Source organism: Nicotiana tabacum, chromosome 14, assembly GCF_000715075.1.
Source record: "Nicotiana tabacum cultivar K326 chromosome 14, ASM71507v2, whole genome shotgun sequence".
NCBI lineage: Eukaryota > Viridiplantae > Streptophyta > Magnoliopsida > Solanales > Solanaceae > Nicotiana > Nicotiana tabacum.
The window spans coordinates 78,908,777-78,980,865 of NC_134093.1; the positions used below are offsets into that span (position 1 = coordinate 78,908,777).

The following is a 72,089-nucleotide window of genomic DNA, read 5'->3' on the forward strand; positions in this document are numbered from 1 at the left end:
TGCTTTAGGTCAACAGTATCCGAGCCCTCACGAGTTCGACCTCAAATACTGGGGGCCATCACCCTCGGATTAAGATCTGTAGCAAGGGAAAAGGGAACTTTTATGTGCTAAAAGCTAAGGCTTGGTGGTTAGGATTCTTTGTAAGGGCCAAACGGTCGTATGAATAGTGCCCACATAGTCCACTCTAGCCATGGCACAAGTTTCCATATGCCTTCTATCATGTACCTTGCATACTAAGTAATGAAAGAAATCTTTACTTCCCTTACACTTTGTTACTACGCATTTTTTTTTATCTCGGATTCTAAAGCCCACGGGCTTCCCCCACTCGGGGAATGACGCCGATGAAAATTCGGATGACTCGGGCTACCGAATCCCCGAGGTACCAAAACCATTAGGCGGTGCCCAAATAAAAAAGGCTAAGGCCACCCTAAAAATGGTCGCAGACGTCCGAAGTCCGTAACCAGAAAGTAAGGCCCTTACAAAAATTCAAAACCTACTAAATGGTTACTCTCGGCAAAAACATCGTCTAAAAACACTCAAGCATCTTAAAAACCTTCGGTCTCACCGAGGGTTCGAAGCCACAAGTAAACCAAAGTGGCATCGAAGTCTGATTTTATGCTAAGGCATCAAAAACAATAAGCAAATAGAAATTGCAAGAAGATGCTAAAAAGTAAAGACACGGTATTGCCAGAAAGGGAAAAATTTTATATACTCCAAAATATATTTACAAAGGCTCGATAGAACGGCCTCAAAATAAACAAAACAAACACAAGGAAAAATTGAAAAAATACTAAGGCATCTACGCCTAGTTTTCACTGGGGCCCGACTCGTCGCCAGAACCGCCGGAGACCTCGGAACCCTCGGAGCCTTTGGGACCCTCGGGCTCGTAGAGCTCCTTTACCTCGGCCTCGAGTCTCTTAGCTTCTTCAATCTCAGCCGAGAGGTCAAAGCCTCGGGCATGGATCTCTTCGAGGGTCTCTTTCCGGGATAGCCACTTTATGTACTCAGTCTTCGTCTTTAAGCGGGTCTCGGCTGCCTCCACATTGGCCTTATACTGGACCACCATTTCCTCAGCATCAGCAGAGGTCGCATCCAATTTGGACCTCAGTGCATCATATTCTTGCCCAAGGGCATCCCATTCCATGATGGCTGAGTTCAGTGGTGCCCAGAGATTATCATTCAGCTGAGACCACTTATCGACTTTGTCCTTCGCCACCCGGAGTTGGTTCTCGACCGATGCCAGTTTCGCCTTCGCAGCTTCCTTCTCCGAAGCCAGTAGGTCCATCCTACCCTTCCACACTTCAGTCGTGGCCTTGACCTCGTCCATCTCGGCCCGCAGCTGGTCGATTCGATATTTCTTATGTTGGACCTTCGAAGTTGTGTTGTTAGTCACCACGACTAGCTGCTCATTTTTACCCTCAAAGACCTTTACCTTCTTAACCAGGTCAGCATGTTCCCGCTTCAGGGTCGAGGCCTCCTTCTAAAATTTTTCCAACTTAGCCTGGAGAATCGGGAGGTCTTTAAGGGCCTCGTCCTGCTACTCACTAAGAGCTCTATACATGTCCTTCTTCTAGACATGCTCTTAGAGCTCAAACTTGAGCTAGCTAATCTCCAAGCGGTACCGGAGGAAGCTTTTATAGTGAAGCACTGAAGCTTGAAAAATAATGAAGTTAGCAGAAGACATCAAAAACCTAAGCGAGATTCACAAAGGGATACAAAGGGGTTGAATCCTTACCCGGTTCAGCGCCTGCTGCGCCTCGTTGAATAAGCTCGACGTGCCCACCTCGTTCATCTTTGCCTGGTCCTCCTCGGTCACCAGGCATCGGAGGTAGCTGGCTATGCCCACTAGAGCGTATAGGACCCAGGCATCCTTCGACATTGAAAGAACGACCGTTCTCTTATGCTCCGGGTCCACGCTCGGAGCAGGAAATTGCTTCACTAATTTGGGCTCGAACTCGGCCCGCCAGCTCCCGAGGGCACATCCTTTTTCGGGACCACAAGGTGACCAAGCCTGGAAAAATCCTCCAGTGTGGCCATATCCATGCCATCGAAAAATGTGTTGAGGGCATCGTCTGGGCCTTACGCTCCCTCACTTCACTTCTCTTTGCCTGCTTTGGCCACTTCGGGCATAGACTCGGTATAAGAGGGCATCTTTACGAGGTCAATAATACAGGTTGCTTCCTTCAGAGCAGGGGCGGCTTCCTGGGAGGCCACAACCTCTGTCTCAATCTCTGGTTCCCGGGTTAGAGGGGGATCGACCTCATGATCCTTTTTCTCTGTCCTCGCCTGCCTCCCCTCATTAAGTGTCGACCCATGAGCGACGAAAAGGTCATCATCTTTGGGCTCGTCCCTGAACCAGTAGAGAGAATTGGGATCTCATACCCTGGACTTGGTGCTCTTCTTGGGCCTCCGGACCTGGATGGCCACCATTTTCTTCTTCTTTGCCTCGGCGTCCGGGGAACCCAGGGACTTTCTCTTCTTCTTCTCCTCCTTCGAGGCAACCCCGGGCTGCCCCGAAATGGAGGACTCGGCAAGCGAGGATAGATCCTCATCCTCATCCAACGATCTAAGTTCGGTGGTCTTAGGCAAACCTGTAAGAAAAGAGAAAAGGTTAGCAATACGTAAGTTAAGAGCATGGTGATAATTATTCGAGGAAGAACCTCACCATGAGAACGAGCCTCCCATTTGGCCTTCGAAAGCTTGCGCCATGTGCTCTCGGAGTACGGTATCTGCTTGCAGATCCCCTCGATCCACTCCTTGAATTAGGGGATTGCATCAGGAACTTGGGCAACAGCTGCACGACCACAAGCACAGGCAATGAGAGAAAGAATAAGAAAAGAAAGGAATACTCAAAAAAGACAATACTTACGAGTTACGGGATACATTCCACTCCTCGGGGAATGGCAGGAACTCGGGAGGGATCAGGTCTTCGGTTTTCACCCAAACAAACCTCCCCTGCCAACCTCGATCTCGATCCTCGTCGATGCTCGAGAAAGGAGCCTTGCTTGCTCGGCGAACGAGCTTGATCAGTCCCCCTCGGAAGATTCGGGAACTGTATAGGTAAAGTAGATGGTTGAGGGTGAACCGAGGGGCTTCGGTGTTGTTCACGAAATGGTGTAAGAGGATCACGATCCGCCAGAAGGACGGGTGGATGTGCCCAAGGCACACCTCCTACCTTTTGCATAAAGCAAGGACTATGGGGTCCATAGCGGCAAGCGTAAAGGGGTAAGTGTAAACACTCAGATACCCCTTCACGTGAGTAGTGATATCGTCATTGGGCCCGGGAACAACTACGTCCTTACCCTCCCATTTACAGTCCGCTCGAACTATGGGTAGGGTCTCTTCAGTGACGGAGCATATGTATCTCCATGCTCCCTCGCCTCGGTCTTGTTGGCTAGAGGCCTTCTCAACCTTGAAATCGTCCCCGATAGAGCAGACCCCGGGTATGAAGCTCTTCATGGGAGACTCCTGAGCCACTTCGGGAACGGCCACCTCGGCATCTGCGGCCGGGTGGGAAGATGAAGGAGCAGCCTACTGAGCCACTAACTTGGAGGTTGTTGCCATTGCAATTTGTGAAATATGAAGGTCTGAAGAAGAGTATGAAGTTTTGAAGAAAATATGAAGATTTGAAGATGGTATAAAGGTATGAAGGTCTGGGTTGAAGGTCCGAATACAATGTACGAGGATGAAGATGAAGATATGAAGGCTCAAAGAACAAGGTATGAAGTTTTGGAGAAGTTGAAAACCGTTTGAAAGTTCGGGGATAAAATCTAGAATCGGAATGTGAAAGAAGTGAAAAAGGTTGAAGTTTTTATAGGGGAAAGACAATCAATGCGCGACGTTTTGCATTCGAAAGCAACCAGTCGGTGACTGGCACGTGTCTGAAGTCAGAACAATGCGACTGATGGGACGTTTTGGTTTACCCGCCATCTCAGTTGTAACGTACGAAGAAAGGACCGGGGTTCATCTATCATTTCGGCAAACGTACTCTCCGGAAAACAAGGGGACTATATGTATACGGGTAAAATCGGGAACAATGCATACTCCGATTTTTCGGTGAAGAAGACGGAAGAAGGGCACGGACGCACGAGGTCGAAATCGAGGCTGGAAGCCTTTCGTATCAAGATCCATGAAAGGTGAACGATGTGTTTATCATCGAGCGTGATAAAGCAACGCTCCCTGGACCCAGAATAGGCTCTAAGACCTCGGGAAATGTAGCAAACGGTTACGCATGACGGATAGAGTGTCGTGATATCCGTACCTAACCGGATATCACAGCGCAGATATCGCTTGATGACAATTACGGATCAGTAATTAACGAGAAAGGAAGATTTTTACCTTTTTTAGACTTGTGCTAGGGATGAAACTCTCCTACTATATAAAGGGGCAGTTTTTCTTTTGTAACTCACATTGCAAGTTTGCAACACACGAATCAAAGCAATACAAATTTATTCTCTGCTTTCCAGCTACTACAAAAGTTCTTATTTAATTGTTCTGTTCTTTGTTCATAACTGGGCTCGAGCCAAGGGTCCAATCGAGGGCAAAATTATTGTTCAACCTAGGTTCGGGCTAGGCCATAACATCATAACTGGTTTGATAGTTCATCTTGTCTTTAATTCATTTATCTAATATTCTTAATTATTTATGTTGAATCAATCCATGTATCCTTAAAACCGCGTACAAATTTAATTGTTATCTGATTTAAGGTATACAACCACATTTATCGAATGAATATTCTAAAAATACATGTTTCTCTAGTAATTTCACTTCTTCTTATTTTTTTGCTTTCTATTCTGAATGAAAAACTTTTTAGGTGGTACAATGCCCGATATGAACGTGTTTAGCAGCCAATTTCTTCTAGGTCATGCAGATGTAATTAATGGTGGAAAATGACACTACAATGTGTAACACGACTAAAAGAACACTTGTAATATGTCATAAACCCATTCTTTCCATATTTATGAATGCACAATATACTCTTCAAGGTAATTATGTCAAAAGCATATGGGGCTTACCGCATCAATTAGTAAAAAGTAAAAACAGTAGATAAAAAATAAAAAATACATGCTGTTAACTGAAACATTCTCTCTCGTTCTACAACCAACTGTACATTCTCATGCAAACAAACCCACACCACTAATGGAAACATGATAAAGATGCTAATGATATCAAACAACAGCTGTTCTGAATTAGCAGTTTAAACTTTTGAAGATAGCACAAGAAACAAAGTTGCCACCACATGCACCATTACTGTTTGTTGATTGAGCAAATTGTTGAACTCATCTCCTCCAACCAGGTTGAAACGCTTTTTCTGCAAACGCAAAAAAAGGTAATCATTGAGGAGTTGATGACACTACTCAACTATGATACCTCAATCTCAAACTTGTTGGAGTCAGTTATATATGTCCTCTATATCCATACAGTTCTATTCAGAAGGTGACGTTATTCAAGTCAATGAAAATTAAAGAGCTCGTAAACATCTGACCTAATGACTACAAGAACCAATTGAAAAGAAAACAAGAAAGAGGACATCAAAAACACAGCAATAAAAGAAATACACATTAATCCATTATACACATGCAAGTGGTTTGATAGTTCTAATTGGCGCCTGAGAGAGAGAGAGAGAGATAGACTTTCATGAACCAGCATAGAGGTGATCACAAAGAAACAATGACGCAGCATCATCCAGTCTTAAAGAATGGATTTTAATCATCAATGATTGAAATAAGTTAATTAAGAAGAAGAAATTTTCCAGATATAGCTTACTTGACCTGACTAAATTCAAGCTTGTAAATTAAATATTGATTTACTTTTTTGATAAGCAACTTTATTTCTGATTTATTTAAACTAAAAAACATTTCAATTAACATATAAGCAATAATGAAGGAACTAATTTGAGGCAGCTTTGCGTCATCAAAAGGAAATTTCAAAACTTTCCATACAACTCAACAAGAAAGTATATTTTCCTATAAAAGGCAAACTTGGAAAGAGAAGTCTGTATTCTTAGTTTCTTACCATCTTTAGAAACTGACATTGATCTGTTGTTCTTGTTTCCACTTTTTCCATTTGCTTGAACAGGCCTTTGCACCCGAGGTGACAATGAGCTGATTTTGCCATTGGTAGAGGATGGTAGAGAATGACGCCGGACAACACCATTTTCAGCTCCATCTTCACTTACCTTAGGAGACCCTTGTGCTTTAAGCTTCGCCTTTGCAGATTGAGTTGATGCCATATAGCTGGGTACACTTGGTGTATTCTGAGAGATATTCTCAGAGTTCTCTTCCTTTGATGGAAGAGATCGCCTCCTCCTAGTTCTCTCTTTACTAGTTTGATCTTCTTTGGAGCTAAGCTCCTCATTAACAATTGGACTGTTCTTGCTCTTACCAACATTTTCCTCTTCTAATTGCTGTTGCTCAACTGTAGGATGATGATCATGCAACACATCATTTGGTTCCTCCCCAGCTACTTGCATAGGAGCTTCAGTCAAAGCTAACTTGTCAATTTCAGAAATTGAATCACTCAGAGCTTCAGTCAAAGCTAAATTGTCAATTTCAGAAATTGAATCACTTGTTTTCTCAGGAGAATTAACCACCAGTACTTCACCAACATTAGAAGCTGAGGATATTGAGGTTTTTGCCTGAGCTTGAGCTGGAATAGGAATCTGTCGTGCCTTATCAGTTTCTGCGTCTGACTTTTCTGGAGGTGTTGCCACAGCTGCAGTAACTCTTCTTAGATTCCGTTTGACCCTCTCAAGTTCATTTTGAGGTTGATCTTGCACTGATTCTATCTTATGAGTCATGGCTTTCCTCATGTTACGCCTGGTTTTTTCAGGTTCAGAAGAACTTACAGTACTAGCATCACCAGTTGCTGCTGAAAGAACCTTCCTGACACTCCGTTTTGATCTTACTACTTCTGTCCCAACAGTCTGTACGCTGGCTTGTTTTTTCTGTGACTTTGTGTCAACAACTTTCTTTGGTTGTGGAAGTGGCTCCCAAAAGCGAGATAGCGACCAGCGTTCAAGCCACTGCCAAACTGAATTAGGTTCACACTCATCATACTGAAGGCTCAAGGGCATGGCGATTGGCACTGCAGCATGAAGCTAAAACAAGAAACAATAGAACTGTCAAATTATATTCATGTCTACAGAAAGAATATTTTACTATTTACTTGTCATCAGTTACTACGTTCATTTGTTATCCTTCACATCCATTTCAGAAGAAATATCATTAGAGCTTAGTGATGTACATCATATGGTATTAGCTTTTGTCATTTGAAGCAACTCCCCTCCTTCCTCCCTCTGCGTGAACACTTCTTCCTTTACCGTAATCCTACTATTCTTTTCAGAATATATTGGTACCTGACAACTCTTAATATACCATGAACAAGAACCTGAACAACCTCTCAACTAGTAAATAACTCTTTTCCAAGGATTAAGGCATCAAAGACCGATTTGATACTACACATATTTAACTTCCTCGGCAAATATAGTATCACAACTTTCTGGTTTCAGCTGACTTGGAAGGCATCAAGGCACTATCAAATTGACCTGAGAAGACTATGACTATCATCACAATAAAGACAAATCCAAAATATTCCAGATCACTAAAGGGCCAAAAGAGGCATCAGTTATACTCATTCAGACAAGGCGAGTTGTAGTAAAAGATGGACATGATGCAGAGGAAGTTAGGATTATTTGGGAACTTGGGCATATGTGCAGAATATCAAATCTCTTTATCCAATAAAACAAAACAAACCTTTTTATAAAATCAACTTTTTTATTTTTATTTTTTTAGATAAGGTAATGGATTTCACATAAGGCATCAAGAAGATGCAAAGGTTACAATGCAGGAAAAGATAAAAAGACAGTGTTACTCTATTACAACTTATTATAAAATCAACTTATTATATATTAAAGAAACAGAAAGTTGAAGATATATCAGATACCAGGTTATTCTAACCTTCTAAGATGGATTCTTTCTGTTTTGTTTCATCTGAGGGAGAAAAGGTCAACAATACCTTGCAAACAAATGCACTAGCTGTTAGCTTTTCTGGCCTAACAGACATGCTTACAACAGTTAAGTCCACCTGCTTAGCATCCTGGTCAAACAGAGAACACACATAATGCAGGGTCAATAGCACAAACATATTATATATCATGTGTAAAACACATGAAAACTATCCAGAAACTTATCAAGGTAAAAGAACAGGAACAGAGGCACATTAGCAGATCTGATACATGTTCATGGTGATCGCTGGCAACAAAGTCAAACTTTGCATTTTGTGCTCCGCTAACTTTATCAAAAGTGACAAAACACCATTTGGGATGGGACCTCATACTTTCAAAGTGAAAACATTGGATGAAGAGGGTATGCTCAATATAAGAAAAGCATGATCTATGTACAAATTTAACTGGTCCCATTTAGAGACTCATTTTATTGATTTGAATTCTTAAGAGGCAGAATACTTGGGGGAAATTGGTAAAGTAGATTAAGATGACGAAAAGGGAAATTAGATGGAGCAAATTGGGATGGAAACTAAGTAAATGCTCAAAAAAGTTCATACATAGTTAAAGAACTTTTAAAGAAAGTAGAAAAGATTACAGAACATAAAAAAATATTTGACCGTGATTGCTTCAATAAGAAATAACTCTGCTTATGTAAGATTCATATTTTTAATAATGCATTCGAAGATGGCAATTGAAGATTCTTCATCAAAAAGAAATAGATGGCAATTGAAGATAATCCCACATCCAATTCTATGTGACACTATTCATTTTGGAACAACTTAGTGATTGACACACTATTAGAAACACAGGCACTGTCAAAAATTCTTTTAAGTTTTAGAAAATATGAAATCATAAATTTATAACTTAAACTATCAAATTCATTTATCCAAGCTTAGACCAGCACTATGATTCTGGGGTCCAACTAATGTTAAATAGAACTTTCTTCTAGCCTACAGGTATAATATGTCAAACTAGCTCCTTAATCTTTGCTCATAAAGATCGAGTCAATCTCATTCTTATAACAATGCTTTCACGAAACAAGACGAGAATAGCGGCGGGAGATGAGCAAGAAAAAGGAGGACATTTTCACAAAAGCATTTAATAAGACATTTATTCCAAGACTTACCTTAAGTTCTCCGTAATTGTACCTCCTAAGGACCTGATGGGCGGGATCTGAAAGTCTAGCCCTTTGACCACGAGCTAATGCCTGAACACTAACAATTGACCGCATGCAGCGTAGAGTAGCAACTGCCTGCCTCCTTACCAAGTGCCCACGAATAAGAGCTTGGAGCCGTATAATGCCTTTAAGTGCTCGAAATGCCTGACGAGCCTGACAAATGTTACAAGTACATAAGTTATGGTCCCCTTCAACAAAAAGAACAATTCAAGGTGGGTTATTTGCTTGTAATTAGAAGAAACTAAAAGCATTGGAGTTTTTTCAGTTTTTAGTAAACCACTTATTCTACTTATAGCAATACTGAACCCTGCAGACAGGCAGGCAAGCAAGATATATAGATTTAGCTTCTAGACTTTATATCGGATTCTATTTGAAATTTGATATACATAAAGAGAAACACCTCTCTTATCCAGAAGTAAAGTAAAGTAAAGTAAAAGAAATAAGAAACACAAATACACCCAATTAGTGCATCTGAAACTTGGATCATCATGAGGATGCATTTACTCAAGTCCCCAATCACTGTTTGGTGAATAAAACTCCTAGTCACACAGAAAATAGCAATGCAGAAGATCATAGAACATCAAAAAAACTCCTGATAAACAGAATAAAAGGCTTTATATTTTGTTTACACTTTTAGAAATTTATGCATATATGGATGTACATTCAGAATGTATTCGCAAGTGTAAACTAAGTCAAATATTAACCAACGGATATTGGCATTTTTAGTGAAGACACCACTGTTCATCAAATAGTGATATGATGTGCTATGAACATTACCAAGTAACCCCTAAAGGCTGCTTGTGCTTTTGTTGCAGCTTGCTCTAGCCTTTTTAACTCGGCATCATCAGCTGAAAGCGCTCCATTTGTAACTTGCGACTCTATATCTTGTATCACAGAGGATAAAGCAGCACTATCACATGTGATGCCAATGCTTGTCCCCTTCTCCACTGCAGTCTCAGAACCCCTATCAACATTCTGGATTGGTGGATTAGGGGCAAGATCCCCCACAAATGCCTTTGTCACAAACCTTTTCTCACCGCTGATGTCCTACATATGGAACACAGATTGAGATGGTAAATATTTCGAAAAATATTCTTAAGCAAAATTATAGATACGAAGAAAAGGAAACTTTGGACTAAAGAGTATTTCAAATAAATGTGTACAGGCTTAAATTGCTAGAGTTAAAGCAGTGGAATAATTTAAAACTGAGGCTTGGTACGTAGGTTATTTACTACTCCCCCGTCCCAATTTATATAGCGGTGTTTGACTAGGCACGGAGTTTAAGAAAGAAATGAAGACTTTTGAAAGTTGTGGTAAAAAAACAAGCCATCACCCACAATCAATCCACAAGGCTTCACGCAACTAGAGCAACCTTTGAAGGCACTCGGCCTTGTTCACCCTTTCAACTATGTATCCTGCTTTTTCCTCGAGGGGAGCCGAGATTTTGAATATGTGTGCCTTCATCGCCTTTGGAGAGCCCCTTCTTTCCAATCTATAAATATAGTACTGGCTCGCTATTCATATTATTTCTGCTTGATTGGTACCAAGAACTCCATTTTCACTGATTTCTGGGTCTGGGCGCTTAGCAGCTCCTAGAAATTGGTGTGGCTATAAATCATCTTGTTAAGGGTAAATCAGAAAACTTAAAGTAAATTTGCTTCTACATAAGGAAGTATGATATTCTTTTTGTGACAGAATAACCAGGAAAGTATGACACATAAATTGGAACGGAAGAGTATTAATTTTTTAAGATAAGTAGCTTAATATATTAGAGATTACATTTGCATCCCACTTCTTTACTCTCACAACCAAATCATATGAATTTCATTGCACTCTAGTAATGTTTTATTTTGCACCTGATTTTAATAATCTTGTTCTTCAAATTTCATCAAGCCATTGTCCCTAAATGATATAAAAAGAAATCATGAAAATATCAACGATTTCATAAGTAAAAGGGGGAAAGGGAAGGGGGGGGGTGTTTACAGCCAGTAGCTAAGATGATTACTTAATAATCCATGAAAGTCTCTAATTTCCCAAAGGTCAAATCTAACACAAGTAGCAAATTGTTTCATAAAAGAGATAAAAAAAAACGTATAACTTTAAAAGCACAGCCAGAAAGTAATTTTCATGCATCCAGGATTCATTTTTATAAGGGAAAACAACAAGAGCAGGGAAGAGAGAGAATATATTGTCTTCGACAACCAGCCCGGTAGCAATATCTGAGACTAGAAAACACTGACTATTGCAGCCAGAGACAGCCAAGAACACTAATGTACAATAAAAGCCTCTCACACCTTTGACAAACTAGACTTGGATGACTTTTTCCCAAAAAGCACAGCCTTGATCCATTTTCCCGGAGACTTCCCCATTACTAAAAGCCTGACGCTGGGAACAATGGGACTTCAACTCAATCCTGCATTAATCAAAAAGATTTAAAAAAAGAAGAAGAAGAATGCTTTTAGAGCTTAGTTAAATATATGGTAGTGCGCACATATTGAATTTTGAGTTTAAGTTATACACGTAGTATTAACGGCAATATTCATTTCCGAAGACACCATATAAAGATGACTATCCATAGGAAGCAAACACTTTTTTAAGAGATTCAGCAGCTCAGGGATTAACAAGCTTGCAGCTGTAAAAAGGTGATCTTTTTTTCACACAGTCATGAAGCTGCAAAAATCAATTTCTTTATGACTTCCGTGTTGCAATGCAAGTGAACCTCTACAAAGAATGTCTTACAGTTTCGCTGCTAGTCCACTCATTGATCTTGCACGTATTAATCGAGATCATCAACTTACTTGGACTCTAGAGGAGAAATTTATCAGCTACTCTAATGACCTACATGTATTTTCTCATTGCAATAGCTCGTGATATTTTAGCACCGCCAGTCCAAACAAGCCAAACTTATCACTAGAAAAAAGGTGGAAATGAGCAGAGGAGTGAAAGCACAAAATGAAATTATAAGGATTCTAAGTTAATCCCATCCAAATAAGAGGGAAAAGTGCAAGAAAAAGATAGCACCCTTGGCCTAGTGTTCTCAAGTTCAAATCACAATGGAGACGAAAAACATTACCAGGTGGAATTGTGCGTACAAGCTGGCCCGGAAACCACAGTCGTCAAAAAAGGTACAGAAAATGTAATAAGGGCACCAATTCAATTTCCTCAACCAACAGATTGAACGGAAAATAGCAGAAAAAGATTTTTTTTAAAATATTAGGAATTCACTAAGACAAGCGAAGAAACGCACTGAAATTAAGCAAGATCTACAATAAAACCAAAAGAAAAAAGGGAATTCAAGAATAATTATAGACAATGTAGAAGTTTTTGAGAAGAATGTGGTGCGGATCTGAGAAGTAGCTGAAAATTTGAGGTCCTTATGTTAAAAGTCGAAGCATAGCTCAGCTGCAAAGAGAAATAGAAAGAGAGCACACTGATATTGGTAGAGTTAGTTACAAGCAGAAGGAAGAGTTTAAAAAAGATTGATTGAGATGAAAGTTGACAAAAAAAAAATGCAATACACTGAAATGAGTTATTTTCGTGCACTGAAGCAAAATGGACCCCTCCCACCCCTTCGCTTCTTCTCTGCTACTTCTCTGTCTCTTCTCACTACTCACTACTCACTTCACACCAGTAGGGGTACTGTGTATTTTTTATTTATTTGTTTTGTTTTCCCAGTATATAATACAGCTTGTGACTGTGTGGTTATACAGTCGCTTTTTGTAAAGTTGGTGAGTTCTATAATAAGTACGTATCATCCCCCAAAAAACAAAGTAGGAGTACGCATTATCTTGGCGTCAAATTTGAAAATCCCAGAGAATTACGATGTCGTTTTACGTCTGGGATACGGCAAAACTAGTACGAAGTGTACTTAATATAAAGTGTTATTCAGATATTTGTAATATCTGAGTCAAACTTGTCATTCAGATATTGTGATGTTAAATCAAGAATTAGATTTACTAACTACGTAACATAATTGGACAAGTTTTAACTTTAAAAAAAAAAAAAAAAAAAATATTTAGGAATTTTACTACTTTGTTCCATTTTATGCGTCTTGTCTCTCTACAAACAAGTTGACCCCTACACGATACTAGAGTCACGTATAGGCTCCCCGCAACAAAACGAGTCCGGAACCAAAATGTGGTTTTTTTGGATTCAAAAAACTAAATTATGTGGAAAAAAAATATAATGACCAAAATATATATATAACGTCATTTTAAAGGGCGTTATACCTTAACGGTTGTTTGCCTGTTAAGGTATAGCGCCCTTTTAAAAGGCGTTATATATATAACGTTTTTCCTTACCGCGCTATACATATTATGTAGGTCTACCAATAATTCTTCTAGGCTTAACTGATATAACAATAATTTAACTGGTATAGCGCTCTTATTTAAAGCGCTATACCTGAAAAATTTCCGGATTAGTTTTTGCCTTATTTAAAGAGGTTAAGGATTTTCTAAAAATCCATTCACAAATATTGTCGTCTGAAATATTTCTTCGTTAAGTTGTTTTGCATTTTGTCATAATGTCTGAAGAGCGAAGAATAAGAGTTTCATTATAAGGGTTTCATTATATTGGGGAGGTGAGGTTGTAGTGGCGAATAACTCATTAACCTATAGTTTATCTCCACAGTGTCATGTTAAGTTGCCACGTACAAAAGAGTGGGGGAGGTAGCTTATCGACTTGCGTTGCCTCCAGGGTTATCCTCAGTTCATCCGGTATTCCATGTGTCTATGCTCCGAAAATATCATGGTGACACGTCCCACGTGTTAGATTTCAGCTCTGTCCAGTTGGACAAGGATTTGACTTACGAGGAGGAGCCGGTGGCCATTCTAGACCGGCAGGTTCGTCAGTTGAGGTCAAAGAGTTACCCTTCAGTTCGAGTGCAGTGGAGAGGTCAGCCTATTGAGGCAGCTACTTGGGAGTCCAAGTCCGATATGCGGAGTAGATATCCCCACTTTTTCACCAGCCCAGGTATTTTTTTATGTCCGTTCGAGGACGAACGGTTGTTTTAGAGGTGGAGAATGTGATGACCCAAAAGGTCATCTTACGTTTTAGAACTCGAATCTGCACTCTTAAGCATTAAAAATCTTATTTTACCCTCCTCGATTTGCGTGCGCAGTCCGGGCAGGTTTCCGGAAAGTTTTTATGTTGAAAACTAATGAAAATAAGAATTTTTGCCTTAAAAGTTGATTTTAGTTGACTTAGGTCAATATTTTTGGCAAACGGGCCTGTATCCGTGCTTTGACGGTCTCGGTAAGTCCGTATCGAATTATGGGACCTGAGCGTATGCCCGGAATCGAATTCGGAGGTCCCTAGCTTGAGTTATGAATTTTTGATGAAAATTAAAAGTTTGGAAATTATTTGTTTTTAAGAATTGATTGATATTTGGCATTGTTAGTATCGGGTACGTATTTTGGTCCCGAAACCCGGTACAGGTTCATTACGATATTTAAGATATGTCTGTGAAATTTGGTGAGAAACGGAGTTGATTTGACGTGATTCGGACGTCTAGTTGAGAAGTTATGGATTTTAAAGTGTTCTTGAGAATTTCATTTGAATTGGTGCTAAATTTAGAGTTCTAGGTGTTATTTTGGCGATTTGATCGCGTGAGCAAACTCGTATGATATTTTTAGACTTGTGTGCATGTTTGGTTTGGAGCCCCGAGGGCTCGGGTGAGGCTGAGAATCCTTCTTCGTGAACACGAAGGCCTCACGAACGCGAAGTGATGGGGGATTTACCCTTCGCGAACGCGACCTGCTCATCGCGAACGCGAAGCACTTGGGGACCTGGGGGAGGGTTGGTCGTTCTTTCATCGCGAACGCGAGTAACGTCTCGCGAACGCGAAGGCCAGGGGAGCGTAACCATCGGAACGCGAAGGCTTGGCAGCTAGTACCCTTCGCGAACGCGACAGTGGCCTCGCGAACGCGATGCACACTGTCACCCAATGCATAAAACAGAATCAAACACGGGTTTAAGCCATTTTTTCAACATTTTTCAAGAACCAAACGGGTAAAGGCGATTTTCAAGAGTCATTTTCTTCCCCAAAGTGTCGGTAAGTGATTCTAAATCATTTTCTTTCAATTACCCATTACATTCCTTGAATTATCAACCAAAAATCTAGAGTTTTTATGGTAGAATTAGGGGTTAGGGTAGAAAATAGGAATTTCGGGAATTTGGGGATTTAGACCTCAATTTGAGGTCGGATTCCAAAACTAATTACATATTCGGGCTCGGGGGTGAATGGGTAAAAGAATTTTGGTCCGAATCTCGGGTTTTGACCAAGCGGGCCCGGGGTCAATTTTTCTACTTTTTGGAGAAAAATTTGGGAAATTTAATTTATGCAATATAATTGATTCATTTAGCAATATTTGATATTAATGAGTCATTTTTGAATAGATACGAGTGGTTTAGAGGTGAATTCCAAAGGAAACGCTGTGATTAAGTTTGAGAGTTCGAGAGTGTTTAGAACTAGTTCCTCCAAAGCATACGAGGACCTGTGTTACGGCCAAACACACTCACGCAAGTATACGTGGTCGTCAAGTAATAAAGTAGTGAATAAAGTATCGTTCCCACGAAGACTTATGATTAACTTTGACTAATTCAAACTCGAATAGCTTATTGATTCAAGATATTTCTAACAAAATATATAATTTTCTAACTTACTACCTACGGACGATCAAATAATGAATCGCTAAGAATTCAACACAACACTTAAATAGTTTTGTTCAACAATCAATAGGATATAATATTCCAGGGTCACGGGTCATCTAACATTCATGTTGCATTCGTATTTTAAAATAGCTAATTGATTTATCTGAATTGTTGATTCACAGGGTTAATTTCACTCGTAAGAATCTGTCGAGTTCTTACTCGCATGCTCAAGTTAACTTAATACCTATATGTCTATGGAATTAAGTTTAACAAGAACTCATTTACAATTTCTGTATTTTAACCGAGTAAGGCAATTAGGTATATGTCTATCCTAATCGCGAATCCTTTCCCCGATGCCCGGGTTTTGAAAACTTACTCTATTTACTTCTATATGCAATCTAGGGTTCCCACTTTCGAGTTCAACTCTAGATTCGTAGATAGTATTTCACTGTTAATTACTCAGCAAAATAATTAGAAACAGAATTAAATAAACAACCCAATATGATAAACCCAACGTCGTCAAATTAAACTTCAAACATCAACATTCATGTATACCCATGACCCTAGAATAATAGGGTTCTTAGCCACTCATATTCAGGCAATCATCCCAAATTTCATAAGATTGCATAAAAATCAATAAAAGAAAGAAAGGATAAAACTCCAGACGAATTCCGTGGTCTTTGAACTTGGTTATAGCCTTTTTCTTCTCTTCCCCCGTCTCCCCTCTACAAGAGGCGTTTTAAAGCTTATATATTGCGTCCAAAAGTTGTAATCTAGAGTTCTCCTAACTCTAGTCCAAATCGGCTTCAGGGGTTGATGCTAAGGCGGATGCGACGCATCCACCTCGTCCTCCATTTCTTAACTTTGCATGTGAGGGTAGACGCGACGCATCCAGCCTTCTCTTCTACTTCCCAGTTTCGCACGCGATGGCGAACGCTATGGCCCAACTTCACTGCTAAGGTTGCACGCAGGATGATGTTTTCCTATGTTGGATGTGACGCATCCAACCCTTCTTCCTCTGGCTAAACCACCTTTTCTTCATATTTTGCACTCCGAACACCTTAAATCGTCACACATAACTTAATTAGTCATCAAACCAATAATTACACCATGTTGGGAGTTTTAAAGATTAAATAACATCAAGAAGTGGTTAAAACATGGGTAAAGTAACATCAACACATATCGAAATATGCCAAACATCAATTGCCTATCTTATTTGGCTTTTGTGAGGTATGTTAGTGCAGAGACTCCTGTCATTTATTCTGTTCCGGTGATACGTGATTTTCCAGATGTATTTTCTGCAGACCTACTGGGCAAATTATAGTCTTAAATCTGGTTATCCATGCTTATTGTTGTTGTTGAAATGTTGGGAGACTTGTATCCGGTTCCACCAAGGTCGATAATATTGTGAATATTGATTCGAGGTGGAGATGTTAAATTGTGGAAGTAATCATTGATGAAATATTGATTTCTTGTGAAACTTCTCTTTATCCGTTGTTATTGATTCTGTGAATTGTGAGGAAGAGTGTAAAGCACGAAGGGTGATGTCGTGCATAATTTAATTATATTGTGAGGAAGAGTGTAAAGCACGAAGGGTGATGCCGTGCATAATTTAATTATATTGTGAGGAAGAGTGTAAAGCACGAAGGGTGATGTTGTGCATGAATTATTTATATTGTGAGGAAGAGATTAAAAGCACGAAGAGTGATGCCGTGCAGTCTTGTTTGTTACTTGGTGAGGTTGAGAGTAAAAGCACGAAGGGTGATGCCGTGTAGTTTTCCTTTGCTATTTTAATTGCTCACTTCGTTTAAGAATTTTCTGTTTAATTCTATCTCTTCATTATTCTCACTATTTATGTTGTATTACCCACTGTATGTCCCCTTCCTATTATTTCTGCATTATTTCTTTATTTACTGTTGTTGCCACTAGCATGATTATATTGTTCAGGTTATATGTGGGTGTCTTGTCCTAGCCTCGTCACTACTTTGCCGAGGTTAGGCTCGACACTTACCAGTACATGGGGTTGGTTGTACTGATATTGCACTCTGCACTTTCTGTGCAGATTTTTATACCGGCTCAAGTTGATCGAGATTTGCTACTGGTCCGCTGTCTGGAGACTCAAGGTAGATCTGTCGGCATCCACAGACCTTGAAGTCCTCGTCTATCATTTCTATTCTACTGTTTCTTTTATTCCGACAGTTGTGTTTCTTTCAGACTATTACTTGTAGTAAATTCTAGAATTCTCGTGAATTGTGACTCCAGATCCGGGTGGTAGTAATTAATACAGTTTTTATAATATTCCGCACTTATTATATTTTATTTTAGTTAATTATTGTTACTTAATGAATGAAAATAAAGAATTGGTTTAATGATTCTCTAACGTTGGCTTGCCTGGCAAGTGAAATGTTAGGCGTCATCACGGTCCCGTCGTTGGGAAATTTTGGGTCATGACAGTTGGTATCAGAGTGCTAGGTTGCCTAGGTCTCACGATTCACGAGCAAGCTTAGTAGAGTCTGGAGGATCGGTACGGAGACGTCTGTGCTTATCTTCCAGAGGCTATGGAGTTTAGGAACAAGTATCACTTCTTTTCTTCTCTGTCGTGCGATTTTGCTTTCTCAATACTGATTGAACTCTTCTACTTTTATTCTCTCACAGATGGCGAGAACACGTACCGCTTCCTCAGCTGAGCAGCAGCTAGAGCCTCCAGTGACAGCTCCTACGCGGGGCAGAGGTCGAGGCCGAGGCCGTGCCAGAGGCCGAGGTAGGGGCAGGGCTCAGCCTAGGGCCCGAGCAGCAGCCCCAGCAGTGGAGCCTCAGATAGAGCTTGACGACGAGGTTCCAGCCCAGACTGTTCCTGCTGGACCAGCTCAGGTTTCAGAGGGGTTCATTGCTACCCCAGTACTTCAGGACGCTTTGGTCCGTTTGGTGGGCCTTATGGAGAGTGTAGCCCAGACTGGCGCATTTCCCATGGCACCAGCAGTATCTCAGGCTGGAGGAGGAGCCCAGACTCCTACCACTCCCGCTCCGGAGTAGATAGCTCCCTAGTATCAGGCTCCAGCAGCTCAGCCAATCGGATTAGTTTAGCCGGTTATTGCTGCACAGGTCAGAGATGGGCCAGCTATGTCTTATGAGGCCTTATAGAGATTAGACAGGTTTATCAAGCTCTTTCCTGTTCACTTCAGCGGTGCTCCTTCAGAGGATCCCCAGGAGTATCTTGACAGCTGTCACGAGGTTTTACGGAACATGGGTATAGTGGAGACCAATGGGGTCGATTTCGCTGCATTTCAGATAACCGGTTCCGCCAAGAAATGGTGGAGAGATTACTTGTTGACCAGACCAGCTGGGTCGCCTGCTCTTACTTGGGACAAGTTCTCTCAGCTCTTCATAGAAAAGTTTCTGCCTATCACATTGAGAGAGGAGCGTCGCCGTCAGTTTGAGCGTCTCCAGCAGAGCAGTATGACTGTTACTCAGTATGAGACTCGTTTTGTGGATTTGGCCCGTCATGCCATTCTTCTGCTTCCTACCGAGAGAGAGAGGGTGAGGAGGTTTATTGATGGACTTGCTCAGCCTATCAGATTGTAGATGGCTAAGGAGACGGGGAGTGAGATTTCTTTTCAGGCGGCTGCTAATGTCGCCAGACGAGTCGAACTAGTTTTTACTTAGGGAGGTCAGGGGTCTGACAAGAGACCTCGTCATTCCGGTGAGTTCAGCGGTGCCTCACCTAGAGGCAGGAGTACTTTTGGTAGAGGCCATCCTCCCAGGCCGTTTCATTCAGCGCTTCAGGCATCTCACGATACCTCAGGTGGTCGTGGCCCTCAGATGCATTATTCCGACCAGCTAGCCTACAGTGCACCACCAGCTCCTATTAGTGCACCTCCACTCCAGAGTCATCAGGGTGGTTATTCAGGTCGACAGGGTCAGGTTCAGGGTCAGCAGTCACAGCAGCCGAAGTTATGTTATACTTGTAGTGATTCGAGGCACATTGCTAGATTTTACCCTCGGGCAACGGGCAACTCACAGTATCAGAGTTCTCGTGCCATGGTTCCGGCACCAGTTGCTGCACCACCTGCTCAGCCGGCCAGAGGCAGGGGTCAGACAGCCAGAGGCAGAGGCCAGACAGTTAGAGGTGGAGGTCAGGCCATTAGAGGTGGAGACCAGCCAGCTAGAAGTCATCCCAGGGACGTAGTTCAGGGTGGTGGGGCCCAGCCCCGGTGTTATGTTTTCCCAGCCAGGCCTGAGGCTGAATCATCTGACATTGTTATCACAGGTACTATTTCAGTTTGCAGTAAAGATGCTTCAGTTCTATTTGATCCGGGATCTACTTACTCCTATGTGTCTTCCTATTTTGCTTATTACTTGGTTGTGCCCCGGAATCTTTGAGTGCTCCTGTGTATGTGTCCACACCAGTGGGAGATGTTATTGTTGTAGATCGTGTTTATCGTACATGCGTAGTCAACATGGTTGATTTTGATGTCATACTGGGCATGGATTGGCTGTCACCTTATCATGCTATATTAGATTGTCACGCCAAGGCAGTGACCTTAGCCTTGCAGGGGTTACCTTGATTAGAGTGGAGAGGAAATCTTGGTCATTCTGCCAGCAGGGTTATCTCTTATGTGAAGGCTCGGCATATGGTCGAGAAGGGGTGTCTAGCTTATTTGGCTTATGTCCGCGATTGTAGCGCAAAGGTTCCTTCCATAGATTCGGTGCTGGTTGTTCGTGAGTTTCTAGAGGTGTTTCCTGCAGACCTACCGGGGATGCCACTCGACAGGGATATTGATTTCTGCATTAATTTGGATCCGGGCACTCAGCCCATTTCCATTCCGCCATATCGCATAGCCCCGCCAGAGTTGAAAGAATTGAAAGAGCAGTTGCAAGATTTGCTTGATAAGGGCTTTATTAGACCTAGTGTCTCGCCCTGGGGTGCACCTGTGTTGTTTGTGAAGAAGAAAGATAGATCGATGAGGATGTGTATAGATTATCGACAGTTGAACAAAGTCACCATCAAGAATAAATATCCATTGCCGAGGATTGATGATTTATTTGATCAGCTTCAGGGTGCCAAGATGTTTTCACAGATTGATTTGAGATCTGGCTACCATTAGTTGAGGATTAGGGCATCCGATGTTCCTAAGACAGCTTTTCGGACTCGGTATGGGCATTATGAGTTTCTAGTAATGTCATTTGGGTTGACAAATGCCCCATCAACATTCATGGATTTGATGAACCGAGTGTTCAAACCCTACCTGAATTCCTTTGTGATTGTGTTTATTGATGATATCTTGATCTACTCCCACAGTCAAGAGGAGCATGAGCAGCACCTTCGGATCATTCTTCAGACTCTGAAAGACAGCCAGTTATATGATAAGTTCTCAAAATGCAAGTTTTGGTTGAGTTCAGTTGCTTTCTTAGGTCACGTTGTATCAGCAGAGGGTATTCGGGTGGATCCTAAGAAGATTGAGGCAGTTCAGGACTGGCCTAGACCCACATCAGCTACAGAGATCCGTAGTTTCCTGGGTTTGGCAGGCTATTACCGTCGATTTGTAGAGGGGTTTTCATCTATAGCAGCCCCGTTGACCATATTGACCCAGAAGGGTGCCCCGTTCAGGTTGTCAGATGAGTGTGAAGCGAGCTTTCAGAAGCTCAAGACAGCTTTGACTACGGCACCGGTATTGGTGTTACCCACAGGTTCAGGATCTTATATAGTATATTGTGATGCATCTCGTATTGGTTTGGGTGCGGTATTGATGCAGGGTGGCAAGGTTATTGCATATGTGTCACGGCAGCTGAAGGTTCACGAGAAGAATTACACTGTTCATGATCTAGAGTTAGCAGCCATTGTTCACGCGCTGAAGATTTGGAGGCACTATCTTTACGGCGTGCCATGTGAGGTATTCACTGATTATCGGAGCTTGCAGTATTTGTTCAGGCAAAAGGAACTCAATTTGAGGCAGAGGAGGTGGCTGGAGCTATTGAAAGACTATGATATCACTATATTGTATCATCTCGGGAAGGCCAATGTGGTGGTCGATGCTTTTAAGTAGAAAGTCAGTCAGTATGGGTAGCCTTGCATATATTCCAATTGGTTAGAGACCGCTTGCATTGGATGTTCAGGCCTTGGCCAACCAGTTCGTGAGGTTAGATGTTTTTGAGCCCAACCGTGTTCTAGCTTGTACAATTGCTCGGTCTTCTTTATTTGAGCGCATCAGAGATCGACAAGATGACGATCCTCATTTACTTGTCCTTAGAGACACAGTGCGGCACGATGATGCCAAACATATTACTGTTGGAGATGATGGAGTTTTGAGGATGCAGGGTCGTATTTGTGTGCCTAATGTGGATGGACTTCGTGAGTTAATCCTTGAGGAGTCCCACAGTTCCCGGTATTCTATTCATCCGGGCGCCGCCAAGATGTATCAAGACTTGAGGCAGCATTATTAGTGGAGGCGAATGAAGAAGGACATAGTTGCCTATGTAGCTTGGTGCCTAAATTGCCAGCAGGTAAAGTGTGAGCATCAGAGACCTGGTAGTTTACTCCAGAGGTTAGATATTCCTGAGTAGAAGTGGGAGCGTATCACTATGGACTTTGTTGTTGGACTCCCACGGACTCAAAGGAAGTTCGATTCAGTTTGGGTCATTGTGGACAGGCTGACTAAGTCAGCGCATTTCATTCATGTGGCAGTTACCTATTCTTGGGAGAGGTTGGCAGAGATTTATATTCGGGAGATCGTCCATCTTCACGGTATGCCCGTGTCTATCATTTCTGATCGAGGTACGCAGTTTACCTCGCACTTTTGGAGGGCAGTTCAGTGTGAGTTGGGTACGCGGGTTGAGTTGAGCATAGCATTTCATCCTTAGACAGACGGGCAGTCCGAGCGTACTATTCAGATCTTGGAGGATATGCTATGCGCCTGTGTTATTGACTTTGGAGGTTCTTGGGATCAGCTTTTGCCGTTAGCGGAGTTTGCCTACAATAACAGCTACCAATCGAGCATTCAGATGGCTCCCTATGAGGCATTATATGGTAGGCGGTGTAGGTCGCCAGTTGGGTGGTTCGAGCCGGGGGAGGCTCGGTTATTGGGTACAGATTTAGTTTAGGAGGCCTTGGACAAGGTCAAGATTATACGGGATCGACTTCGTACAGCTCAGTCCAGGCAAAAGAGTTATGCTGACTGTAAAGTTCGTGATATTGCATTCATGGTTGGAGAAAGAATATTGCTTCGGGTATCGCCCATGAAAGGTGTTATGAGATTTTGGAAGAAGGGCAAGTTGAGCCCTAGGTATATCGGGCCATTTGAGATCCTCGAGAGAGTGGGAGAGGTAGCTTATCGACTTGCGTTGCCTCCAGGGTTATCCTTAGTTCATCCGGTATTCCATGTGTCTAGGCTCCGAAAATATCATGGTGACCCGTCCTATGTGTTAGATTTCAGCTCTGTTTAGTTGGACAAGGATTTGACTTACGAGAAGGAGCCGGTGGCCATTCTAGACCGGCAGGTTCGTCAGTTGAGGTCAAAGAGTTACCCTTCAGTTTGAGTGCAGTGGAGAGGTCAGCCTAGTGAGGCAGCTACTTGGGAGTCTGATATGCGGAGATATCCCCACCTTTTTACCAGCCCACGTATTTTTCTATGTCCGTTCGAGAACGAATGGTTGTTTCAGAGGTGGAGAATGTGATGACCCAAAAGGTCATCTTACATTTTAGAACTCGAATCTGTGCTCTTAAGCATTAAAAATCTCATTTTACCCTCCTCGATTTGCGTGCACAGTCCGGGCAGGTTTCCGGAAAGCTTTTATGTTGAAAACTAATAAAAATAAGAACTTTTTCCTTAAAAGTTGATTTTAATTGACTTTGGTCAACATTTTTGGTAAACGGGCCTGTATCCGTGCTTTGACAGTCCCGGTAAGTCCGTATCGAATTATGGGACCTGGGCGTATACCCGGAATCGAATTCGGAGGTCCCTAACTTGAGTTATGAATTTTTGATGAAAATTAAAAGTTTGGAAATTATTTATTTTTAAGAATTGATTGATATTTGGCATTGTTAGTATCGGGTCCGTATTTTGGTCCCGAAGCCCGGTACAGGTTCATTACGATATTTAATACATGTCTGTGAAATTTGGTGAGAAACGGACACAATAGTTGAAGCAGAACTTGATCGAATATCCAGCTGTAACTTGGGTCGACGTGCATAATCGGTACCGGTCAACGATTAGGGTCGAGGATGACCAGTTGGGGACTCCTTCCGGGTCCGTTTATCCAAATATGACCATCGACAAAGTTAAAAGGGATATTGATCGGGAACCACGGTCAAACAGAGATCTATATCATCCATACGGTGGAGATCAGAGAAATAGTCGGCCTGGATGCAACCCCGATCGAATTGATAGAAGAAATGATCGAGGACTGAGCTCTCGAGGGCTCATGAGTAAATGAGGTTTTGACATAAATGTCAAACCCAAAGAAGCACCACGACTATCGAAATACAACTTCAACATTGATACATCAACTATTGTATCGGCCATTGGGGGCATCAAAGACACTAGGTGGCCCCGACCTTTACAGACTGATCCGGCCCAGAGAAATCCTAATCAAATGTGCAAATATCATGGCACCCATGGTCATAGAATAGAAGATTGCAGACAACTAAGGGAGGAGGTAGCCCGTTTGTTCAACGAAGGCAATCTTCGAGAATTCTTAAGCGATCGGGCTAAAACCCATTTCAAGAATAGAGATTCAAACAGACAGAATGAGCAAGAAGAGCCGCAACACGTGATCCACATAATTGTTGGAGGGGTCGATATTCCTCAGGGGCCCATATTCAAATGCACCAAGGTGTCGATCACAAAGGAAAAGCGGACTCGAGATTACGTACCGGAGGGGACCCTATCTTTCAGTGATGAAGATGCAGAGGGGATCTTACAACCCCACAATGACGCATTGGTAATATCTGTCCTTATGAATAAAATTCAAGTTAAACGTGTTTTGAATGATCCAGGTAGCTCGGCCAACATTATTCGGTCGAGGGTCATAGAACAGCTCGGCCTACAAGATCAAATCGTGTCCGCAACCCGAGTACTTAACGGCTTCAACATGGCAAGCGAAACCACCAAGGGTGAAAGTACTTTGCTAATGAACGTGGCCGGGACCATCCAAGAAATAAAGTTTCATGTGATCGATGGTGACATGAGGTACAACGCCCTGCTCGAAAGGCCTTGGATCCATAACATGAGGGTAGTGCCCTCGACCCTTCACAAAGTTCTGAAGTTCCCGACGTCGGAGGGAGTCAAAACAGTGTACGGGGAGCAACCCTCCGCCAAGGAAATGTTTTCAGTCGATGAAGTAATACCAGTATCGACACTCTCATCAACGAAAGGATCGAAGGGAAAATAGGAGGACAAATAGCAACCATAGATACTGGCCTCAACCCAATTGCAGGAGCAAGGGATCGACAAAGATGATGACTACTGGATCCCTCGATCCTTCGTAGTTCCCGATGACTCTGATGCCACCAAGTCAACAGTCGAAGAGCAGGAACAAATCACACTAGCCAAGCATCAACCCGAACGAAAGGTATACCTGGGCACAGGGCTAACCCTCAAGCTCAGGAAAAAACTTATTCATTTCCTTAAAGCTAACACGGATTGCTTTGTGTGGTCCCATCTCGATATGACAGGGATTCCACCAGAAATTACCAGTCACAAACTAAGTGTGGACCCTAAATTTCACCCGGTAAAGCAAAAAAGAATGCCCCAGTCCGAGGTCAAACGTGCCTTCATCAAGGACGAGGTAACCAAAATTCTCAAAATAGGATCCATTCGGGAAGTAAAGTACCCTGAATGGTTAGCAAACGTAGTGGTAGTCCCTAAGAAGGGAAACAAACTTAGAATATGTATATATTATAAAGACTTGAATAAAGCATGCCCCAAGGATTCTTTTCCTTTGCCAAATATTGATCGTATGATCGATGCCACGACCGGCCACAAGATTCTCAGTTTTCTCGATGCCTACTCCGGGTACAACCAGATAGAGATGAACTCGAAGGATCAGGAAAAGAACTCATTTATCACTAAGTACGGTACCTACTGTTATAATATAATTCCATTCGGTCTAAACAATGCTGGTGCAACTTATCAACGCCTAGTAAACCAAATGTTTGAAGAACAAATAGGAAAATCAATGAAAGTTTATATTGATGACATGTTAATTAATTCCCTGCGAGCAGAGGACCATTTAAAGCATTTGCAGGAAACTTTCGATATATTAAGGAAGTACAATATGAAACTCAACCCTGAAAAGTGTGCATTCGAAGTTGGCTCAGGCAAGTTTCTTGGTTTCATGGTGTCCAACCGGGGAATCGAGATCAACCCCGATAAAATTAAAGCTATGGATGATATCACAATAGTGGATAATATGAAGGCCGTGCAAAGGCTGACGGGGCGGATAGCTGCCCTAGGATGATTCATTTCGAGATCCTCAGTTAGGAGCCACTGATTCTTCTCGCTGCTTAAGAAGAAGAGCAATTTTGCATGGACTCCGGAATTCCAGTAGGCCTTAGAGGAACTAAAGCGGTATTTATCGAGCTCACCGCTGCTTCACACCCCGAAAGTGGACGAACAACTTCACCTATACTTGGCAGTCTCAAAGATAGCGGTAAGTGGAGTCCTGGTCCGAGAAGAACAAGGTACACAATTACCTGTCTATTATATTAGTCGAACCTTGGGTGAGGCCAAAACAAGATATCCACACTTAGAAAAATTAGCTCTTGCTTTAATAAGCGCCTCTAGGAATCTAAAACTGTATTTCAAATATCATCCAATATATGTTATAACAACTTATCCTCTTCGAAATGTTTTGCATAAACCCGAGCTTTCAGGTCGATTGGCCAAATGGGCCATAGAAATCAGCGGGTACGATATCGAGTATCGACCCCCAACTACCATCAAGTCTCAAATCTTGGCAGACTCCATGGCTGACTTTACGCCGGCCCTCGTACCCGAGGTTGAAAAAGAACTACTAATAAAATCGGGTACATCTTCGGGAGTGTGGACCTTTTTTACGAATGGTGCTTCAAACACGAAAGGTTACGGACTAGGCATCGTGCTAAAATCACCCATAGGTAATGTAGTAAGACAGTCTATCAGAACTACAAAATTAACTAACAATGAGGCCGAGTGTGAGGCCATGATTGCAGGTCTCAAACTAGCTAAAAGCTTGGGAGCAGAGGTCATAGAAGCTAAGTGTGATTCCCTCCTCGTGGTAAACCAAGTTGATGGGACTTTTGAAGTCTGAGACGACCGAATGCAGAGGTACCTGGATAAACTATAGGTGACTCTACATCGATTAAAGGAATGGACCTTGCAACATGTACCTCAAGAGCAGAACAGCGAGGTCGACGCTTTTGCAAACTTAGGTTCGTCGATCGAGGACGACAAACTCAACTCGGAGACTGTCGTACAAATCATGAGATCGGTAATCGAAGAAGGGCATGCCAAGATAAACTCTACGAGTTTAACCTGGGATTGGAGAAACAAGTACATAGAGTACTTAAAGAACGGGAAACTTCCATCGGATCCAAAAGAATCGAGAACTCTGAGCACAAAGGCAACACGGTTCACTTTGTCCGAAGACGGAATGCTGTTTAGAAGAATGTTCGATGGACTGTTGGCAATATGTTTAGGACTATGAGATACCGACTACATCCTACGAGAAATTCACGAGGGCACTTGTGGAAATCATTCTGGTGCCGAATCGCTGGTCCACAAAGTAATTAGGGCAGAGTCATTTTCATCCCCAAAGTGTTGGTAAGTGATTCTAAACCATTTTCTTTCAATTACCCATTATATTCCTTGAATTATCAACCAAATATCTAGAGTTTTTATGGTAGAATTAGGGGTTAGGGTAGAAAATAGGGATTTCGAGAATTTGGGGATTTAGACCTCAATTTGAGGTCGGATTCCAAAACTAATTACATATTTGGGCTCGGGGGTGAATGGGTCAAAAGGATTTTAGTACGAACCTGGGGTTTTGACCAAGCGGGCCCAAGGTCGATTTTTCTACTTTTTGGAGGAAAATTTGGAAAACTTAGTTTTTGTAATATAATTAATTCCTTTAGCAATATTTGATATTAATGAGTCATTTTTTATTAGATACGAGTGGTTTAGAGGTGAATTCCAAAGGAAAAGCTGTGATTAAGAATTAAGTGGCCTTCGGAGCGAGGTAAGTGTTGTGTCTAACTTTGGCTTGAGGGAATAGGTATTGTATGAGTATTTGCTACGTGTTTTGTTGTTGAATACGACATATAATTGAGGTGACGAGCATCTATACGTTGTGGTCGAGTCGTAGTATGCAATTGAAATTCCATTTCTTGCAAATTGTAGCCTTAAATCTGGTTATCCATGCTTATTGTTGTTGTTGAAATGTTGGGAGACTTGTATCCGGTTCCACCAAGGTCGATAATATTGCGAATATTGATTCGAGGTGGAGATGTTAAATTGTGGAAGTAATCATTGATGAAATATTGATTTCTTGTGAAACTTCTCTTTATCCGTTGTTATTGATTCTGTGAATTGTGAGGAAGAGCGTAAAGCATGAAGGGTGATGCCGTGTATAATTTAATTATATTGTGAGGAAGAGTGTAAAGCACGAAGGGTGATGTCGTGCATAATTTAATGATATTGTAAGGAAGAGTGTAAAGCACGAAGGGTGATGTCGTGCATAATTTAATTATATTGTGAGGAAGAGTGTAAAGCACGAAGGATGATGTCGTGCATAAATTATTTATATTGTGAGGAAGAGAGTAAAAGCACGAAGGGTGATGTCGTGCAGTCTTATTTGTTACTTGGTGAGGTTGAGAGTAAAAGCACGAAGGGTGATGCCGTGCAGTTTTCCTTTGCTATTTTAATTGCTCAATTCGTTTAAGGATTTTCTGTTTAATTCTGTCTCTTCATTATTCTCACTCTTTATGTTGTATTCCCCACTGTATGTTCCCTTCCTATTATTTCTGCATTATTTTTTTATTTACTGTTGTTGCCACTAGCATGATTATATTGTTCAGGTTATATGTGGGTGTTTTGTCCTAGCCTCGTCACTACTTCGCCGAGGTTAGGCTCGATACTTACCAGTACATGGGGTCGGTTGTACTGATTTTGCACTCTGCACTTTCTGTGCAGATTTTTATACCGGCTCAGGTTGATCGATCGAGATTTGCTACTGGTCCGCTGTCCGGAGACTCAAGGTAGATCTGTCGACGTCCACAGACCTTGAAGTCCCCGTCTATCATTTATGTTCTACTATTTCTTTTATTCCGACAGTTGTGTTTCTTTCAGACTATTACTTGTAGTAAATTCTAGAATGCTCGTGAATTGTGACTCCAGATCCGGGTGATAGTAATTAATATAATTTTTATGATACTTTGCACTTATTATATTTTATTTTAGTTAATTATTGTTACTTAATGAATGAAAATAAGGAATTAGTTTAATGATTCTCTAACGTTGGCTTGGCTGGCACGTGAAATGTTAGGCGCCATCACGGTCCCATCGGTGGGAAATTTCGGGTCGTGACACAATGAAATCCAAAAGACGTGGACACTATTTTTGAACCACTTAGCACGTTATCAAATAACGTTCAGGTATTTGTCTAATATCTGATCGGCATGGTGGTATTTTAAGTTCTGTACAAAATTTGCATGCATGGCAAGAACCGTATGCCTACCACCGTTACTGTGTGAGGCACCTGAAGGCCAATTTCCAGAAGGCATATCCCAACAAGGATTTGCATGATTTAATATGGATGGCTGCAATAGATCACCAAGAGTGTAAAGTTAGGAGGAGTATGGAATCTATCAGGCAGGAAGACGATGGAGCCTATTGTTAGTTGATGCAACATGAACTTGACAAGTGGACTTTGCATGCGGATGGTGGCAGAAGATGAGGAATTCTGACTACAAATGTGTCAGAGTCTTTCAACGGGTTATTGAAGTCTGCACGTGGATTGCCTGTCACTGCCATGGTGCGGATGTCATTCAAGCAGATGGCGGAGAGGTTTGTTGGAAGGGCTAGAGGTGCATCGTCATTGATGGAAAGGGGTGTTGAATTTATGCCAATACCAATGAAAATATTTGAGAAATACAGGCGGCGAGCAAATTGGCATTAATATTTACAGTATTGCAACGAGCGAAATATATTTGAAGTTCGCACCTCTATCCATCAAAACCGGGGGAATAATACACACACCGTAAATGAATCCAGAAGGTTATGCTCTTGTGGTAAATGGTCCATCTACCACATGTCGTGCTCACATGCCATCAAGTGCTTTCAACATACAGGTTTAGGGGCAACTAACTACGTTGATAAAGAATATAGTGTTGCTGCATACTTAAATACCTATAGTGGGCAGTTGCAGCCAGAGGGTGTTGAGCATTATTGGCCGCCGGAACCATTTAAAATAGTGTGTAACAAGGACTATGTACGTCAACGACAAGTGAAAAAAAGAACACATATACAAAACTAAATGGATGTTGGTGATACCATTTATGCGCGCAAATGTGGCATATGCTCGCAAACAGGATACGACTGTCGTAAATGTCCTTCAGCTGGTTTGGGTGGCAGTGGTAATCCAGCTCCTAGTGGAAGTTCATCTAATATGCTCAACTATCAAGGATATACGTAGTGTTTTGTTTCCGTATTGTGGTTGTAATAAGTGTATGTACTTGTTTATCTTGCAGAATGTATGAAATAAAGTTATGTTTCCATTGCTCTTAAATCTTATTGATATTTAACATTAATACTTCAGTACAACAATCTAACATAAACCCATTTTAAAAAAATAATTGTCTTGTCGGCCTGAAAAGTTGCTCGCCTGTAAAAGCTATCTTCTGGAAAGGTTGTATTGTACCCGAAAGAATCTTTAACACGCGAAGCATTGCGCGGTGAAATACTACGTTATGTGTGTTGTCTTGTCGACCTGAAAAGTTGCTCGCCTGCAAAAGCTAACTTCTAGAAAAGCTGTATTGTACCCAAAAGAATCTTTAACGCGCGAAGCATAGCGCGGTGAAATACTACGTTATGTGTGTTGTCTTGTCGACCTAAAAAGTTGCTCGCCTGCAAAAGCTATCTTCTGAAAAAGTTGTTTTGTACCCGAAAGAATTTTGAACACGCGAAGCATAGCGCGGTGAAATACTATGTTATGTGTGTTGTCTTGCCTATAAATAACTAGCGCATTTTAGTTATTATATGCGCTTAACCAAAACAAATAGCAAAACTTGCCATAAATATTTTATTTTTCTTGCATTAACTAATGTCTGGACGCAATGACCAACCAAGGTGCTACTGTGGCAAACGTGCGATTTTGAAGGCATGTTAGTCAGATGGTAATGTTGGGCGCAAATACTGGATATGTCAACAATTGTTTGGACACAATGACAGAAATCAATGTATGTTTGAGGAATGGTATGATGAACCCATTAACCAGGAATACTACAAATCATGTTTGCAGTATGTTTGGAATATGAACAGTGAATACCAACGCTAGATCTCTGAAATGCAACGAGAAATTGTGGCAGTGCAGGAGAAACTAAAAGAGGCGGAAGAAGAAAACAATAGGCTGGAAGAGAAATTTAAGTGGTTGGAGCAGAGAATAATAGGCGGTAGTGACTAAACAAAAACATATATGTGTTGAGTGTAGTATTTTATCTTTATGTTTTCCGTGTCATGTATATTCATTAGTTGTACTGAATTTAAATTATGTTAAGTTGCTATGTTTATGTTTGTATTGTAGTATTAAAATAACGAAGAACCGGAGAAATAAAAACATAATGCTCATATAATATAAACAATAAAAATTATTGCTATTATTTATTGAATGTCATATATACATAAAAAAAAATCAATGTGTCCCACATCCTGTATGCTTGAAAGCAGTCATTGGCCTGAGGCGCATCCCATCCCGCCCGGCTACACTATCAGGATCATCCTCATCATGTCGCCTCTTTATCGGAGGATGCGCTGCAACATGATCGTCAGTAAGGCTGGTAGGCTCAGTAGAAGGGGTTGTCGGTCCAGCAGTAACCTACAGAATAATAAGATATTTTAGTATATGAAATATGTATTAGTAATATACGTGTTAAGTCACATAAATTTAAATTGTCTTACCATGGTCTCGTCGGGCTCCTGAATATAATCATCCATCGCAGCCATGTCAGTATCGCACAAGGTGGCCTCCGTGACGGGCGTGGATGAAGCCTTAAAGAAATATTTAGATATTTATGACTAATCAATGAGATAAAAATAAATATAAATAATAGTAATACAAACAAACCTGCGCCTATGAAAGATCCTCAACATCCCTCGATGATGAGCCATAACTCAGTCGGCGCCCACTATCCACATCTCGTGTCGGACGATCATCAACAACGGTCGATGGGTCAGGAAAATACCGATCCCACTCCTGTCGCATAATGGTCGTGCCCGCGATCAATAATGGAGCTGACGAGGTCACCTGCGAAGTCCCTGGAGTAAGCTGAAGGCTGAATGACGGCAGATCTCTAGGAGCATGGTCTGGCTCATGGTGGTCACCCGACTGATCAACTCCAACATCTTCAACAGGTGCCTCAACGGCCCCTTTGCTGGGGACCACATCCTCTCCAACCCCCACGATCTCGTAGGACACCCCTACCTCGTGGGACATCCCTGCCTCTCTGGGCATGCCTGCCACGTCGACCACGTTCTGGCTCCACTGGTGGCCCACGATGGTACTGCTCTAGCGCCACATACTCAGCCTCGTATCCTAAGCGCTCAGCATCTCGGGCTCGCCTCAATGTGCAGGAAGCCATATCGGTAACCTGCCGACCATACTCGTGCAAAGCGACTGCTCCCTCACCGGTATGTTGCTGCATTTGCAGTCCCAACCGGTGGAACAGATGTAGGCCAATAGCCTGCACAACATGTAAAATATAAATTACGGAACGTTAGGTTAACGTTATAAGTAAGTATACCAAATAACATACCAGTGCCTCGTGCCTCCCGGCGTATGGAACATACCGACCGCCAGCGCGATAAACGGGATTCCCGACGAAAAGTTGGGTAACACTGTGGTACCATCCCATATACTCATGCTCACCATCTGTACGGTCAGGTGGAGGGGGTGGCAGAATCAGGTCATGCTGCTGGTCCCAAATATCGATCTGCGCCTCTAGCCATGCCACATATGTTTGGTCAACCCTGGAATGATCATCCCACTGGTAATGTGTCATATGCCAAGCGGGCGGTGGCGGTACAAGCTGTGGGCGACCAAACTAGCAAAGTACTCGCTCGGTGGCATGATGCTCGACAATATCGAGACACATCAATGGGACGGAAGAGCTCCACATAATTCGGTCGGTCGAGCAATAATCGGGCAAACCATCTATTAGCTCGTCGTTGTATGGCCTCCAAATGAACTATTAAGTAAAAATAGGAAACGTGAGTATACACAATACATATAAAGCCATGCCAAGTAAACTTAGGTATACATTTACCTGTGCGCCCTCCAGCAAATCCAACAAATCCCTGCAATAGGGGAGATTATGTTGAGCCTCGTACTCCCGTCCATATCCTCGCCTATCAACCCACCTCCTAGCTAAATGGAGAAACGGAGGTGGTGCATCCGGAGCTAAGGGTGGTATAGGTGGCTGCAACTGCAGGAACCGCTCCCAGTCCCAAACATAATATACAACGTGGACTTAAAATTTAAGGTATATTTTTACTAGGTATGTTATAATAAAGAGAGTATTTGACTATGTTTTCACCTGCAGCAGCGGCAAAAATCCTGCAACGTCTCACTGGTTACCCATGCTCTCCCGACACATCTTCTTGTAAAAGTAACCGAGAATAGCAGCACCCCAGCTTTAATGATGTAAATCATCTAGCCGCTCAAGATGATGAAGAAATCTCAAGCTAACTAGGTTGTCGAAGTGTTCGGAAACAAAACCCCTCCAAACATAAGCAGCAGCAGCAACCTCGTGTATCGGTGAATATGAAGCTCCGGTGTATCATCTGTGATGTCAGCGTGCATCGCCTCCAAAAGCTATCGGATGGGCGTCAACTGCAGACGACTAGCCCCAATCAATGCAGTCTCATCCGGTGGCTGGAAACCGGTGAGCTGCTGCAGCATCTCCAGGTACTGCAAACCCGTTTACTCTCTGATGGTATTCGGCAAAGCAACAGGGTGTCCATCAACAGGCAGCCCATATAGGATCTCCACGTCCTGAAGCGTGATAATGGCCTTGCCAATGGACAAATGGAATGTGTGCGTCTCCGGTTGTCATCGCTCTATCAGGGCCGTGATCAATGACCAATCCAGCTGCAGCCGACCGATCTCCACAATCCTATAAAAACTAGTATCCTGGAGGCGTCTGACTATACGAGGATGGAGAGGGTGGGCCCTAAGAAAGTCCCACATATCGTCTACTCTTCTGACGCGGAATGTCTGGGCCTGGGACAGTAACTCCCATATATAGGACGACCTATGCTCGCCCTGTAGCAACAGTAGCTCTAGCGTGGCAGGTCCGGGATGCAAAGGCGGAACCTCCATGTCGGCTACTGTAAATTGAACAATATTAATTACATTATTTTACTTTAATATGTTAGTTTTATTATTTTATATGTTTGTTTTGTTACTCACATATTTTTTACTATAATAAAATTAAATAATTAATTTTCAGAATTATACAAGATTTAATTATTAAATATTCTCATATGGGTTCCGGACTCGATATTTGACGCCCAGTAGCATCAAGGTATCCTGAATTCTTGTGTTCATGATGAGAAAATTTTCCCGATTTATCACTCAATAGGTTTGTTATTTTAAATGTTAGTTTAATATTGTATATGTTAGTTTTATTAATTTATAAGTTAGTTTTATTATTTTATATGTTAGTTTTATTATTATATATTTTTGTTTATGACTCAATTATTTTTTACTATAATAAAATTAAATAATTAATTTTTATAACTATAAAGGATTTAATTATAAAATATTCATATAACAATACTTAGTCCGGAAAATATTGTTGTTTTTTCATGTTATTTTCTTACGATCGTTGACTAGAATTGGACAAAGTTTGTGTTTGAACTATCAGCTTTTTTGACGTATTTTTGGGTATAAGAGCACTACATTAGGCCACAAGATACCACGCTAAAGGGCACTACATTATAAATACGAGCACTACATTAGGTCACAAGATACCACTACAGGGAACTAAACTAATAATTTATCTATTTTACTAGTCTTTTAGCAAATAAATAATCTAAAGCGGATAACAACAACAAATTAATTTAATAAAAAAATAATCACGAAAATACATATACCACAGTAAAAAGTAACTAATTAATATTTTATTTAACAACTAATAACAATTTCTCTAGTTTACTAATTTTTTTAGCACACTAATACTATAGTCTGGATAAAAATAACAAATTAATTAAATCGCAAAACAATCACAAAATAACATAGAGCACATTAAAAATAACTAATATGCATTTTTTATACGAGTTTTAACAAAAACTAAGTCGGAATACCTCGATTTAAGGCTTTTAGAAAGTTGAAGATTTGGTGATTTGGAGCCGAAACGAGCAACCCACTACGAGATAACACCTTAGCTAGGATGTGGGACCGAGAATCTATAATTATTGTGGGACCGGTGGGCTCCACTCGAGCTTTTTTTCGTTAACAATAGGGGGACCGCTGTTTTTTTTTATTTTAAGGGGGGGAGGGATTCTGGTTAGGTGGGGAAGGAAAGGAGACGGGCTTTTATGTGGGTATAGCGCATTTTATGAAGACGCTATACTATAGCGTCTTAATAAAATGCGTTATACCTTCCCGCTCTTTTCAGGTTCAACTATAGCGCATTTTAAAATGGCGCTATACCTTAACGGGCAAACGGCCGTTAAGGTATAGCGCCCTTTAAAAAGGCGTTATATATATTTTGGTCACTATATTTGTTTTTCACACATTTTGGTTCTTTGAGTCCAAAAGAACTACATTTTGGTTCCGGACTCGCAACAAAACTCGCGGATCCCCTGTCAAGTAGCCATCGACAAACACTTATTGATTCAAAAATGTTGTCCTTTAGTTCATTAGGTACACCAAACAAAGGGGCTCTTTCCTATCATCCCTCAACACAGCTATAAGATCGTAGGGGCCTCCTCAAAGACCATGTGATCCTAGCTCCTTGCAACTGTTTTTATTTTTTTGGGTTTTCTACATGATATTCGGTTTTGGTATTGTAATACGAATACGTGTTGTGTAAGGTCTATTAAAGGGGAAAGCGTTGTCGAGTCCCGACCAATTTTTTTCATTTTCTCGAACTTGAGACCTCTAGTTAAGCATGAAGGAATCTTATTCAGACTCTCGGTGGTAACTGCTTTATTTTTTACTACTTAGCCCCCTAAGTTAACTTCCATCTCCATGTTCTTTGTTTACATGCCAATTGCAAAATCAAAAGTATGATCGTCCATTTGCAACAAATATTCTCTTTCTATGTTTGTACAAGCAAATGTGTTTGTCCCTTTCCTCAGAGTTTTGCGGAATTGAGTGTTATCAGCTGCACCAACTGATACAAATTAGATGTTGTCGTCATGTCAACAAACATAAATACTAACCATGTTTTTTAAATGAACTGAAGTTTTTAGACACTCAATTTGAACTTATTTGACACCGTCAAAAACTTTTCAAATCCAAAATGAGAGTAAATGAGCAGTCACTAAAATCTTAAAAATTTTATTGAATATGTATAAATTGTTAATTTAGAATCCAGTAACATAAACGAACTAGAATTTCGAACCCAGAAACTTCAAATCCTGGCTCCGCCTCTGAAAACAAGTATAGTGTTTACCCTTGAAATTGGATAACAATTAAACTTATAATGTGATTTTAAGAACACGTAATTTCACCTAATACCAATTGATAAATGTGAGGATGAATAATAGAAATTAACAATAAAGTAAAGCAAACCGATGTTAGAATGGAACTTAGCCCTCGAGTTTGGACACCTCGAATTGATTGATGCAAGGACAATTAAAGTCTAATAAACTGATGAACAATAATGCGAACGAGAAAGAGAATTGTATTGCTTTTATGTATGTCAACAGTGTGTTACAAATTATTAGAACTCCCTTTATATAGTAGAGGAATTTCACTTATTGTATAATTCTAATTACAGAAGGAAATCCTATGATTAGCTAATTAGAATCATCGGCGCATACCTTTGACATTTGTCGCACTTTCGAACAAACTCTTTTGTATCATTTTCCATATCAGCCCAATAGTATCCTGTTCTGATGACTTTGTGAACCAATGATTCGGCACAGGAATGATTTCCGCAGGTGCCCTCGTGGATTTATCGTAGGACGTAGTCGGTATCTCCTAGTCGCAGACATATTGCCAATGGTCCATCGAACATCCTTCTATATAGTGTTCCGTCTTCGGCCAGTGTGAATCGTGCGGCCTTCGTACGTAGAGCCCTAGATTCTTTAGGATCCGATGGAAGCTTCCCGTTCTTTAGGTACTCGATATATTTATTCCTCCAATCCCAGGTAAAACTTGTGGAGTTGATCTCGGTGTGGCCTTCTTCGATTACTAACCATGAAAGTTGTACGATAGTCCCCGAACTAATCTTGTCATCTTCGACTGATGACCCCAAACTGGGCCTCGCTGTTTTGTTCTCGAGGCACATGCTGTAAGGTCTATCCTTTAAACCGATGTAGAGTCACCTGTAATTTGTCCAAGTACCTTTGCATTCGATCTTCTCGAACCTCGAAAGTTCTGTTGACTTGGTTTACTACAAGCAGGGAGTCACATTTGGCCTCGGTGACTTCTGCTCCCAAACCTTTAGCTAGTTCGAGACCTGCAATCATGGCCTCATACTCGGCCTCATTGTTAGTTAACTTGGAAGTTTTGATAGCTTGTCTAATTGTATTACTCGTGGGCGGCTTCAAAACGATGCCTAGCACGGACCCCTTTACGTTCGAAGTGCCGTCTGTGAAGAAGGTCCACACCCCCAATGATGTACCCGACTTTAATAATAGTTCCTTTTCGACCTCGGGTACGAGGGCTGGCATAAAGTCTGCCAAGAGGTCAGCTAAGATTTGAGACTTGATGGCCGTTCGGGGTCGATACTCGATATCGTATCCACTGATCTCGACGGCCCATTTGGCCAATCGGCCCAAAAATTTGGGCTTATGCAAAATATTGCGAAGGGGATAAGTAGTCACCACACAGATCGGGTGACACTAAAAATATGGTTTTAATTTCCTAGAGGCGCTTATTAGGGCAAGCGCTAATTTTTCTAAGTGTGGGTACCGGGTTTCGACCTCACCTAAAGTTCGACTAACATAGTAAACAGGAAATTGCGTACCTTGTTCTTCTCGAACTCGGACCCCACTTACCGCGATTTCCGAGACTGCTAAGTACAAGTAGAATCGCTCGTACGCTTTCGAAGTATGAAGCAGTGGCGGGTGCAAGAGGTACCGCTTTAATCCTTCCAATTCTCGTTGGCATTCTGGGGTCCATGCAAAATTGTTCTTCTTTCTGAGAAGTGAGAAGAAGTTGTGACTTCTATCTGAGGACCTTGAGATGAATCGGCCTAGGGCGGCTATGCGCCCTGTTAATCTTTGTACGGCCTTAACATTTTCCACGACTGTGATATCTTCGATTGCCTTGATCTTATTGGGGTTGATTTCTATCCCCCGATTTGATACCATAAAGCCAAGGAACTTGCCCGAGCCGACCCCGAATGCACATTTCTCCGGGTTGAGTTTCATGTTGTATTTCCTTAGTATATCGAAGGTCTCCTGCAAATGTGTCAAATGGTCCTCTGCTCGCAGGGACTTAATTAGCATATCATCAATATAAACCTCCATTGACTTACCTATTTGTTCTTCGAACATTCGATTTACTAAGCGTTGATAAGTGGCACCAGCATTTTTTAATCCAAACGGCATTACATTATAACAATAGGTGTCGTACTTAGTGATGAACGAAGTCTTTTCCTGATCCTCCGGGCTCATTTGTATTTAATTATACCCGGAGTAGGCATCGAGAAAACTAAGGATCTCGTGGCCGGCCGTGGCATCGATCGTGCGATCGATATTCGGCAGAGGAAAAGAGTCTTTAGGACATGCTTTGTTTAAATCTTTATAGTCTACGCACATTCTAAATTTATTTCCCTTTTTAGGGACTACGACTAATGGATCCTATTTTGAGATGTTTGGTTACCTCGTCCTTGATGAATGCATGTTTTACCTCGGACTGGGGCCTTCTCTTTTGTTTTACTGGGCGGAACTTCGGGTCCAAGCTCAGTCAATGTGTAGTGACCTCCGGTGGGATCCCTGTCATATCTAGATGGGACCAAGCAAAAAAATCCATGTTATTGGTAAGAAATTTAATGAGTTTTTCCCTGAGCTCGGGGGTTAACCCCGTACCCAGGTATATCTTTCGATCGGGTAGATGCTCGATAAGTATGACTTGCTCCAGCTCTTCGACTGTTGATTTGGTGGCGTCGGAATCTTCGGGAATTATGAAGGATCGAGGTATCCAGTCGTCATCGTCATCGTCCGTTCCCTGCTTCTCCGACCGAGTCGAGGCTAGTGGTTGTGGTTGCTATTTAGCCTTCTGTTTTTCTTTGGACTCCGATCCCTTTGTCAACGAAAGCGCCGATACCGGTGTTACTTCGTCGACCGCGAACATTTCTTTGGCAGCATGTTATTCTCCATACACCGTTTTACCCCCATCCGGTGTTGGGAACTTCAGCATTTGGTGAAGGGTTGAGGGGACCACCCTCATGTTGTGAATCCAGGTTCTTCCGAGCAGTGCGTTGTATCTCATATCGCCCTCGATCACATGGAACTTTGTTTCTTGAATAGTTCCGGCTACATTTACTGGTAGGATGATTTCACCTTTAGTTGTTTCACTCGCCATGTTGAAGCCATTGAGAACCCGAGCTGTGGGTACGATCTGATCTTGTAGGCCGAGCTGCTCCACGACCCTCGATCGAATAATATTGGCCGAACTTCCTGGATCAATTAAAACACGTTTAACCTGAATTTTATTCATAAGGATAGAGATTACCAAAGCATCATTGTGGGGTTGTGAGATCCCTTCTGCTTCCTTATCATTAAATGATAAAGTGCCTTCTGGCACATAGTCTCGAGTTCGTTTTTCCCTGGTGATAGATACTTTTGTGTGTTTGAACACGGGCCTTCGTGGAATATCGACCCCGCCAACGATCATGTGAATCACATGTTGTGGTTCTTCCTGCTCGTTTTTCCTGTTTGCATCCTTGTCTCTGAAATGGCTTTTAGCTCGGTTGCTCAAGAATTCTCGAAGGTGATCCTCGTTGAACAGATGGGCCACCTCCTCCCTTAGTTGTCTGCAGTCTTCGGTTTTATGACCATGTGTACCATGGTATTTGCATATTTGATTGGGGTTCCTTTGGGATGGATCGGTTTGTAGGGGTCTGGGCTATCTAGTATCTTTGATTCTCCCAATGGCGGTCACAATACCTGATGCGTCGATGCTGAAGTTGTATTCTGATAATCTGGTGCTTCTGTGGAATTGGCATGTTTATCGAAGCCACTTTTGCTCATGAGCCCTCGAGAGCTGTGTCTTCGATCGTTCCTTCGATCATTTCGGATGGGATGGCATCCCGGGCCGTTGTTTCTACGATCTTCATTGTATGGTTGATACCGATACTCTGCTCGACCGGGGTTCTCTATCGATATCCCTTTGAATTCTGCCGACGGGCCTGTTCGGATAAGCAGAACCGGAAAGGGTCCCCAATTGATCATGCTCGACCCCTATCTTTGACTGGTACCGATTATGTACATCGGCCCAGGTTACCGCTAGATATTCAATTAAATTCTGCTTTAGGTGTCGTGATGCCACTGAACTTCGTTTGTATAAACCTTGAGTAAAGGATTGAACAACCCAATCGTCTGTGACCGGAGGTAGTTCCATGCGTTCCATCTGGAACCGAGATACGAATTCCCTCAATATTTCGTTGTCTTTTTGTTTCACCTTAAAGAGGTCCGACTTCCTAGTCGCAACCTTTATTGCCCCGGCATATGCCTTTACGAAGGAGTCTGCAAGTATGGCGAAGGAGTCGATGGAATTAGGCGGCAAATTGTGGTACCATATCATTGCTCCTTTCGACAAGGTTTCTCCAAATTTCTTCAGCAGAGCAGATTCAATATCGTCGTCTTCCAAGTCATTCCCTTTTATTGCGCATGTATAAGAAGTGACATGCTCATTAGGGTCGGTGGTCCCATTGTACTTAGAAATTTCTAGCATTCGTAATTTCTTTGGAATCGGTTTCGGTGCCGCACTTGGAGGGAAAGGCTTTTGTACGAATTTCTTTAAATCCATACCCTTTAGAATCGGCGGTGCCCCCGGAATTTGGTCAACCCGGGAATTGTATGTCTCTACTTTTTTGTCATTTGCCTCGATTTTCTTTTCTCCCGATTCAATCCGTTTAGTGAGCTCCTCGAGCATTTTCGTAATGGCGGGGTCAGTCCCCGATTCGTTGGCATTTAACCTTTCCGTCACAGGCTCGGCCCTGTGGATGACTTCTGGTTCGACCCTACTCGGTGTTCGGTGCTGATTTTGCAGTTGTGCTATAGCGGCTTGTTGAGCCTGTAACATTTCGAATATCAACTGGAGGCTAACTCCACTATCTTTTCCGCCCTGCGTACGTCGACCACTTGATCGAACTTCCCTGCGTACGCTACCTTCGGGATCAATGCCCAAATTTGCATTTAGGGTGACATGTGAATTGATATCGACTAGATTTGTAATTGGTGCTCCCTCGAGGTCAGCCTGAGGCACCTCGATCCCAAGGGCGGCTATATTGTCATTTTCCCCGTGAAATCCGAGGTCGTTATCCCCATGTGTAGGCGATGCTTGCGAGTTTGACATGTTTATCCTGAAAACAAAAATTCTTACGAGAACAAGTGTAAAGCAGTGTGTGTTATCAAAATCAGTATTAAACAATCACTATTATCCTCAGCTCCACGGTAGGCGCCAAACTGTTTACCCTTGAAATTGGATAATAATTAAACTTATAATGTGGTTTTAAGAACACGTGATTTCACCTAATACCAATTGATAAATGTGAGGATGAATAATAGAAATTAACAATAAAGTAAAGCAAATCGATGTTAGAATGGAACTCAGCCCTCGAGTTTGGACACACTCGAACTGATTGATGCAAGAACAATTAAAGTGTAATAAACTGATGAACAATAATGCGAACGAGAAAGAGAATTGTATTGATTTTATGCCCGTCAACAGTGTGTTACAAATGATTAGAACCCCCTTTATATAGTAGAGGAATTCCACTTATTGTATAATTCTAATTACAGAAGAAAATCCTATGATTAGCTAATTAATCGTTTCTGATTTGATCTGTGTCGAGATTTACGCCCTGATCCTCGACCAGTCACCGAGATTTGCGTCGTGATCCTCGACCAGTCACGGATATCTCGCCTCTCTGTTATTATGATATCTTCGATCCTGGTCGATGTCTGTCTCATTCGGCTTCGATCGCTACTAACCTCGATCTCGACAGATACCTCGATTTTGAACTCGATACCTTGTCCTCGTGATTTAGTCTGTTCCGTTACGAGGCCGTCCTTCGATGCAATCTCCCGGTCTCGGTCAAATAGTAAAATCGGATGGACCCAATTTTAACCGTATACATATACATTAGAGTAGATTTCCATTCCGAAGGAAACACTCACCAAACTCAGAATCTATTGCATCGAAATTTTAGATCCACCACGTTAAACGAACACAACAGTTGTTGTTGCAGTTGCATTGGTGTTTTATTTTTCTCCCTCAAGCGTACAAAATGAGAGACCCCCATCAATTGGCAAGCATGACGAACAAGCGTATCTACATCCAAGAAGACAAAATCAACGCCTCCATCAATTGGCGGTTCCAACCACCAGTTCGTGGGTCAAACACAACTCAGTATTTTGGAGTTGAACCCCATCCCCATGGATGCGCAGGCCAAATCAAATATAAATAGAGTTAGATATTCATTTTAGAATGAACTCTGCCAACTCAAAACCCACTCATCAATTTATAACCCACACGGCTTCCACCTTATTTTTCATCACCCTCTGTGCGTGATCCATGAGATAGATTATACAGTAGGATTACCCTTCACCAACTCAGTTGTTTAGAAGCCAAAGCTGATATTATGGATAAGACTTTCTACCACATGGGAACCAACAGCCAAGCTTACACACACAGGCCAACAGAAACATGATAACAAGTCAAAGAAGCATTATCCAGTTACACGCCTGGATCCAACTATGCAGTTCACTGTTTAATTTGTTCAATTTGATAAACTATTGGGTAAAAATCCAAACTCGTGTTCCAAAACCTTGTTGATATAACAGCACCAAGAGCTCAATCTCGGCGTTAATGACTTGATGAACAGCATCATGTAAATAAGGAAAATAAAAAAGAAAGCAAAAAGTTAAGCCAAAAGTAAACTTCAAATCATGTAGCCAGACATCCAAGATAGTTTATCATTCTATCAAGTTGAAAAAGTAGCAATTACCTGTTTCCATCCCAAGGTTCTCCCAAAGTAGCAATTACCTGTTTTCATTCTATCAAATCAACTAAACAAAGTTTTATGATCAAGAAAAATGAAACAAAGCACATTGTGCTTAAAACTAGGGGGATCCTTCTATTTCTATGATCACATAGAACGGGCAAACAAACATCATGCTTCCCTGCACAACCTTATAACATTTGTTCACAAAAGTAAACCCAGTCTGAAAAAGATGTCCACACCACTCCACTAAGTTGCACGGCAAAAGCCAATATCGGTTTGTATCTACATTAGTGATCCTGCACTTTCCACTATATATTTATAGACTTCATGCCCTGAAATATAAACTAGTAGCAAAGAAGATGTGGAACGTGGATCTTACATCTCAGACTGGCAAACAATTTCCAATCTTACTTGAGGGTACAACTGATGCACAAGCAATAGTGCCATTTTGCGTCCTCAATGGAATTAAATTGATTTACAGGAATCGATATTCTTTAAACAACAATGGAAACAACCTTCATACAATTTCACTGCAGTTGGATAATACAAGAAATCATATGTACATAGTCCATTCGTAGTTGAGCAACATAACATGATTTAACACACTCGAGAGTCCCCAAGAACATATAAAAAGGAAAATGTCCTACTACATTAGTTATTAATGTAGTGACAAGACTAGAACAATTTCAGTATGAGACAGGATAATTTGCTGTAACAGATTAAGAGTGCGGGAGATGTCAGTCTGCTGTCCAGCTCTGTTCAACAATCTCGCGCACCTTCCTGTTGTATTCGCGCTTGTTCTCACTGAACATGCGTGCTGCTTCTGAATTAGCTGGCGAGTTAGGATTTGGATCACAGAGCAAAGACTGCACTAGGAAAAATCACATGTAAGGGGTCTAATCAATAGCAAAGATGCTAATAGCTTGTAGGGCTCTCTCTTTTACAAAAGCAGCAAGTGCATTATTTTTTTCTAAGCAGGTAAGAAAGACGACCACCTATTTTTATATTTAGCAAGCAAGAAAAATGGGCACATAATTTCATATTTCGCAGGTAAGAAAAAGGGGCACCTTTAAGAGTTTCTTAGGTGAGAACTTAAATTGTAAAATTTTTTGCTTGAAACAACTAGAACTTAAACAAGATGAAGAAAGACTTCCATGGAGTACTGGATGATGAAAATTACACAAATCTTCATATAAGAGTTTCTTAGGTGATTACTTATATTGTGAAGAAATTTGCTTGAAACAAATAGAACTTAAACAAGATGAAGAAAGACTGGATGATGAAAATTACACAGATGTTCATAAACGCGCAGGAGAACCTAGGAATGACCTTAAGGGAGAATCATAAATTTGAGTATAAGCATCAGAAGTACATTTTGGACACAAATCTCATCTTCGGGGGAAGCTACAGTACCTTTATTATTGTTTTTCCTCCATTTTTTTTTATCATTTCTTTAATTAATCACATTAAACATAGTAGATTGGCATCTATTAGTATACTTCATCAGCTATTTTAAACCAAGTAGGCCTGCTTTCCCAACTTATCCCAAATACTATATATTTATTTCTCTTCATTGTATGCTATCCCTCACACCTCACTTCAAAGAGAGAAATGAGAACATAAGGGGAACTCATACAGAACTGTGCTTTACTGGAGCAATAGATGGAAAATACCTGACCGGTGAAGAATCATGCTCTTACTGATAAATAGAGATGGCACCAAAAAATGAAGTAGGAGAATAGTTCACAACTATAGAGTTGAACTAGGTATTAAATCAAAGCAGTCCTTAACATGTTAATATAAATGCCAACTGTAACCAGGGTTTTAATCATTTGAGTGCTGTCTGTTAGTGTGCTTGGAATACATATCTCTCCAACCCCACCCCTGAGCCCAGAAAATATATTTTAAATATGAAAGGTCATATTAATCTAATTGGTTTTAAGATTATCTAAAAAAGGAGGAATAATGTTGCACTTAAAAAACCTCAAAATACCTGGATTGAAGTCAGTATAGCAGCTACATCATATATGGGACTCCACTGATTTTGCAAGATGTCCAAGCAAATACTTCCATCAGCGTAAACTGAACAACAATAAGACAGACACTAAGAAATTAGCAAAAGCCGAATATTGTCCAAAACTACTATGTGCATGGGAAAAAAGGTAAAAATAGAAGGGGTAATACAAAATGCTTGTAAGCAGCAACAAGCTTAAACCATTTAGAAAAAAGTAGGAGATATTGGATAAGCTTTTCTACAAGAAACAAATGGAAAACAGAGGATACACATGATCTTCCCATAAATTGCCCAACTCTCTCAAGCAACCAAGAAACTATGGGGTTTTTGGTCACGGACTAGTAATGAGGGATTTTAATGCATGAATTGTTATTCAGTGGATAAAAATATAAAGATTGTTATAGGCAAAATACATAGTTTACCCATCGACCTTGCAGCGAAATCCCTGTTACACACCTCTTGTTCACGGAAAACCTTTTACACTCAACCTTTCAAAAGAGTGTCTAAGACACACCACTTTTGTGCTTGACCAATTTTTCAGATAACGTGAAAGTCACGCCCTAATAGGGTCGTGACACGTGTCATTGACTTTAAAAGGAAAAAAATATATTAGAAATTACAATTAAAACATCTCTTCTTCATCTTCCCATTTTCTATCTTAAGCACCATTGTTGCTGCCACCTAGTTGTTTGTGAGAAAGTTTGTTAGTTTATAGATATGTATAGTGTAGTCTTGTCCCACATTGGAAGAGGAGTAATATCTCCTTGTAGTGTATAGCTATAAATAGGGACCTCTTGTATTGTATTTATCATCCAATATCAATAACATATTTTCTCCCGTGCCTTCTCACATGGTATCAGAGCATTAGTGAGAAAAGATCGATGTGCGTCATTCCAGCGTTAACCGGGAAGAAAGAACTTAGTCATCGTGTAATTTTTCCGGTGACCTAAGGCTTGTCTGAGTGAAAGTCACTTTCTGTCGGTGTTGTGCTAAAACCAACACCACCACGAGGTAGATCACCCTCCGACGACCAATCCCTAAAATTTTATCCGGCAGAAAAGCCGCCACGCTCCTCCACGTGCCGGCAACAACTTTTCCGGCGAGGGTTCTGACCACTTTCCGGCCATTTTTTCGCGAAGCTTCTTCAGGACAGTGTGCTCTCCTCAAAATTCCGAGCCTCTACCCATCTAATTCAAATCAAATTCTGACCACTTTTATATTTTCCGGCGTGAACAATGTCCTTTCCGGCCATTTTTTGAAAACATTTCTTCAGGACAGCTTGCTCGCAAAGGAATTCCGAGTCTATCCATCCTGGTTACGACAAATTCCGACAACTTTGGAATTTTCCGGCGAGCTACAGTGTTTCCGACACAGAACAGTATTCTGTTTTCCTGCTGTAAACAGTATTTTTCAAGCTATTTCTTCAGTTTTCTCACAGGAGTTTCTTATTTCCACTATTTAAAGTTAACCCTACTACTACAAATTGTAGCAACATGAGAACCGATGCTTTGAATAGTAGGATGGTTTCTTTAACAGAGTATATTGAGTTCCTTCAGTATAAAGCATGTAAGCAGATATCTTCTGAGATAACTTCTGTTGTTCAAACAGGTAATAGCGTGACTTGTTTCTCCCAATCTTCATCCTCTGAGTCTTGGGTCATTGATTCAGGTGCATCAGATCATATTTCTGGTAACAAATCTCTTTTCACTACTATTTCGTATTCTCAATCTCTTCCAAAAGTCACAATGGCCAATGGGTCTCAAACCATGGCAACTGCAATAGGTCAAGCAAGCCCACTTCGTTCCTTACCTTTAGATTAAGTCCTTTATGTTCCCAATAGTCCTTTTAATCTCATAGTTGTTAGTCACTTGGCCAAATCACTTAAATGCATTGTTTTATTTCTTGCTGACCATGTTTTTATACAGGAACGCAGTACGGGGCGGATCATTGGTACCGGGCGTGAATCAAACGGACTTTATTACCTTATCCTTGCTAAATCACATGGACTCACACCTTGTCTTCCTTCTACAACTTATCCTGTTACTGATTCACCAGATTTATTACATAAACGGTTGGACATCCCAGTTTGTCAAAACTTCAGAAAATGGTATCTGGTTTATCTCACTTGTCAGCTCTAGAGTGTGAGTCATGTCAGCTCGGTAAGCATACCCGCTCCCATTTCTCTCGGCGTCTTGATAATCGAGCAGAGTCACCTTTTACCTTAGTCCATTCAGATGTTTGGGGTCCTAGTCGGGTCAGTTCCACCTTGGGATTCCGCTACTTTGTCAGTTTCCTTGATGATTATTCCAGGTGCACTTGGATATTTTTGATAAAAAATTCGATCCGAGCTGTTTTCTATTTTCCAGACCTTCCACGCTGAAATTCAAAATCAATTTGGGGTTTCTATTCGCACATTTCGTAGTGATAATCCCCGAGAGTATTTGTCTTCCCCATTTCAGCAGTTTATGAAATCTCATGGGATTATTCATCAAACGTCTCTTCCGTACACATCTCAACAAAATGGGATAGCTGAAAGAAAGAATAGACGTCTTATTGAAACTGCTTGTACCCTACTCATACAATCTCATGCTCCGTTGCGTTTTTGGGGGATGCAGTTCTTACATTTTGCTATCTTATTAATCGTATGCCATCTTCAGCTATCCAGAATCAAGTTCCATTCTCTGTCATGTTTCCCCACTTACCTTTGTTCTCTCTTCCACACCGTATCTTTGGAAGCACTTGTTTTGTCCATAACCTTACTCCAGGAACAGATAAGTTAGCTCATCGTGCTCTTAAGTGCGTATTTCTGAGTTTCTCGAGAACATAAAAGAGGTATCGATGCTACTCTCCTGACCTCCAGCGGTACCTTATGTCCGCTGATGTTACATTCTTTGAAACCCAATCATACTTTACAGGTTTAGGTCATCACTTAGATATTTCTGAGGTACTACCAGTTTCATCTTTTGGAGATTCAGTCACTCCAGCTCCACCACCTACCGCTCCAGTTGTAGCTCCACCACCTACAGCTCCGGTTGTACCTCCAGTTCCTCCACATAATCCAGTTCAACCTTCTGCAGCTCCACCACTCTTGACTTATCATCGTCGTCCACATCCAGCATCAGGCCCAGGTGATTCACGCCCCGCATCAGATTCTGCACCTACTGCAGACTTGCCTCCTCTTAATCAACCAATTGCACTCCGCAAAGGTGTACGATCCACACTTAATCCTAATCCCCACTATGTCGGTTTAAGTTATCATCGTCTGTCGTCACCTCATTATGCCTTTATATCTTCTTTGTCCACTGTTTCTATCCCTAAGTCTACAAGTGAGGCACTATCTCATCAAGGATGGCGATGTGTTATGATTGACGAGATGTCTGCTTTACATGCGAGTGGCACTTGGGAGCTTGTTCCTCTTCCTGCAGGTAAGTCTACTATTGGTTGTCGTTGGGTTTATGCAGTCAAAGTCGGCACGGATGGCCAGGTTGATCGGCTTAAGGCTCGTCTAGTTGCAAAAGGATATACTCAGATTTTGGGCTTGATTATAGTTATACTTTCTCTCCCGTGGCTAAAGTAGCATCTGTTCGTCTCTTTTTGTCCATGGTTGTTGTACGTCATTGGCCTCTTTATCAGTTAGACATTAAGAATGCTTTTCTCCACGGTGATCTTGAGGAAGAAGTTTATATGGAGCAACCACCTGGTTTTGTTGCTCAGGGGGAGTTTAATGGTTGTGTGTGCAGATTGCGCAAGTCACTATATGGTTTGAAACAGTCCCCTCGAGCTTCGTTTGGTAAGTTCAGCACAATTATTCAGGAGTTCGGCATGACTCGTAGTGCGGCTGATCACTCTGTGTTTTATCGGCATTCTGCTCCTAATCTGTGTATTTATCTAGTGGTTTATGTTGATAATATTGTTATTACTGGTAATGATCAGGATGGTATTACTAATCTGAAGCAACATCTCTTTCAGCACTTCCAGACTAAGGATCCGGGAAGATTGAAGTATTTTCTAGGTATTGAAGTCGCTCAGTCTAGCTCAGGTATTGTTATTTCACAGCGGAAGTATGCCTTAGACATTCTTGAGGAGACTGGAATGATGGGTTGCAGACCTATTGACTCTCCTATGGATCCGAATGCTAAGCTTCTGCCTGGACAGGGGGAGCCTCTTAGAGACCCTACGAGATATAGGAGGTTGGTTGGCAAATTGAATTACCTCACAGTGACTACACCTGACATTTCTTTTTCGGTGAGTGTTGTAAGTCAGTTTATGAATTCTCCCAGTGATAGTCACTGGGATACAGTTCGCATTCTTCGGTATATAAAGTCAGCTTCAGGCAAAGGACTACCATTTGAGGATCGAGGCCACGAGCAGATTGTTGGGTACACAGATGCTGATTGGGCAGGATTACCTTTTGATAAACGTTCTACGTCAGGATATTGTGTTCTAGTAGGAGGTAATTTGGTCTCGTGGAAGAGCAAGAAACAAAATGTAGTTGCTCGATCTAGCGCCAAAGACGAATATCGAGCCATGGCTATGGCGACGTGTGAGTTAGTTTGGGTCAAGCAGTTGCTCAAGGAGCTTAAAGTTCGGAGAAATCAGCAAGATAGAACTAGTGTGTGATAACCAAGCTGCTTTTCATATTGCGTCAAATCCGGTGTTCCATGAGAGGACTAAACACATTGAGATCGACTGTCACTTTGTCAGAGAAAAAATACTTTCAGGAGATATTGTTACAAAGTTTGTAAAGTCGAATGATCAACTAGCAGATATTTTCACTAAGTTTCTTACTGGTTCTCGTATTAGTTACATGTGTAACAAGCTCGATACATATGATGTGTATGCACCGGCTTGAGGGGGAGTGTTAGTTTACATATATGTATAGTGTAGTCTAGTCCCACATTGGAAGAGGAGTAATATCTCCTTGTAGTGTATAGCTATAAATAGGGACCTCTTGTATTGTACTTATCATCCACTATCAATAACATATTTTCTCCCGTACCTTCTCACAGTTTCCAACAGCACCAAAATTCAACCACACCATCTAAACAGCTAGTTGAAAATAATCGAGCAACAAATTGAGTTCAACAACCCAATAATCAACAAGACCCAATTGAATTTTCAAGCTTTTTTCGATACCACAACAATGGTGGATTCTAGATTTTTTCACCAAACCTTCAATACTACTGTTAAAGCTTTTAAATCTATCACAAATAAATGGTTTTCACAATATTTGGACAATAAACCAACAAAAACCGCTCAATTTTAGATCTAAAATTTATGTTCTTTCAAAAATTCTATTTGGGAAAGAAGATGAAGGGGAGGGTAGTATGAGGAAGAAGACCAGAGGGAGGGGGAGGGGTTCCTTCGGGAAGGGGAGACCAAAAATGGGATTTTTTACGGGCTTCATGCGCTTTTTTTGTGTAAACACGCAAGTGCTATCTGGTCAAAAGTAGTGTGTCTTAGACACACTTTTGAAAAGTTGAGTGTGTAAAAGGTGTCCCGTGAAGTAGAGGTGTGTAACAGGAATTTCGCTGCAAGGTTGATGAGTAAACTATGTATTTTGCCATTCTTATACGGTGAATAATAACATCAGAATTGTTATACAACAACGACAACAAAAAACCCAGTGTAATCCCACCAGTGGAGTCTTGGGAGGGTAGAGTTTATGCGGACCTTACCCTTACCTTGTGAGGGTAGAGAGCCTATTTCCGATAGACTCTCGGCTAGAATTATTATACAGTGAAAAATAACATGCGAACAGTTAAACTAAGTTGTTCAGACACGGGTGTTGGTGTCCGACACGGGTGCAAATCTAGATGTCGGATCCTTCGAGATGTAAATCTTAAGATTCGGGGATGCGGATCCTAGTACGGATAAGGGTGCAGGGACCCAGTTAAAAATAATTCAAAAAATAAAAATATCTCTAAATTATGAGAAATTTTGTGGAATACTTACATATAGCTTGTAAAGTGTGGATTTCTTTTTTATTCTCAAGTTGTATATAAGTAAAGGATTGATTTCCTAGATAAGATATGATATTTCCTTCAAATTTACTCTAGTTTTGGTTCTGATTTCGGGTCAAATTGTATCTTATCTTAAATTTTTCCGTACGTCGTGGTCAAAGTACCCAAAATTGTTTGACCAAATCCGGTACAGATCCCATACCCACACCCATACTTAGTGTCGTGTCGACACGGGTGCAGCACCTAAATTGTTGTGTCGGAGCAACTAAGCAGTTAAACACTGAATAGTAATACATGAACTGTTATGTAGAGGAGAGGCACTGATGCTCCGGTGAGGAGGTGTGAGAGGCTGGCGTTGGAGGGCCAACGGAGAGGTAGAGGCAGGCTGAAGAAGTATTGGGGTGAGGTGATTAGACGAGATATGGCGTTGCTCCAGCTGACTGAGGACATGAGCATAGATAGGAAGGTGTAGAAGTTAAGAATAAAGGTTTAGGTAGCCGAATGTTGTCCTTGTTTGTCACAGTAGCTTTGATACATCTCTTAGCTTCTTTTATCCCTAGATTGTTGTTATTTCTTATTGCTGCCTTGTTTCGGTTTCTGTTTGCATTACTTAGTGTTAGTTTTGTATTTTCGCTTTGATTGTCAGATTGATTTGCTTGATGTTGCTCCTTCCCCTTTTCCTCCCTGAGCCGAGGGTCTATCGGAAACAGCTTCTCTGCCTTTTAAAGGCAGGGGTAAGGTCTGCGTGCACTCTACCCTCCCCAGACCATACTTGTGCGACTACACTGGGTTTGTTGTTGTTGTTGTTGAACTGTTATGTAGAGATCGTCTACTTTAAGCATATTTTTGTCCTTAAATATCCTTATCCAAGTATTGCTAATAAACATTCTTATTTGAGATTTTACCCTAAAAATAAGTCACTTTTCCCTGAAAAGCCCAAGCGTTGCAGTAGTTATGCAGAGGCTTATAGGAAACTCAACATTGTATTAGTTCCGCAGCGAAAACATTAGTACAACAAATTTTTAGGCAACCAAATGTTGTATAAGTTATGCTGGATTCTATACCGAGATTATTTTACTACACCTTAGAAAAAACAACCATGTCTAAACATTAATTGATTATATAGTGCTCAGCTTGCTTTGGCCAGTATGGATCTGAAAAAGGGCATATAAAGTAATATTTTATGCCAAAACATTTGGTGTAGCAGAGTACTCTTGTTTTCGTTTGCACCTAAGTGTAGCATATTGGTCAATGAAGTGGGTACAAACCTTGGAGATCAAGGTTTAAATCCCAAATCCCAGCAGAGACAAAAAATACTATGTAATTTGTTCCCTTTGTCTAATCTTTGGTGGACAGAGTTACTAGGTACGCATACTGGTGTCTGGTGAAATAGTCAATGTATGCAAAGGCTGGCCCAGACACCATGGTTATAAAAAAACCATGGTGGTGTCGCTGAATGGGCTTCCCTTTCCTTCTATCTGGCTCAAGAGTAAGGGTAACTTATAGACACTGCCAAAAAGAATACCCTTGCTCAAGTTGAACAATGAGTTACCCTTTCTAAGGAGTACAATTATGCCCCAAAAAAACAAAAGAGAAGAGGGGGGGGGGAGGGGGGGGTCACAAATAAATTCACTAGAGCTACTTACTATTTGGGTGGAACATTCTGGAAATAAATCGCACAGTTGGTGGTTTGTTTGGATAATCCTCTGAGAATTGAAGTGTCAGCTTAAATGTGCCTGTGAAGGAAAAATGTCGCCAGGATAATTAGATTCAGGTGGAATAAATAACATATTATAAAGCAAATAAACCACATGTGCCCCTCCATTTTCTCTGAGGGGAATAGCAGATGAAAAACAGAGCAAAAGATAATGCTGAGAAAAAACAAGGAGAACTAAAAACAGGGGTAATGCACCACTAGACACTAGAAGCCCAGAAAACCCTCTTCACTTTGAAGATGGAGCATCCAGCATTAAAACCAAAGCATAGTGCATTCAAAGAGTCATTGAAATGCAAGTATGCAATACTAAATCAGCAGTTGATCAGATCAACAAAGATGCTCATCTCTTTATTGTACTTGAAGAATGCAGAATTGACAAAACTAAAACAGAAAATGATGCCCTCTCATAGGACAATATATATACCTGAGTTTTGCTAACCTACTACATCCCCATTTTTTAATTCTCACAAATACCCTTACTACTTTCTTCCAACACATTTAAAATAGGGACATTTTCATCTTTTTTCATTTTCTATTATTTTTTTCCCTCACTCTCTTATCAAAGTCTCACGGAAGAAAGAGGAACAAAAAGAGTCTCACAGAAGAAAGAAAGACTATAAGACTGAAGTTTTTTTTCATCTACTAAGGCTGAAGTTGAATAATGGAGAAAACAAATAACTCAATTTCATTTCTTGTTTAGGTGTTCATAGAGCAATTAGCGGCACCATTTTGACCATTTCTTAACATAGTACAAATAATTTTACAAGGAAGAGGATTGGTAACGTTTGATGATTTGACACTGGTATATGAACGGAAAATGAAGTTGGTTCTACGTCCAACCATGATTTCCGGCGAAGCGCTTGTTCCTATGAGAGATAGCCAGGACGTAAAGACTCCGCTCTACTGGGTTGTTGGAATATTTCAGTGAAATCTCCATCCTGTTTCTATAAGATTTGAACGGGGATTTGGTCAATTAATCCCACTTTCAGAATACCCAAATCAACAGGACCACTTCTTCCTCAGATCCCTCACTCTCTCTCTCCATGTTCTCTTTATAGTTTCAGTCCTCCACAAATTAAACCAAACTGACAGCTCAATGTTTCAGTCCTTTTAACTTGTCTCTGTTTAACTTTCATTTCTATTTAAAAATCTGTTCAAAGTAATTCAATTTGGCAGAAGAGAGGGATTATTTGAATCACCATTGACGGGGGAGAGAAGATAAGAAAAGAGGGGAATGTTTGGGATTAAATTTCGGATAAAAAGACAAAAAAACACTCATAGTAATGTGTTGTTGTTGTGCTAGTAAGGGCATTTAAGAGAGCAAAAATTAACCCTATATATATATATATATATAGAGAGAGAGAGAGAGAGAGAGACTCCATGAATATGCTACCATTCATAGAGCATTCAAAGAGTCCTTGAAATGCAAGTATGCAAGACTAAATCAGCAGTTGATCAGATCAACAAAGATGCTCATCTCTTTATTGTTCAATAAGAATGCAGAATTGACAAAACTAAAACAGAAAATGATGCCCTCTCACATACATATATATATGCATATATATATATATATGTATACACACACACACACTCCATGACTATACTACCATTCATATTTTACAGGGGAAAGAATACATAGGATAACAACTGCCTCACCTCCATCCCAGGGAGTATCATCAGGACTGCATTTCAAGGATAAAACAAAAGAGAGAGAAAATGTATAAGCATAACAAAACTGCTGTGGGAAGAAACAGATATTTCAAAGTAAAAACAGCTATGAGTCACGACTGTCAATCAATTTAATTGTCATACCCGAAAATGACTGCATTCCATAGCATTATATTGTTGTCATACGGAGCTCCACTGATGCCGGCCGGGGGATCCTGCTGTAACCGCTTAAAATCCCTCACCAGTCTCTTCCTCGCCGGTGTCGACATCCTCACCGCCTTATCAAAAAATTATACCTCAATAACTTGCTAAAGACTAAAGTAGACACAAAATCTTAATCTTCTAGTTTCTGGACCATAAAAGCGGCTAAATTCAACATGGAAGTTAAATTAGTCAATGGAAAATATTAAATTTCCAGCTTCCTAGACCCCAAAAAAAACTATATTCGCCATGGAAATTAAATTGCTGTTACAAATTCTACCTCAATAGCTTGCTAAAGTCAACACAAAATCCTGAATTTCCAGCTTTCTAGACCAAAAGAGCAACTAAATTGTCCATGGAGATTAAACTAGATGATACAAAATCTTAATGTTCCAGTTTAGTAGACCAAAAAGCAACTAAATTCGCCATAGAAATTAAATTAGTCGACAGAGAATCTTAAATTTACATATCACTTGATTTACCATTGAAACTAAACTAATCAATACAATAACATAACCTTCCAGTTTACAAGACCAAAAGCAAAAAGATTTTCCATAGAAATTAAACTAGTCAATACACAATCTTCATTTCCCAGTTTTCTAAACCCAAGAAAGCGACTAAATTCTCCATGTAAATCAAAATTTCAGAAAACCAAAGCTGTAAAATCAGCTGAAATCAGAAAAAGAAAGAAATAAACCTAGATGGCTAGATCCATACTAGTGTTTTAAAAGTTGTGGGCATGAGGCGAGCGTTAACATGAAGCAAGGTGTAAGCCCTTAGACGCTAACACGAAGCAAGGCGTAAGCCCTGAGGCGCAGGGCGTAAGCCTTATGGATCTTTAATTTTGAATGTTTTATAAATTAACAAAATAAACATATAAGTGACAAAAAGTAAAAATCAGATTAAAATTGTAGAAAATTCAAGAAAATCATAAAATAAGTTGGAAAATGTTTATATTTATATAAACATGCTAACATGTGCACAACTATTACCAAAAAAAAATTACTTGAATAAGTGAAAGACATAAGATGTATTACACCCTAAGTTGCCCGGACTCGGGTGCGTGTGTCCAATACCGGTGCGGATCCAGAGATTGGATACTTCTTAATCTAAATTTTAAGATTCGGGGATACGGATCAAGGTACAGATACGGGTGCAAGGATTCGGCTAAAAGTAATTCAAATATTTAAAAATAGAGTTACAAAAATATGTCTAAATTATGAGACATTATGTGAAAAACCAACAAGGTCTTTGAGAAGGTGAAAATATTGATCAACATACAAATTTCTATATACAAGATATTCCATTTGCTTCAATTTTACCCTAACTTTTGTTTTTATTTCAGAAATCATTGTATATGTCCCGAATTTTTCGGTCGATTTTGGTCAAAATACCCAAAATTGGTTGACCAACTCTGGTATGGATCCCACACCCATACGCACATTGTGTCAACACGGGTGCGGCAGCAAAAGTGAAGAGTCCGAGCAACTTAGATTACACCTATAAAAAGACTATGATGGAACATATTTGAGTTGTAAAAATGATATTCTACTTCCTAATAATTCAAAATATAAAAATGACAATAGTATAAAGTTATTGTTTGAAAACCTAAAACTAAAAAAACAAATCATAAATACTCATTATAACATGAATAGAATATTCTTTGGAATAGAGTCTCGAGGATAGTATCTAAACTTGAATACCACAACAAATTCTAAAACCAAAACTAACTTGAAATAAAGAGAGAAAAAAGAAAAACTTGATAAAATGAAGCATAAAGAAGTTGCAAGCATGGAAGGAGAGCAAGCATTGGAAGACAAAGCTCTTGCTTTATAGTTCGCACTTCGCAGACATTGCCAAAGAGGATTTGCTACTCAATAAACGACAAAGAGAAAAGATTAGGAAAGTAGGGTATAAACTTAGAAAAGGCCTTTGAATTTTGACTTTTTTTTCAGTTTGAGAATTTATGATGAGTTAACTTTTGAGTATTTAAGTATTAAAAATGAATTTATTAAGCAACTTTGACTCCAATTTGGAAAAGTTCCCTGGGCGCCCAGAAAGTTGGGACTTACGCCTAAGCGAAGTCCCAAAAGATTGGGAATTACGCCCCATGATAAGCCTCAAAATACCTTTTAAAACATTGGTCCATACACAAAAGTACAAGCTTAAAGCACAATAAGGTATTGCTTAAATATTAAACCCTAGAATTCAGCATCAATTAGCAACCAACACAACAATAACTTGCTAAAATTCGATGCAAAATCTCACTTTTCAGTAATCTAGACCAAAAACTAAACTAAATTCATCATGAAATGAAATTCAAGGCAAACAAAATCAACAGAGACCCTAGATCGATAAAGAAAAATCAACTTCAAAGTATAAAACCCTAGAAATCAGCTGGAGCAAGAAGGCATATCAAACAATGAGATGAATGGGAATTGAAGCCAAATAGGTATCGCCTAAATATAAAACCCTAGAATCCAGTATTGATTAGCAACTAATACTTCAATTACTGGCTATGTCGACACAAATCACAATTTTCAGTAGTCCAGACCAAAAACGAGACTAAATTAGTCATGAAATTAATTTTTAAGTCACCAGAGGCTACAAAATCAACAAAAACCCTAGATCCATAACAAAAATTCAAAGCAAAAAATCAAAAACAGGAATTTCACGAGTAAAACCAAAGAATTCAGCTCGTGTAAATAGGCACAAAAAATTACATGAATGAATTGAGAAGACAAAAATACAAAACATACATAAGAAATACGGAATTGTTCACCTACGAGCAAAAAGCGGCGAGAATTGAATGATAAGCGTCGACGGGAGGTTAAATGATAGGCGTCGGCCTTCTGTTCGTCGCCGGCTTAAAAGGCAATGGAGATTTTGCGTTGGCGTGATATATAAGCTGCTGAAATGCATTGTATAATTGTATACGTCATATATGCAATGCACACGGAGATGCTTATCATTTAGATTTTTTTTTTAAATAATTTCAGGTAAGTCCCCTCAATTTTGCTTCATAATCCTAATTTCCCTTATAGTATATGATACTAGCTTAACCAACAAAAAAAATGATACTAGCTTATCTTTCTTATTTTAATTTCTGCGTAACAATTCTTTTATCCTATCTATATTAATGTGAAATGATTATAATTAGAATAATTTATATTCATAGAGCACTTTTTTGGTTTAATTAATTTTATAACTAGTTTTGGTTTTCTAAAATCCAATAAATACAACAAATCGTTTTTATGTTTAGATCTGAACAATTAGTTAATGGCAGTGTTGGGATACGTATCAAACAAATCCAAAATTTTAAAAGAAAAACTTGGATCGAAATATGACTTTTTCACTTTATACTCTTTACTTGTTTCTATTTTCAGTTACGTGGTTTTCACTTTATTATATATTTCTATTATCTAGAAAAGGCAAAGATGGTCTACCAAGGGCAGACTTATCATTATACCTGCCAACATCTTTGCTTTTTTAGTAGAAAAGACATCATGGTCGACCAAGGGTACCTTTGTCATTTACTTCTGTCATAAAATCTATTAAGGCACCTATTCTCACTCCATGGTCATTTTTATTTTTTTCATAAATCTAGAAGTATCAGTTTTTTCATCCAAGCAACAGACACGTCATGAATTCAAGAAACATCGATTCTTTCATCTGTTTTCTTCTGGCTTTCGAGGACAGCTCTTTGAGCTCTCTTCATCTTCTCAGCAACTGAGTGTTGCAATTTCAGGTCATTTCTCTCTCAATTTTCATTAATTTTTTCCCGGTTCTCTTCTAATTTTTTTAACTTCATGTTTGTTGTTGGTTATTATTCTTCTTTTTCATCCTTAATCTGCTTTCGTTTTGTTTTTTCAATTTCCATATATGATTTTCGCTCAACATTTTCTATCTATAGATGGAAGGAAAGATTGGAACTTTGAGTTGAAAAAATACACGAAAGATATTAAAGAAGAAGTGTTTGTTATAGGTAAAATGTAGGAGTGTCTTTGGAAGTAGACAATGATAAAAAAATATATATTATGGTAGTAATTTCATTTGCATTAAGATATTTTTCTGAATTTTGAAAATATCTCTTCAAATTCAGTTAAAGGAATATACTATTGATATTCGTTTCTAGATAGAATAGCTGTATTTTTTTCAATTTGATTTGACTCTTTGGACCAGAAATTGGAACTCTTGAACAGTAAAAATGATGGTCTTTTTTGCTATGGGTTTGAAAGATAATTTTCCGGATTCCCATGTGTTGGAAATTAGAAATATAAACTGATATAAACAATAAAGATGTTAAGATCACCTTAGGCTTGTTTTCCTTTTATATTTTCATTGAATTTTGTTTCTGTTATAAGAAAAATCAAATTATGGTGGATGTCCACTCTTCCTCCATGATCTTCTTCTATGCTTAATGACATATTCAATGACATATTTCTATGCTTAATGACATATTCAATGACATATTTTTCTTCACTTTTCATGCCTATATAGAGGCCTTGTAAAAGATAGGAAAATACACACAATTGAAGAAGAAGATCTCTTCCTTCTCTCTATCTCCATTTCTTGTTCATGTTTTACTAAATTACTTTTATTTCATAACAACATGTCTTGTTCATGTTTTACTAAGTTGCTTTTATTTTATAACACGTTATCAGCACGAATTGCTCATTTCATAATCTTCTATGTCAAGACTATGTAAGTTATAAGCAGGCAATGAGATCAAGTATAATGAAAAATGTCTTGGATGATAATACAAAGATAAGTTTTACATCCATCTAAACCCATTCATATTTTCATATCTTTGCATTAACTTTATGTGCAGTGTTTAGTAAAAATATTTTTTTCAATTGTATCCAGTGAAATAAAGAACTGGAAAGGTATGTCTTTATTTGCTACATCTCTTATAGGACAAAGATAATATTCTAACGTATATATATGTTCTGACCTTTTACATACTATGATAGATAATTATTAAGGTAATTTAGTAATAATATTTTTACCATCACATGATGTATTTCATTGAAAGCAAAATTATCAAATATGTAGGCGATTTTACAGTACCTTGCAAATTTGGCATTCGAATATACAATCAATATAAACTCAATATAGTTATAATTTATAATAGTCACAGTTATGCATTAAGCCTTAAATATTTTTGCTGGAAACATAAGGCTCATTCCTCCGTATTGGATTTTTTTGGTGAAGTTCTTATAGTCTTTGAAATATAAGTGGTTATAGGTTATCTGCACCTTTCCCCTAATTAATTTATTAAAATGTAAAAGTGATTGTATCATTTGAAAACAAAATGGCATATATCCTAACTAGCATTTTTGTTGCAAAAGAATTGTTTCAAGATTGAAATAGTTATATATGTCTTCTTGAAAGTTAATTTACTTATGCCTATAATTATGAAGTAATAATATTTTAAAGGCTCGAGTGCGAGTCCTAATGAATTTTGGCCCATTATACCAAAGTTTGAGGGTAAGACAATGGGTTCATGTCCCAACACACTATGTTGATGAAACGATATTGGATTCAAGTTCCAACGCATTATAGCCTAGCATGCCTTTATATGGGTAAGACATTGGGTTTGAGTCCTAATGCACCATATTGATAATAATAATAATAATAACTAAAGAAAAAATAATGTAATTTTCATGAAAAAGCATGAAGCTAGTCCCACTTGATTTGCTCCATTATTGTAGTGAATATGATAGCAGTGCATGATAAGTCTAAATAAAGACAAGTAGTTGACCAATGAATGTGGGCGTGCGAAAGGCCAAAATAATAATAGTTGTCACTATGGTAATTATAAAAAGGGAAAAATTCTTTGAAGAGAATGTGACTTGTGATAAATATTGAGATTGCATACTCATTCCTGAAAGTGAATGTGAATATATATACGATAAAGATTATGCATAATAATGTACTTGTGCATAGTTGGATAAATACTGCAACTCACCTCTAAGGGAAGTTTGAGACAAAGAAAGATAATGAATATTATTGTGTAGTTACATAAATATATCATTGGTCGCATGCATATGATACGCCAAAATATATTTTGTCATACTTTATGAAAGTTATTAAAAGCAAAATTAAAGCAAAAAAAAATTATTTTGCTTGTGATGATTTTGAACATTACAATTATTATGATATGATTCTCTTTGTGAAGGAGACATTCATTATATGGATGGTGTGACAAAAAATCTTGTAGTACAAAAATAGTTAAGAGTTCTGAAAGAACTAATTTGTTTCTACCCGGATGAATAAAATTGTTCATAACATTAATATTGTAGTAAGTCTCAAAAGAAATATTTTGATTTACAAATATATTAGCCAAAGTGGTTGGCATATTGAGACTATAAATGAAAAGAAGATTGAATATCTTTATATTACTATAATCATACCGGGTAAATATGAAAGGTTACCTGACTTTTCTTTTATTTGTACTACACAAGTATAAGCATGATGATGCAATCACAAGCCACAAGTAAACTAGAGGTTTACTGAAATAAATATTAGTTGGCATGACCGGTTGACCATCTCGGTTCAATTATGATGCGAAAAAATTAATTGAGAATTACATTGGCATATATTGAAGAAATATAAAATTCTTCAAGAATTCTCTTGTGCTGCTTATTCTTATGATATACCAGTTAAGGTTAGGGATTGAATCCCTTGATTTCTGGAACGAATAAAAGGTGATAAATATATGGGCCCAGTCACCTTCCATGTGGACCGTTTACTATTATATGATTTTCATAGATGCATCTATTTTATGGTCACATGTGCATTTGTTATCAACTTGTAGTTTGGCTTTTGCAAGATTGATTGCTCAAATTATTAGAGCACAGTTCCAGAATATAAATTATGATGATTTATCTTGATAATACTGGTTTAAATCCAAGTTGGTTTAGTAGAAATTGTATGCCTCCAATTATATCTAAACCATTGGTTATGAGAACAAAATTGCCAAAATAAAATTTGGTATTTGATGTATTATTTAATATACAACAGCACTTGTAAGCATCTAGCCAAGTTATGATAAGTTCTCCCTATCACAATCGGTTCAGGGTTAGGAACCAAATAATTTTCATCTACAAATATGAATATGCTATATGATTTAATTGTTCCACTACAGTGCACAAAGATGGATCCCCAAATAAGGCTAGGGATATGTGTTGGTGATCCCAACAATAGGGGGAGAAAATGGGCAGCTGAAAAAGTAATGCATGTAATGAATTATTATGAGTACATCGAGATCCTCGTACGAGAAAATGTGAACTTGAAGTTCAAGTGATAATTCATTTGCAAAATATTGCCGGGCGTATTTGCTGACCCAAAGCTAAATGTCATATTCAGCTGCTAATGCTCCAAATAAAATAAAGTCCATAATGAATAGAGTCCATGACATGCATAAAGCATAATAGACTAATCGGTTCCAAAGATAAAACTCTTTGAAGAAGGAGAGGAGCAAATGTTCAAGATGGTCATAATAAGGAGGCAAGTTCTCTAGAAGAGCACCACGACATAACACTTCATAAGACCTCATGGGAGAGGCTCAGGTACCTGAAAATAATAAGATAAAGAGATCTCAATAAGTTATGTCTTTATTGAATAATAGTAGAACCGATATAAAATGATCGTCGACGATATTGTTAATATAATGTAGCGCTCAATATTATTAATATTGACGAGGATCTTGAGCTCAAATCTGTCATAAAATTTGGACAGATAAATAATTGGCCAAATGAAAAATACGCAATGAAAATTGATTTCACATGAAAAATATGAAGTTGAACGGATAGTCCCAATACCTGAAAGTATAAAGCCAGTTGAGGTATAAATGTGTTCTTGTGCGGAAAAAAAAAGGTCAAGTCGATAGACATAAAGACGACTTGTGTCACAAGAAGATTTGCAAATATCCTGGCATTGATTATATAGAGACATGTTCTCCTGTGGTGGATGTTGCCATTTCAGGTTTTAATCTGGCAATACAAGAAAAACGTGATATGCGTATAATGGAAATCATTGAAGGATTTAAATTGTTCTGAAGCATATTAAGGTTTTCAAGTAATTTATTAAATAAAGCTTCAAAAAAAATCCTTATACGGATTGAAATAATTAGGGCACATGTGGTATAATCGCCTGAGTGAGTACCTGTTGAAAGAAGGGTACAAGAATGATTCAATTTGTCCTTGTGTCTTTATAAAAAGATCTGAATCTAAATTTGTTATAATCACCGTGTATGTTGATGATTTAAATATCATTGGAACTCCTAGGGAGCTTCCTAAAGCAGTAGAGCTTCCTAAAGTAGTAGACTATCTAAAGAAAGAATTTGTAATGAAATCTTGGAAAGATAAAATTTTGTCTTGGTCTACAAATTGAGTATATGAAAGATGGAATTTTTGTCCATCAATCAACATACACTAAAATGATTTTAAAGCGATTTTATATGGATAAAGCACATCCATTCCGACCTCATGAAAATAATGAAGAGTTTCTTGGTCCCGACGTACCATATCTTAGTGCAATTGGTGCGCTAATGTATCTTTCTAACATTACAAGATCTGACATAACTTTTTCAGTTAATGTCTTAACAAGATATTGCTCTGCTCCTACAAGGAGACATTGGAATGGAATCAAACACATATTGCGGTATCTAAAAGGGACTACCGGTATGGGATTATTTTATGGCAATGATTGCAGTCCTGATCTTGTTGGTTATGCCGATGCTGGGTATTTATATGACCCACAAAAGGTTCGATCTCAAACAAGCTATGTGTTTACATATGGAGGCACTATCATATCTTGGCGATCGACTAAGCAATTAATCGTGGCTACTATCTAATCATGCTGAGATAATTGCTATTCATGAAGCAAATCGAGAATGTGTATGGTTGAGGTCTATAATACACCTTATTCGAGACAAATGTGGTTTGAAGTGTGACAAACTACCCACAATTTTGTATGAAGACAATGCAACATGCATAGCCCAGTTGAAGGGAGGATTCATAAAAGGGGATAGGATAAAGCACATTTCACCAAGGTTATTTTTCACACATGATCTTCAAAAGAATGGTGATATCAATGTGCAACAGATCCGTTCAAGTGATAATATGGCTGATTTGTTCACCAAATTTCTACCGACGTCAACCTTCAAGAAACTAGTGTACAAGATTGGGATGCGAAGGCTCAAGGATGTGAATTGATACTCTCATCAGGGGGAGTTAATACGCATTGTACTCTTTTTCCCTTACAAGGTTTTGTCCCACTGGGTTTTCCTTGCAAGGTTTTTAACGAGGCAACCAAAAGGCGTATTTCTAAATATGTGTACTCTTTTTCTCTCACTAGGATTTTTTTTCCCATAGGTTTTTTTTTCTAATAAGGTTTTAACGAGGTACATTATCTATGGACATCCAAGGGGGAGTGTTATAAGAAAAATCAAATTATGGTGGATGTCTACTCTTACTCCATGATCTTCTTCTATGCTTAATGACATATTCAATGACATATTTTTCTTCACTTTTCATGCCTATATAAAGGCCTTGTAATAGATAGGAAAATACACACAATTGAAGAAGAAAATCTCTTCCTTCTCTCTATCTCCATTTCTTGTTCATGTTTTACTAAATTACTTTTATTTCATAACAACATGTCTTGTTCATATTTTACTAAGTTGCTTTTATTTTATAACAGTTTCTTAGTAATAAACTTCTCATTTTTTCCAACAGATACTTGTGGTTTTCTTTTTTGGGCGTTTATCGCTTTTGAAACACCATGGACTTCTCAGATTTTTCAATAAAACAATAATAGTTGTATCTAATTTTTTCCTTTTCTTTTCCACTGCTTCATGTACCATGTTGCTTCATCTATCTTCAACAGCTCTTACAGCGTGACCAAAGTAGTATCTACGTTATTAGGTACTTTTCTGTCAGTTGGCATACTTCTTTTACACAAATTTCATATTGATTTTTATTCAATGATTTGTACTTTCATTTCCTCTTTTTTTTTTGAATTTGTAAATGAAAAGAATTAAATATTAATGCCTTTGGAATATGATATAGGAGTTCACTGACTTTTCAGTTCCTGCACAAGTAAAATGGGATTAAATGCCTATGGTAATTATTGAGTAGAGATTAAAGATGATACCGAAGTAGAGACGTACTAGAGTGCTTGTGCATCTGTTTAAATATTGTAGTCACCATATTCTATGGGGTGAAAAGTAACATATCATATTAGATGGAGGTAGCCATTATGTATTTCCCTACGTCACTCTTTTTTGACTAACTTTTGAATGATAAAGTTTAATTGTGACTGTACAATTAATTGTTTTGATGTTATTGCTGCAACTCTAGCTTCCTGACAGTATATTTATGCTGTATGGTAGAGATTGAGATGTCACGGCTTATATTTCTACTACTGTCTTCTTAATACTAATCCGTCAATTGATTTATTCAGCTATTAAGGTCATTCAATACTTTCTTTACGTACTCAGCACAAAGTTACATTATACTCCGAAAGCTCGAGTTGCAATGACACGCTTGACTTTCTCTAGGAAAGCTAGAGTTGCAAATGCCAAATGACACTTACATATTTTAGTAACAACTACAGTGCAGCCAAAAGTGTTGCATCTTGCGTTGTACGCTCTTTGACAATTATCAGTTTTCTTCATGGATTACATAGTAACCTAAAGAAGCTTCTAGCATTGATAAACAATTGTTAATTTCTCTTTCCTATGTTATTTCTGGACTAACAATATGCAATATGCTATGTGAAATATCAGTACCATATAACATTCTACTTTGTTATATTACCGGTAAATCTATTCTCCTTCAATTCAATGGAACTTGTTAACTCGAATAAACCTGTTTACGCCAAATAGAAATAACACTATGTTCTATATTTCATCACTTTCTAAAAAAAAATGTTTTGTATTTGATAATATTTTCAGGAAGCTCTTCTACCCGATCTAGTACAAGATTATACTTAACCTCCACTTAATGATATCCAGAAAGATTAGAATGCACTCTTAGTTACAAAATACCATAATGTCAATTGATTGCTCTTTCAAATTAAAGCTGGTTAGATTCGGTAATTTTAGTAGTAATATTTTTCATTTGCTGATGCCGGGTGTGCGGAAGAGTTCCCTCCAAAGTTGCTGTTTCTTTATGGTGATATTTTCTTGGCAAATGATTTATATTTTCAAAGTATATCAAATTTTTAGTCAAGGGTTTATCTCATTTATCTTCTCCAAATGTAAGATGTATTGTTGTTTTGACCCACCTCCCTATTTAAGAAGTTTCAAATGCAACATCTTCTCATGACATATTCTCTCTTTAGGTAAGGAGTCTCTCATTATGGTTTACAAGAGTTAATAACTCCAAAATCTCATCAAGTAAGGGTTAATAAGTCTAGAGCCTCATTAAGAAAAAGTTTCTCAAGATACAGTTCTTTGACATGATGATTCTTTTTCCATATATGCAAGAGTTACCTTAAGAATTTCTGTACAAATTCGTTGCCCTTTATGATTCAGGTTTAATATCTTTTGTCCCATTTTTATACTCTTATATGAAGAGTTACCGAGAAGTTTAAACTAGCAAGTTGTCATAAACAAATTTGCACTTGAATTCTTGGGTCATGTTCCCGTGTACTCTTTTTAAAATAATGCGATGAGAAAAAAAGTACCATTGTTAAGCATAAAAGACATAGTTAGTTAATTTATCTGATTTGTTTCACTTGATTTCATGAACCACTTTTACCACTTTGTTGGTCTACATTTTAGGGAGAACACACAAAGGTAAAGAAAGGTAACATAAAACAGTATGGGAGATAAAGTGGAGAAGCACTAAACTTTTTAATATTATTCTCGGTATTATGTTTCAGTACTCTGATTGCTATATCGAGTATTTTTTTTAGTTTCATCAGAAGGTGAAATAATAACACGCTTATGTATTATTCCCAATTTTCTGTGAGACTGAAGTAGGAGTTGTAATGTGATAATCTAGAAAGAATCGAAACCACTTAGATATCTCTGTGTCTATTTTGTGAAGGGTAGACACTTGAGCAAATACATTCAGGCCCTAGGGAGGATTGTGGCACTTCATTTTTCAGAAAAGTGCCACAGATGTTTTGGATACGTCAAGCATGTAGTCGAAAAGAATGCGCCTACTTTTCAACTTTTTGTTATTGTAAGACTTAGAAGAAGTTCAAAAAGTGCACATGCAAAACGTAATATCTGAAGGGAAGAACATTAATTAGCATTTTGAATCATTTCAGATAGTGAAGTTTCGAAGAGTTTTATTTTTATTTAAATTGAATTACTGCCTGAGCGTGGGAATCACTATGAAGCTCGAATAGGGAATACGTACATTACAAATAGTCAAATATAATTACTATTTCACCTATCTCTACGCGTTTTCTTAAACAACTGTCGTGAGAGTCAAAATCAGGTTGCATAAAGGTAGAATCACCCAAGCTTTGTATCACTAAAATCAAAGTTCTACTTTCGAGCCCCGAAGTCGTTTCTTAACAAGGATCGCAGAAATTTTGTTTTGTCTAGGTGAAATGTTCCTTATGCACTTTTACGCAATTTTTTTTATTTTTAATGGAAGGCATATTCATGTTTCATGCTTTCTCTTTCTTTTAGAATTCTAGGACTATTCATTAGTGTTACTTTCAGTTTTTTTCCTGGAAGCAAATTAGTTTGAAAAATTAGTGTTCAATTATCTTCACAAAATACCTGCAGATTTGATCCAAATCGCCAATATAATTCATCAGTTTATCTATAGCATGCGCAAACTGTTACCCCAAATTTATCTGCTTGAATTTCTTTGCTACGAAGCTAACATGTCAAAAAATACATTGAATCAAATATTGGCCCGTGCTGAGCACGGGCAGCCCATATCTAAGTATATGTTAGAAAGGCCGGTGATTTCGATCTGTGTGCTTGAGAGTCATTTTTGAAAAAACTTGTGGGCATTTATGTCATTTCACATCAAATCTACAAATAAATTATGTATGTGCCTTAATGTTTCTGCACAACCGCTACGTGTAATTTTTAGATGACCCCACGTCTGTTTTTAGGTTTTCTCCAATTGAGTAAAATATGCTTAAGGTTGTAATAAATTTTCAAGTTCTGAACTTCTCCGATTCTCTTCCTCTTCCTCAAATTTCTTCGACTTGCAGGTACAATTTTAATCAATTTTGCCCATGATTTTTGCTAAACATCTCATATAGAAAACAATCCCTTCCTCTTCAACTTCAATTTTGTAGTTTTGTCTTTGTATTTGTTTCTCCTTCTTTTTGCCGTTTTAATTAGTTTCACCCAACATGCATTTTTTTTGGTTGAGATTCCCAGTCCATTTATGATACTGGTATGGGTATTAAACCTAAATTGAAAGAAATTTTTGGGTATAGTATTACAGTGCTTACTCAAGTTTCAGCTGCTCTGTTCATACTTCTTTTGTGCCCTTTTCAACTTCAATTTTGTACTTCTGTATTTGTTTTCTCCTTCTTTTGCTCTTTCAATTAGTTTTAACCCACATGCAAATTTCAGTCCATTGATGATACTGGTATAGATATTAATCCTAATTAAAAGAAAGAAATTTTTAGGTATTTGTTCATGGGTTAATTAAAAGAAAGATTGAAGTGTTTCAAATGGATATCCATTTAAAAACCAACAAAAAAATGATTCTTACACATTTTTGAACAATTAAGAGAGCAACTTGGAAAATAAACTAGTTAGTAGTTCATGTAAGTATTGTTCAAATAACAGAAAATCTGACAAGAAATTATAGCAGTAAAGCTTTTCTTTAAAGTATTGGTTTGCTTGTTCCTGTAAGCTTTCCTTTCCCCATGCATATTTTGTGTAGATTGCCTCAGTATTGTATAGAGAAGTAAAACTTCAGTATTGTATAGTATTGTAAAACTTCAGTATTGTATAGAGCAGTTAAACTTCACTATTGCCTCAGTATTGTATAGAGCAGTAAAACTTCATCATTGTAAAACTTCAGTGGATCATAGAGCAAACAAAGGAAAAATCAAAGCATGCACAAGTACTAAAAATGATATATGTTGAAACTATACATGCATTGTGGATGATGAGAAACATCAGGGTATTTGAATGTACTTCGTGAGACTATGAAAGTTTAGCACGCGAGATAGTATATGTCTGCAACCTTAGAGATGGAAGGAATGTGAAAGGATGGTTACAACATCTTTATTTCTAGACTTTTAAACAAGATCAGTAGCTTAGATAGTAAAGTTGTATAGGAACTAGAGAGTCTGTTTTGTATATTGTCTTTAGTTGATATAGCTAAGCTGAGTTTAAGCTTAGCTATTGCACTGTTGCTGAAAATACTTCAATGTCTCACGGTACTACTCATCTTTATCCTTCGGCAAAATACTATTTGAGTTTTCTATTATTTGAATTTTCCTCCTTCAATTTTCATGTAAACTTGCAAGAGTTAGCATGAACACCAAAAGCTTGCAGTTTTCACTTATTGATATTATAACAGTAACTTCACTTGCCTAAATAAATCTCAAGGGTATCTAACTTTTACCTACATTTTAAAATTGTTCTTTTTCCGTAAGAACACACCGGAAGCCACCCCACAACTTGATTCTTATTTTGACAGTACTTATAATTATCATCATCGTAATTAACGTGGTTGTTGTTGTTCTGTTCACTGCTTGTAATTTCAGAATACACCCTTTTCTTCCAATTTATTCTCCAATTTCCCCTGGAAGTCTGATCCATTACAACCCTCAGTGTGGCAGCAAGATTTTGGTGTTCTTTTAGGCAGGGAAAGTCCATGTACTTGTGCAGATTGGTATTTAACATGTAGTTGGTTCACAACTGTGATAACTTATCTTTTTATTGCCCGGATGGTTGGTCAGATGGTGTTGTGCATTAGATAGTTACTTAATGATAAGCATCTCCTTTATGGTCTCTTAGAAACTTCTTTAATATTTCTCAGGCTTAATAAATAGCTAAAGGAAAGAAAAGACCTACCTTCCACCCGTAACATGAGATTTAGAGTAAATAAAGAACAACTTGGGAATCAAATTCTGGAGCAACTTCCAGGCATATTTTGCTTTTGGATTTTAACGCTTTTAACATCACCAGCTGAAGCTTGACTTTGACTTGAATCCCCAAAAACAGACACAGAATTGTCTCTAATTTTACTGCTAAAGATATTTGAAACTCCTAGTTCTAGGGATGGAATTGACACATGACCTTTCTGAGGTGCCAATGAACATAAGGGGCTAAATTTGGAAGAAGATTTTGGAGATTCGATTTTTTAGATTTGTTATGTTTCAAGATCTGGATTTGAATTTGTCTTTGTCTTCAATAATTGGTGGGACTGTTTGATACACATTGTTCTTTGATTTGATATGGTATTAGTAAAAGGAAATAAGAAGTAAAGAACTCATAGCTAAAAGCTTTTTCTGAAGCTTAGGATTTCCAGTCCAAGCTTTTCATTTGACATGGTGTGAACAAAGGAAAGTTGTCTGTGGATCTGTCTCTTTATGTGAACCATTATTTTGCATATCTTTTGCCTGTTTACACTATTTTTGGGCAAAAGGTGTAAAAATGGAGAGTAACTGAAAAGCTGAACTTGAGAGAATAAAGAATAAGGTATACTTGATTTTGATCAACAAACCTACTTATCTATATAGAAAAATAGGTGCCATTTGAATCTGGAAAGCTGGTTTCTTCAATGAAAGCTTAGGGCAGTGTTTTGTAGTGAGTGTAGAAGTCAAACATTTTTCTTGTTATGATCAAATTTTAGCATCTGCATTAAACCAAATATAGTAATTAAGATATGATCAAAATGAATAATATATACTGACAGCAGGGAAATTGAGGTTTATAGAAGAACTATAGCTTCTTCTTAAGTGAAATCCTGCCAAGTCTCGCATATAGTGCATGTTTTTTGCTATCTAAATTGGTGTGATCATCTCTGTCTTGCATTCCTCTTATATTTAATGTTACGCTAGTAGGAGAAGAAGATTTTCTTGCTTATGTATACATCTACATCTACAGTGCATCACAAACCTTTTAGTTGTGTTTAACTGATTGTATGTGAAGTTTGTCAAACTTGTGATGTTGCTGCTACTTGCCTGCCCTTCTAAACAAAGTCACAACACACAACAATATACAACTCTAATCCCTCCATACATAATCTTCCATCCTGATGCACCACGTATTAGGGGCTATAGTTCTTAGACAATTGACTTCTGGCCTTTTCTGGAAAGATGAAAATAGTATTTTATAAACATCTCTGTATACTCTTTTCCTTTCTTTCCCTAGTGTTCTGTGATCCATGCTCATATAACTTCAAGCGCATATTAACTTACAGACACTTTCTTTGTCTAATCTATTTAGTATTATGAGCAGATTAAAGTGACACGCTTCACTATTATTGCAGTTTCTCTTCCCAACATTGCATGAGCATTGTGTGTTCTCCTTTACTATATGGAACAATTGACTTATCTTATCACAATTTCAAGCAAGCTTTAACTAACCTGGAATTGAGGATTATTATATTTTATCTATTGACATAGTTATTTTATAATTTCAGGTCATACAGTTTTATGTTCGATAATCAGCGGGCGGAAGATTTCAATACGACGAAGAGTTACAGAAATTATTTGAAGATTGTTATTCGTTAAGATTAATTATATAATGACATTAACTATTTGCTTCAAACAATATAAGTTATTTTGTAGGGTATTGTGATATTAATATTTTGGATTAGTACTTCCTTTTGTTTGTTAAGATTTAACGAGATATACTATGGTTTTATGAATTAATATTAATATGTTTTGTTATTGGCATTATTTTTTGGTCGAATGTAGTAGATATTATTAATGGTTACTTACCGTTATAGCTTGTGACTTTTAGCGCCAATTTAATATGATATATCAGCTATAACGATAAAAGGATAAATCAAGGCGCTTATACAAGGATATTATAGCCATTATATTGCTATTAGAAATAATTTTTAGCGGCAATTTAATTGACTTTACTAGCCATTAAAATGGACGCTAAAGGGGCATACTAATACGTTTTTAGAAG

At 39.1% G+C, this 72,089-nt stretch overlaps 2 protein-coding genes across 5 annotated transcripts; both read right to left on the minus strand.

Moving 5' to 3' along the window:
* Positions 1-5,023: 5,023 nt before the first annotated feature.
* Positions 5,024-12,815, minus strand: LOC107824086 (protein IQ-DOMAIN 31). Of its 2 annotated transcripts, none has more exons than XM_016650810.2 (7): positions 12,256-12,815; positions 11,477-11,595; positions 9,960-10,229; positions 9,132-9,335; positions 8,017-8,097; positions 6,016-7,099; positions 5,024-5,311 (listed from the first exon to the last, which is right to left on the minus strand). In XM_016650810.2, exons 2-7 carry the CDS (start codon positions 11,549-11,551, stop codon positions 5,280-5,282), a joined length of 1,746 nt encoding a protein of 581 aa, XP_016506296.1. In that variant the 5' UTR covers positions 11,552-11,595; positions 12,256-12,815; the 3' UTR covers positions 5,024-5,279. The 2 variants fall into 2 exon arrangements, with proteins under 2 accessions (XP_016506296.1, XP_075085791.1); XM_075229690.1 differs by lacking the exon at positions 12,256-12,815 and adding an exon at positions 11,922-12,236.
* Positions 12,816-43,910: 31,095 nt separating this feature from the next.
* LOC107772211 (ubiquitin-conjugating enzyme E2 2) lies at positions 43,911-57,932 on the minus strand. 3 transcript variants are annotated; one of them, XM_016591704.2, is made up of 6 exons: positions 57,777-57,932; positions 54,938-55,071; positions 54,782-54,807; positions 53,055-53,144; positions 45,425-45,513; positions 43,911-44,297 (listed from the first exon to the last, which is right to left on the minus strand). In XM_016591704.2, the coding sequence occupies exons 2-6, from the start codon at positions 55,060-55,062 to the stop codon at positions 44,169-44,171; spliced, it is 459 nt and encodes a 152-aa protein (XP_016447190.1). In that variant the 5' UTR covers positions 55,063-55,071; positions 57,777-57,932; the 3' UTR covers positions 43,911-44,168. The 3 variants fall into 3 exon arrangements, with proteins under 3 accessions (XP_016447190.1, XP_016447188.1, XP_016447189.1); XM_016591702.2 differs by having other exon boundaries at positions 57,781-57,917; XM_016591703.2 differs by having other exon boundaries at positions 57,754-57,907.
* Positions 57,933-72,089: the final 14,157 nt, after the last annotated feature.

What these genes read in the sequence shown, in the direction of transcription:
- LOC107824086 (XM_016650810.2), bottom strand. Translation starts at nt 11,551, where the DNA reads ATGGGGAAGTCTCCGGGAAAATGGATCAAGGCTGTGCTTTTTGGGAAA. An exon ending in CAGCCTTTAGGGGTTACTTG is followed by an intron (nt 9,336 to 9,959) that starts GTAATGTTCATA and finishes AACATTTGTCAG; the next exon opens with GCTCGTCAGGCATTTCGAGC. An exon ending in AATGTCAGTTTCTAAAGATG is followed by an intron (nt 5,312 to 6,015) that starts GTAAGAAACTAA and finishes TTGCGTTTGCAG; the next exon opens with AAAAAGCGTTTCAACCTGGT.
- LOC107772211 (XM_016591704.2), bottom strand. Translation starts at nt 55,062, where the DNA reads ATGTCGACACCGGCGAGGAAGAGACTGGTGAGGGATTTTAAGCGGTTA. An exon ending in TGGAATGCAGTCATTTTCGG is followed by an intron (nt 54,808 to 54,937) that starts GTATGACAATTA and finishes CTTGAAATGCAG; the next exon opens with TCCTGATGATACTCCCTGGG. An exon ending in CTATACTGACTTCAATCCAG is followed by an intron (nt 44,298 to 45,424) that starts GTATTTTGAGGT and finishes TTCCTAGTGCAG; the next exon opens with TCTTTGCTCTGTGATCCAAA.